This window comes from Panthera tigris, chromosome B4 (assembly GCF_018350195.1).
Source record: "Panthera tigris isolate Pti1 chromosome B4, P.tigris_Pti1_mat1.1, whole genome shotgun sequence".
NCBI lineage: Eukaryota > Metazoa > Chordata > Mammalia > Carnivora > Felidae > Panthera > Panthera tigris.
In genome coordinates this window covers 26655237-26727325 of record NC_056666.1, presented here as the reverse complement: position 1 = coordinate 26727325, position 72089 = coordinate 26655237, and the positions used below count along the sequence as shown (strand labels likewise).

Below are 72089 nucleotides of genomic sequence, written 5' to 3'. Positions count from 1 at the left end.
CTTTTGAGTTGGCATCTAAACTATTTCATCAAAAAATGTAAGTACTTATAAGAGATGTAAATCCCTAGCCTATTATAAACATGGGCATTGAAAAATAAGCCCATGATAGTTCTCTTAAAAATAAATCTAGTAGAATCTGAATATACAGCTGTTTGATATTTAATAGCATTCATTAAAAAAAAAGTGATTAAGTTCTTTAGGAGTTGGAAATTTTATTATTAAAATTATTTTTAATAAATAAAAAATTATTATTTAAATTATTATTTTAAAAATATTTCATATTTTATCTCATTGTCTTCCCCAAATATTACCCTAGTGTATTTTTTGCTGGGAATTTTCTAACTGATAACTCTCTCATATATGACAGATATATATGAAATATATATATCATATAAATATATGAACATAAAATGAAAGTCTAAAAATACTTTTCTTCCTTTCTTCAATTTATACAATTTCCTTTCTTCATTAGCTATCAAATAGCTATTATTCGTTAGCAGTTTATGAAAGCAATGTATATTTTATAATTATTAAGCTAATTACAAATGATTATATAATTATAATAATATATTATACATACATTATGATTATAAATGAACATTTAAAAACTTGGAAGGTAAACATACATTGGAGCCACATCTCCTTTTTTTTAATTTTTGGAAAGATAAAGAGAGAGCACAAGCAAGGGAGAGGGGCAGAGGGAGAGAGAGAGAGAGAATCTCAGGCAGACTGTATGCTCAGCTTGGAGCCCGATGCGGGGTTTGATCCCAAGACCCTGGGATCATGACCTGAGCCAAAGTCAAGAATTGGATGCTCAACCGACTGAGCCACCCAGGTGCCCCGGAACCACACCTCTTAATGAGATAGGTGGGAAGGGAATGGGTTTGCTCCCGGGCTGCACAGATCCAGTTCTGAGATTCTTGCCCTGAAGAACTGTCATCCCACAGCCAGTAGGTAGCGTCTCTTTTGCCATTATTCTTCCAGGAAAAGCTCTCTTGAAGGCATAGTTTCAAACAGTTTGGGATGTGCGGAACATTCAGGTTTGGTGAACCTGGGAAGCTCTTTCCTAAAAAAGAATTTACAAAGGCATTTTCTATTGAACGATCATATGTACACAGTGACTCTCTGTGATTATTTGTTGAATGGATACCTATTTTGCATCAGTTACCCCAACAGAGCCCTGGATTCAGCACTGGGCAGGGGCAGGGGCAGGGATGAAGATGGGTCCCGAGGATTCTAGCCTCACTCTGGTCTCAGTGCAACAAAGGTATTTGCTGGATGAGCTGACCAGGGAAATTATACCAGTTTAACCTGGCATATTCTAAATTGTGTTAGTTTATGCCAATCTGCTACCATTTCATTTCAAAAGAAAAGACAGGCAAAATAATAAATGTGAAATTATTATTGTTTTTCATTTCTTTTTTTAATTGACATAATTAACATGCAGTGTTCTATTAGTTTTAGGTGTACAATACAGTGATCCAACATTTCTATACATTATTCATTGCTCATCAAGATAAGTGTATCCTTAATCCTCTTTATCTATTTCGCCTATTCCCCCCCCCCCACCCCTTCCTTCTGGCAACCACGAGTTTATTCTCTGTATTCAAGAGTGTGGCTTTTGTTTATCTCTTTCTTTCTGTTTGCTCGTTTGGTTTCTTAAATTGCACATGAGTGAAATCATATGGTATTTGTCTTTCTCTGACTGACTTACTTCATTTAGCATAATACCCTCTAATTCCATCCATGTTGTTGTAAATGGTAGGATCTCCTTCTTTTTTATGGCTTAGTAATATTCCTGTGTGTGTGTGTGTGTGTGTGTGTGTGTGTGTGTATGCCACGTCTTCTTTATACATTCATCTTTCAATGGACATTTGGGTTCCTTCCATACCTTGGCTATTGTGAATAATACCACAATAATCACAGGGGTGCATGTATCTTTTTGAATTAGTGTTTTGGTTTTCTTTGGGTAAATACCCAGTAGTGGAATTAGTGGGTCACATGGTAATTCTATTTTTCATTTTTTGAGGAACCTCCATGCTATTTTACAGAGGGGCTGCACCAGCTTGCATTCCCACCAATAGTGCATGAGGGTTCCTTTTTCTCCACATGTTCACCAACACTTGTTATTTCTTGTGTTTTTTATCTTAGCCCTTCTGACAGAGGTAACGCAGTATCTCATTGTGCCTTTGATTTTCCAAATGTGAAATTATTAACATATTATTTACTTAGGCTATTATCTAAGGCCACTGGCTCATAGTCAAATAAAGAATCATTTTGGGGGCGCCTGGGAGGCTCGGTCGTTTAAGCGTCCGACTTTGGCTCAGGTCATGATCTCATGGTTTGTGGGTTCGAGCCCCGTGTTGGGCTCTGCGCTGGCAGCTCAGAGCCTGGAGCCTGCTTCGGATTCTGTGTCTCCCTCTCTCTCTGTCCTTCCGCTGCTCACTCTATGTCTCTCTTTCAAAATAAATAAACATTTAAAAAATTTAAAAAAAGAATCATTTCAGATATAATTATTACAAATCATAAAAAAGATTATGTATACACTGTATAGACTGGATATGTTAATAGCTTTTAAAAGCTACCCTGTCAGTTCTTTTTCAGTCTCTTATGTTAAAAGAAAAAAACAAAAAAAATCCTGCCTTTCTCTCCCTTTGTAATTAGGACGGTTTTTGTTTTTTATCCTGAGAATCTCATTGGCCTTGAGAGGGTTAACATTAACTACATGCCTGCCAAATATGAACCATTTGCATTTGCTGTGGGAGCACTAAAAAGTTGGGATGTATTAGCCAAGTTGCAATTTTCTAGTCAAAACAAGGTTGTAAGGTCTGAAAGGCGAACCTTGCTATCACTGTTGCCTTTCTACCCTTCAGAGTGAAAAAGCATTTTTCCAGCAGCTCTCTCTCTATTACTCAAGTTCGCTCACCATAATCATGAATTAACAGAACGTGGTTTCAAGGTCAATTGATCCATCATCTAGGTTTTGGCATGAAAGCCTCTTTTCTTTCATTTCCTGGCAGAATCAAAGAGCTGGAAAGGATTCAGAGAGAGTGGAGGAGGGTGAGAGAGCAAGAGAGAGATTGCAAGAGAGAGAGAGAAAGACAGCGAGAGACAGAGAGAGAGATGGCGGTGGCGTAAGACCTAAGTTGGGAATGTCAGTGTTTTCAACTAATGTACACATTTGGCTGCTGCTGTATTATATTTTCTCCCACTGGGAAAAATTATCTTGAGGTAGAATTGTGTGGTTTGGCACATCTGATTTGTTACAAGTCTGAAATTAAATGTACCCAATGTGTTCAGTTCCAAACTGGAATCCCCCAAAACGTTGAAGTATAGGAATGCCAAGTAGCTTGTAGGATTAAGCAAAGATTCAGAGGCATAATTAGATTTTGGCCTCTTCTATTCTTCTTTGGACTATGCTGGACTGGGAATATGAAAGTATTTTGCTACTTTTGTTTTTTAGTCTTGACAGCGTTGAGTAATGGTTTCTCCAGGTCTTGGTGGGATTCCTGCCACTTTGCTCAGAGCCACAACCCAAAGGAAGAATACATTTTCTCTTGTCTGTCCGTGTGAGCTTTTCACAGGCCAGAGTGCAGTGTAGGGGAAAAAATCTCTAACTTGGGAGTTGGAAGCCAGGATTCTCAGTTCTGTCTCCAACAAGCTAGCTTACCTTGGACGAGTCACTTCATACCTCTGGGCCTCAACATCTTCATCTTTAAAATGAAGGGTTTGGATCTCACAGGATCACTGAGGTCCCGTTAACTCTGGAGACTCTTTGGGGAAGAAGCTAGCAAAGTATTTGGTTTGTTTTCAAAGGTGAAATAACTCTCTCTGAAATTTCAATATAGATACTCATGGCCTTGATGTCATTATAAATGCTGTCAGCACACTCTTGTGCACCATTGGAGGAAGAGAAAGTCCGTGACTTGGTATAGACAATTGAGACCTCAACGTCTGGGTATTAGTTTGCTGGGGCTGCTATAACCAAGTGCCACCAACTGGGTGACTTAAACAACAGAAATTAATTCCTTCACAGTTCTAGAATTTAGAAGTCTGAGAGCAAGGTCTCAGTAGGATTATTTCCTTCTCAGTAGGATTGTGAGAGAGACTCTGCTCCATGGCTCTCTCCTAGCTTCCAGTAGTTTGCTGGCAACCTTTAGTGTTCATTGGCTTGTAGAAGCATCACCCCCAATGGTGTTCTCTCTCTCTCTCTCACTCTGTGTGTGTATGTGTGTTCAATCTTTCTCTTTTTATAAAGACACCAGTCATATTGGATCGGGGCCCATTCTACTCAGGTACAATAAAATCTTCTTAACTAATACATCTGCAATAACCCTACTTTCAAATAAAGCCACATTCAGAAGTATTGGAAGCTAGGACTTTAACATATGAATTTGGTGGTGGTGGTGGGGGGCACAACTTAACTCATAATAATTGAAAACCTGAGGTCCCAGATATGACAAAAGGTTTGAGTCACTGGGACCACACTTTGTGAGCACTTTTGCAATGGGCTTCCAAGGTTGGCTCAGGAGTGTTCTTTTGATCCCTCAATCCCCCTTTGATTCCTACCGGAAATACAAGTCAGAGTCTGGGGTCTCCCCTGCCCCCTCTCCAACCAGCCATCCTGCCAAAAAGGACAAGAAGTTCAAGGAATCAACTTATTAGCTTGGCCACCTTCATGCCATCCAACCCACTATCTCTGCCACCAGCAACCTCCACCTCAGCCTGAAATGCAGGATCTCCAACTTCAGAATTGAAGACGCCTCTCTGAACATGTTTCACTATCAAAAAATAAAAATGACACCTGTGGGCCTAGAATTTGAGAAGGACACAGAACGCGCCCCTGTTCTTAACGCTAAGCTCACAGTCTAGTTGGGGAGACCCTTGGGGCTACCTGTTCGAGCAAAGTAACAATGCAATGCAGTGTATGGACTCTTAACTAAAAACCTTGGCATTTTCCCCAACTCAAGAATAAAATCATAGCAGGTGCTTTCTGCTGTGAGATTTCCAGGCAACACTTCTGGGCTTTTTTTCTCGGTTGCAGTGCGGTTCCATAGTAAAGAGGCAGTGACTTCCTTTTGGGCATTGCGTTTTTCCTATTATGTGTATTTAGTGCATGACTCATACAAACCTCACGCCCTTCTCCTACGCATGCACACATAACCAAAGTCTCCAGACCTGATAGGTGGCATAGTCCTTCAATTCCTACATTGCTGTAGAAAATGTGTTCAAGGCAGACTTTAAGCACACTTTACGTCTTGACTTGGATGTCGTGACTCTGCAGAGTTGATATACATGATTTTACTGTGGGAATATCAACACGAACTGCTGTTGACCTACACCTTTGTATTGAAGGCCTAATATGCATACAGAAAAGCGCACGTTTCATACACTTAATGAATAGTCACAAACCGAACACATTCATGAAAGTGGAACCCAGAATAAGAAGAGAATTTGCCTTTGGGTCTTCTTCAGCCACTGTTCCCAAAAGAGTCACCATTATCCTACCTGTCTGTACATGTTCTATCAGTGGAATCATGATGCATACATTCTCTTTTATGTCTGCCTTCATTTGTTCAGTAGCGTGGCTGTGAACTTCACCCACATTGTTGTGAATAGTTGTACACGATTCTTTCTCATGGGTGTACAGGGTTCCATTGCGTGCATATAAAACAAACGTTCACCCATTCTGCAGCTGTTGGGCACTTAGACGGATTCCAGTGTTTAGTTCCAACGAACAATGCTGCTCTAAAAGTCTTTGGGTGTTCACGTCACACATTCCTGGTGCCCATCCAAAGGTATATGTGCGCTAGCTTTACGAGATGGTGCGGAATGGTTTTCCCGAATGGCTGTACCAATTCACGCTGTCAACAGCAGTGGGAGGGTGTTCCATTTGCTCCACGTTCTGGCCAATATTTAGCAATGTTTACCGAGCTTTTAGATGTCTTGGTGGTGCATAGTAGAATCTAAATTGTGGTTTGGATTTGAATTTCCTTGAAGACCAATAAAGTGGAGCATATGTTTTTATATGTCCACTAGCCGTTTGGATATTCTCGTTTAGGAAGTGTCTTTTCAAGTTTTTGTCCATTTTTCTCCTGGGCTAACTTTTAAAAAAATTGATTTGTAGGAGAGCTTCATATGTTTTTGATATGAGCCCTTTGTCAGGTATATATATATATATATATATATATATATATATATATATATATAGTTAGTATCTTCTCTGATCTGTGGGTTGCCCTTTTCAGTCTCTTGATGGCGTCCTTTGAAAAACAGAAGTTCTTAGTTTTAATAGAATCTAATTTACCACATTCTTCTTTTATGAATGGTATCTCTTACATCTTATTTAAGAGGTCTCTGTCAATCCCAAATTCATAAAGATGTTTTCTCCTGTTTTTCTCTTTTATTGTTTTACCTTTCACCTTTAACTCTATCACCCATCTGGGATTCATTTTTGTGTGTGTCTGATGTATTGTCAGGGTACGTTCTTTCCCCAAAGAATATCCAACTGATCCAGCATCATTTGCTTGTTTATTATCGGGTCTTTTTAAATGAAACAGCAGCTTCACCTCTGTCAGAATCAGGTAATCATATTAGGACATGGTGCGTCTCTGAACTCCAACTTGTCAGTTGGTCCGTGCCTTTAGCCTTGTGCTAAAACCTCACTGTTGTCATTACTATTGCTTTAAAAACAGTGTTTAACACTTAACAAACTTTTTAAACAAAGAAGCAATATTTGGACTTCATGGACTTCATGGGGCCTACTAAGTACATAGTGTTACTGTGTGACAGTTAAAATGATGAAGTCGGATTGAACGTGGACCCTGGGTGGACAGCTAGGTTCATACTGGGGGTGAACTAATGCTTTCCCTCGTGGAGCTCTTACATTATGGTCGCTGGATTGATGCTTCATCAGGATCATCCAGCACGGGAGCCATAGCCCTTAGGGGTTGCTTGCGAAGAGTGCCCGTACGCATTAAAGCTGTAGGTGCTGAGATTTGTACATGTCAGAGAATCAGACGAGTGGAATCACCACCAGCAGGCTCTACCATGGTGTAGACCACTTCTTTTTTTTTTTTTTTTTTTTAACATTTATTTATTTTTGAGACAGAGAGAGCCAGAGCATGAACGGGGGAGGGCTAGAGAGAGAGAGAGGGAGATACAGAATCGGAAGCCGGCTCCAGGCTCTGAGTCATCAGCCCAGAGCCCGACGCGGGGCTTGAACTCACGGACCGCGAGATCGTGACCTGAGCTGAAGTCAGACGCTTAACCGGCTGAGCCACCCAGGCGCCCCTAGACCACTTCTTAAAGGGCACCACCATAGGTCAAACCCTGATTCCAAGTGCACTCCTATCCTCTCCTGATTGCCTGCGGGTAGAACTTGTAAACACCTTGAAAAGGAAAAAAAAAATTGCCACTTCTGCCTGAGGCCTTGTCAAACAAAGAGCGGTGCCCAGGTCTGAGAGGACCTGTGAGGGCTGCTGGTAAAGATGTCCGGGCACAGGTGGATCAGGCCTGGGAGCACACGCCGCTCTCCTCTGGCCGGGTTTCCTTCTGGAAACATCCTGTGGGGAGTTTCCCAGCTATCATTTCGTTTAAGTAGATTTCCTCAAACATAAAGAACTCTTTGGCTGGAAAGAAGTCCCTTAGAGGGGCCTGTGAGCAGAGCACTGGCAGGTGCATCAGCACGGAGCTGCTCCCAAGCGCCGGCAAGGTCCTACTGATGGGAATGTGGAATCAAGGCTGCCCTTGGACTTCTTGGTCGGAGCAAGGCCCTCCTTTTGCCCTACACCTTGTACGTTGAAGTGGCATGTTTTGTTTTTTTGTTTGTTTTTGTTTTTGTTTTTTTTTTCTGGGATCAATTAAATAATTAAATTACTTTCTCTTCATCCCTGCAGGAAACCCCCAGAAACTTCACTGTAATTAATTCTTGGCTCGTGGCCTGATTGCCGGCCTCCACTGGGAATGCAAGTTACATGAACACAGGGACCTTGTGTCACTCAGTTCCTACTATGAAAGGAAGGAAGGAAGGAAGGAAGGAAGGGAAGAAAGCCGCTCTAATGAGTAGATAAGGAAGAGTATTAAAGGATGATATTGAAGCCATTACAGACATTTTCTGTAACTAGTGGACCCAAGGGAGCTCGTCTCAGCTGAGAATACAACTGTAAGCCAAAGTTTTGTGGAAATGGGAACTGGATGGTTTACCTCTTTATACGGTTATAATAACTTCATAGCCCAGGGGGTGCGGGCATGGTGGGGGAGTGGGGCTATTTGGAGAAGTTGGGTAGAGAATCTTTTTTCTTTGTTTTAGCCCCTCTGTAGTACCTATCTTGAGAGTTCTCTTTCAAATCCCCCCAGATTCTTCTACACCATAGCATTTCTGGCCAAAAATAGAAAGATCCTTTTGTCAGACTGAGAAGCAGAGTGGTAAATTAGCAACCAAACTTGATATGGAGTAAGATTGCTGGAGTGTAGGAAGAACTCAGATTTTGAGCTATGCTCCCAAAAATAAATTTAAAAATTCCCCTCTGTATTTGAGTTACTAGAACAAAACTTATGATTAAAAAGCGTATCTTTTGTCCTATGGTTCCACTTCCCATTTAGAAATGAAATATCTAGGAATTTAAATTGTGGGTGGAAACTTTTTTTTGGTTTTAAATTTTTTTTAATGTTTATTTATTTTTGAGAGAGAGAGAGAGAGAGAGAGAGAGAGACAGAGAGTGAGTGGGGGAGGAGCAGAGAGAGAGGGAGGCACAGAATTGGAAGCAGGCTCCAGGCTCGGAGCTGTCAGCACAGAGTCCGACGCGGGGCTCGAACTCACAAACCGCGAAATCATGACCTGAGCTGAAGTTAGACGCTTAACCAACTGAACCACCCAGGAGCCCTGAAAATTCTTTTTTTAAAAAAAGAAAAGCAAAGTGGCTTTTCACGGGCCGTGTCTAAAAGTTCAATACATATATGTTTGTGTGGGAGAAATCGCCTGGCCAAAATTCTTGTCCCAGCAAGAGAGACTGCAGGAGGGTCCTTAGCACAGTAGCCTCAACTACCCTGTTGAATTCCCTTTTACCTGGATGAATGAGGTTGCCCCCTCCTCCCATCCCTGAGAAAGTGGATCTTTGCTCATCCACAGCTATGATGGTGCCTGGTATTTGCAAAGATTGTTCAAGACTCTGCAGGAACAATCTGGACTCCTGCCTCCTGTGTCTGCCAGGACGTTTCTTCGGAAATTCTGCCTTCACATTCGTCTTAATTTGAATCATTCTCCACGACATACTGGGAGAGGTGGGAAAGATGCCTTTCTTTTAACCATCTTCTAAGTTGAATCTACTCCAACTTATTTCCTTTAATACCTGCTGTGAACAATGGACAGGACTGGCGCCGTTGTAAAATAAAGCTGGTGAGGCCACAGCAGAGAAACTGCCTTACCCGTCTTTGAACGGGGCCAGAATCTTCGGATTGGGCAAAACAGCAACCGTTTTAAGCAACTGCCTGAGAAGTCTGTGGGAAAATGGACATCCTGATCACAGCACGGGAAGTTGTGGGCTTATAAAGACAGAATCACTATTAATTAATCAGTATATAACCAAAAATGGTTTAGCTCTTTTTTTCTCTTCTTTTTTTTTTAAAAAAAAACTTTTTTAAAATCTTTATTTATTTTTGAGAGAGAGAGAGACAGAGTGCAAGCAGGGGAGGAACAGAGAGAGAGGGAGACACAGATTCTGAAACAGGGTCCAGGCTCTGAGCTGTTGAAAGGAACAGCTTTGAATTCAAATGACAGCCCTGCCTTAGTTTAAAGCTAGGTTCTCTTTTCTGCTTATTATGGATCTTTGATAAGAAATACAATTGCTGAGAAGTCTGTTTTACAAGCATTGTGAGACCTTTCCTGATTGTAACCCGCTGTGTAGTAGAATGGGCTGTAAAACTTCCTAAATGTAGTCTGATATGTAATGAAATAAGTGATTGTATACAAACTAACCGGCATTTCTCGCTTCTGTAAACCTGCTTGCTTAGCACATTCCTCACCTACCCCCTTCCCCCTTTCTTCCTCCCCCCACAAGTAAAAACCTCCCCTGTGCTATTTGTCTCTGTCTATAAAAACGCCATACCAACCCTAATCGTGGCCTCTTGCGTCACCGGCGACGAGTGCGCAGAGGACCAGGTTCGAACCTGCAATAAACGACCCTTGCCGCTTGGCTTTGACTTACGACTCTGGTGGTCTTTTGTGGGAGGTTTTAGAACTTTGGGCATTACACTGTCAGCACAGAGTCCAACGCGGGGCTCGAACTCACAAACCTACTGAGCCACCCAGGCACCTTTTTTTTTTTTTCTCTTCTTAACTCAGGTAGTTGCGCTTCTCTCCCTTCCTTTTTCTTATAAAAACCCCTGCTTTCGGGGCACCTGGGTGTCTCAGTCAGTGAAGCGTCAGACTCTCAATTTCAGCTCACGTCATGATCTCGATATTGTGAGATCAAGTCCCATGCTGGGCTCTGCATTGGGTGTGGACCCCGCTTGGGATTCTCTCTCCCTCTCTGTTCCTCCACATGCCCTCTTTCATAATAAATAAATGAACTTAAAAAAAAAAGCCACAACAACCTTGGGGTGCCTGGGTGGCTCTGTTGGTTAAGCGTCCAACTTCAGCTCAGGTCATGATCTCATGGCTTGTGGGTTGGAGCCCCGCATCAGGCTCTGTGCTGGGAGCTCGGAGCCTGGAGCCTGTTTCGGATTCTGTGTCTCCCCCTCTCTCGCTGCCCCTCCCCCACTCACCCTCTGTCTCTCTCCCTCAAGAATAAATAAACATTAAAATAAAATTTAAAAAAAAAACACCGCCCCCCCCAAAAAAAACAACCTTGCTTTAACCTTACAAGTGGGGCACTATTTCAATTTCCGCCTGATCTGTGCTCCCTGCCTTGAAATTCTTTGATCCCAAATAAAGACTCATTTGCCTCTCATCGTAGCCCTTTACTTTCAGGTCAGCGCTCCTAGTGAGGGCACCCTTACCAAGTTCCCATTGTGTCCCAGGCACTGGGAACCCATAAGGCACTGCCGATGTGGCCTTTGATGTGTTAACATCCACGTGGTAGGGACCGGACGGAGGCCAGGACAGGCTGATCTCCAGGAGGCATCCTCCCCCTGGTCTTCTTCATACTTTGCATACGAAGTTGGTTTTCCTTTGCACCACTCCTGGCCTTCCCACATCCCTTGGTTACATCTTGCTTGCTTTATTTCACCCTTAGGAAGGGCGGGGATGCAATTTATCAACAGGCCGCAATGATCTGATCACTTCCTTCTGTAATAAAGAAAACCGGCTCCAGAGCATCCCTACCTCACGGGTCCCTCTGAGGAGCAAATGAGATAGTTTGTGGGAAGGCACTTTGCGAAGCATGTAAGGACCCATTGTGTTCGAAATCTATCCCAGGTTTCCACTGCGAAACACCATGTAGGCAAGTTCATTACCTCCTGGCAGGAGCCTCTGGGAAAACGCATCAAGGAGGTGGGCATTTACCTTCTGGAAATGTGGGCGTGTAGGCTGGGAGAAGCCAAGGGCCTTGGGGAGCTGTCTTCCCAGATTCATTTCCTTTGGAGTCTTAATTTGCTTTGGAAATAAGTTCTTTCTAAGTGTAAGGGACTCTCCACAGGGGCCCGGGGAGGAAGACGGCATCCTTGTGCGCGGCTACTTCCTGTCTCATCACACTTGAACCGCTCTCTCTCAGTTCCGTGACCCACCCTGCACTTCTGGCCACCACATTCCTGATTTGTGACCCTCTGCTCTCACACTGAGGGTTGCCCCTGAGGCATGAGCGAGCACCATTGTGACACCAGGGAGTAACAAGGCCCTTGGAGATGGCCCACCCAGGCCAGATGGAGGTCCTCAGTGCTGACCTGGTGACTGATTCTGTTCATTAAAATATTCACCCCCGTTGAATTTTGCATATATCTGTCTTCTCCAAAACTGATTAGGAAGCGTAATGGCTATTCTACCACCTGATCGGGCTAATCTTGTTGAGTCTGTTTTTGATCAGATGCTAGGCATGTAAACTATTCATATTGTTTTTAGGTAAGCTTGTCTCAGTGTTGTTAAACTTTCTGGGCATTTCATTTTTCTCAAAGTAGGATCTGCCCCTACTGGGACTGGTCGCCATGCAGCAGGGCTAATAAGATGCCTCACACAGTGAAAGTGCAGGCTTTAGCATTTATTTTTCTCAGAAGGTGTTTGAACCCTGACTCCCAGATACCAGGATCCTCTGAAAACTGAAGTTAAGCCACAGCCTGACCCAATAGGAGGTAACTTAACTCTTTTATAGCCGCACTCAGAAAACACTGTGCTCTTTGCATTATTAATTTACAGGAACACTTTTACCTGGCAGATTAAAGTTTATTTTCCATTATGGAAATCCGATCTCATCCCCAAATTATTCATAACCTCTGCTTGGTGGGCATCTAAGTCTCTTTATAATCAAATTAAGCTTCTCTTAACATTCCTTAGGTGGAAAGTAATGTGGAATAAATCAATTGCACTCAGAGCTTGAGGTCTGTGTTTCTGGAAACTGAAAGTAAAGTGTCTTCTTGCCTGGTGATTTCTTTCTTTCTTTCTTTCTTTCTTTCTTTCTTTCTTTCTTTTTAACAAATTAGGCAATATATTTCTACTTGGGCATAGGTCTTGGGCACCTTAGACTTGGTAGGGTAGTTAACACACTGGTACAGTTTTGCCACGAAAGTTGCTCTGGGAAGAATGGGCTTCCATTTTCTCTTGGTGGCTTTTGACAGAGGTGGCCAATTTTCTGAGCATATGGATCCCTTTTAAAAGGATAAATAGAAATTCGCATACATCTCGGGGCACCTGGGTGGCTCAGTCGGTTAAGCATCGGACTCTTGTTCTCAGCTCAGGTCTTGAGCTCAGGGTCTCAAGTTCAAGCCCCTCATTAGGCTCCATGCAGGGTGTGGGGCCTACTTTAAAATTTTTTGCAGGCATTTCATGTTATAACGTTGTACTGTTTTTTTTTTTTTTTTTTTTTTTGTATTCTTAAATAGCTTTTGATAGGGACATGCATGTGTAAACTTGGATTCTAAGACCCCCGGTCACAACTGTCTCGCTGTCTGGGGTCCTCTGTCTTTGGTTAGGAAATCCAGGGTGGGAGATAAGGAAACCAGGTGCCTACTCGTTTTACAAACTGTGTAGGTCTCCAGGAAGGATTTCAAAGCAGGCCTGCTCTGACTCCTTCATGGCCTGAAGGATACACACCCTCCAGTGGTTGGTAAATCCTGGCCTAAAAAGGGCCTCTCTCCCGGCCTGAAATTTCCCTTTGAAAGCCCCCTGGGTCCCTGCAGCCCGTGGGTGGCATTCCTGGGGGCTGGGACAGATATGCCGTACAAATGAGTCACATCCGGAGTGGGTGGCCCCTGAAGGTCTTTTGCAGAAGACTCGCGATTGTTTTAAAGCTTCCTAAATGAGCCTCACAGGGCTCTCAGGAGGCCTGTCAGGAGTTTACTCTTTCAGACCTCCGCAAGCCCCGGCCACAGTACCCAAGGTGAAACCGAGGTTAGGTTGCTCCGGCGCGCTTCTCGGCAGCAGGGGAAGCGATCGGATTTTCAAACGTAGACCTCCCCGTGGCCTTTTGGAAGGCTCTTTGTAGTCGCCGGAGCCAAAGTCTCAAAGGGACGTTACCAGCCGCATCCAGCGAGGGTGACCGCGGAGGCGAAGAGAAAATGGCAAGCGCCATTCTCCTTGTCCTCGGGTTACTCACATCTGGACACGCTCTCTTCTTCCTTTGGTGGGAGCCACAGAAGGTCACTGAGCTTTCCCCCCGCTGTGGTCTGGCCCACCTACGTGGGGCCCGGAGGCAAACGCACCCTGGAGACACATCGGAGACGGGATAAGCGGGGCGTGTGTTTGGAACCTTCTCCAAGGCTAGGTCTGTTCTCAGAGCGCAGGAAGAGGGCAGTTCAGCCTGTGCCAGATGTGGGGGCGCGGGGCGTTTCTCCTGGGAAAGGAGCCTGGCCTTCCAGGTCTGGGGGTGTGGCTGTCCACACTGAACAAAGGCTTCAGGGGGAGCAGGAGCCTACCGCACAGGATGGGCCGTGCCCGTGATGCCCAGGGCAGTGTCTGTGGCCCCAGGCACCCCTCATTATGTAAAACCAGCCATTGCCATCACTAACCTTCCCTTCCTGTTTGGAAGCGGCAACATAATGGGACCTCTGTAGTTCGTTTGTTTGACTAAGAAACAGAATTCTGCTGTGTGGCTCCCAGAGTGGAAAGATAAAATTCAACGGGTCAGAAATTGTCAGTTTTTTTTTTTTCAGGCCGCAGGGAAGTTGGATGGAAAAAAAAAAAAAAACCCACACCTCTTTCAAGTTTGGTTTAAGCCTCACCGTAAGCAAATGATCAGAAAGAGGTGACAATCGATTGTGGGCTGTGGTCAGGGAGGTGGGAGCCTCCCCTGCTCCGCGAGTTAAGGGAGGGACCTCCCAGGAGCGGTACCTTGGCTAATTCTGAACTGAAGTGAGAATTTCTCAGAAGCACCAACTTTTTTGCAAGCCAACTTTTGCGGAGTGGGAAATTGAGCATTTCGGGAGAAGAAATAAATTGGCCTTGGCACCACACCTTGACTCTCTTCTACCCAGGCTGTAGAAAAAACTCCCAGGATATGGGGCCAAAGATTACAGAGTAGAATGGAATTGAGGAAAATAAATGCCTTGGAAGTGCAAAGGCTGACAGTCTGGCCCAAGACGGTGGATAACCTCCTTGTCACAACATACCTACTGATACAGTAACAAAGTCGTTCCGATTCCTTTTATTTGCAGGCTTGCCCTTAATCTTCTTCGGGGTGCGAATTGGCTTAGGAGGAGACTTGGGTATCGACAGGGACATCTGCAATTGGTATTAGATGTTGACATGCTTTAATAACTACAGAGCCGCTCACATCTGAAGACAGAAGGAGGAGACAGACTACCGTTCTGAATCTTTATCAAGCTAGGCTCCTTGCATATGCAGAAACACGGAGCATTCAGAGTAGGCATCGTAAGAGATGCCAAGAATCTTTACAAGTGTGGATCTTGGGGAAGCAGGGCTAGGTGGGCCAAGAGGCATTAGCCTCCACCTACGAGTTCGCATGCAAGCCCTTGTTTTGCCAATATCATCATCCAAGGAGCCTCTCCCTCCTCAGTTCTGCATCATTTAGTTAATATTACAACAAGGAGAAATTTGATCACCTTAGAATGAATAGTATCCACACGGGCCCCTCCTCGATTGGAAGCTGCTGAGGGTGAAGGGCCCAGACCCTCTAAGTGGCAAGCCTAGCAGGTGAATTCCGCTGAAGTCTGTGCACTAAAGAAGCATACACACTCCCCAGGGGACCATAAAAAGATAAATAACAAGATAACATGGAAAAGCTCCACTGGCCTCTGAAATGCGTGCCGTTCTGCCTGGACGTTGGTACAAAAGCAGGGCTACGTAGGCACGTGTGTAAAAGACTCTGTTGTGCATCTGTGTGGCTTCTTTATCCTGTAAGGACAGCCCCTGGAAGACAGCATCATGCGCCACTAGTTCCTGAAACTTGGTTGAGTGTCTCCTACACGCAAGGCACCTTGTGAGGCTCTGGGGAGTCAAACAAAACTGGTCCTTACCCTCAAGGAGCTTCCGGTCTATTGAGGTCCCAGTGATGGGACATGGGATTACATTAACCAGATAATCTTGCAAATAGATATATAATTAAGACCCATGAATAGCGCCTTGAAGAAAAGTACAGGCCATTGAGAGTATAGCGGGGACACTCTGAGGGAGGAGGAGGAAGCTGGAGGTATGCACACAGGGGAAGGAGGACACTATTTTCAAGGGCAGATATAGGCACTATTTAGGAAGAAGAAGAAAAACCCAATCTTAACAATTGTACTTGGCTGGCTACTGAAGCCCTTGTCACCAAAGTAATCCGTGAATTAGGTTTGGCTTGTTTACAACAGAAGCCTTTGGAACACAGTGATCCTATAGACGCACAGGATGATGTGTAGATTTTCATGAGCATATATCTTGGGTGGCAATGTTTATAATGAATCCCGTTGTCCAATAGTAACCGATATTTTTTTTTTTTAAGTTTACTTATTTATTTTGAGAGAGAGAGAGCAAGCACGTAAGTGGGGGAGGGACACACAGAGAGAGAATCCCCAGCGGGCTCTGCACTGACAGTGAGGAGCCTGATGTGGGGCTCGAACTCCCGAACCTTGAGATCATGACCTGAGCTGAGATCCAAGAATAGGACGCTTAACTGGCTGAGCCACGCAGGAGCCCCAATAATGGATATTTTTAAATGAAATGTGCTGTGTTCATAATCTCCCTCCAACCCCCAACACATAACAGAACTGGCAAACCCAAGGGAATAATCTTATACAATAACATGAAGTGTTTTCCCCAGCATTTCGTACAGACAGATCACTTTTGAATGAAAAGTTCTTCCCTCTTTTTTCTACTCTTGAACATAACTCTATGCCCACAAGCCATGTCTTTCTCCTCCTTCTCCTCAACACTTACCAAATACAAAAGACTAACTCTAAAGCCAGAAATTGTTCATTTTCATTGCTCGGGTTGTATATACGTCATTACTTCCCATACGCTTGTTTGGAAGTGAAAATGTTGCTGTTAGTCTTAAAGTTTAATTAGCTCAGAACCTGAACCAAAACAACTTCTGGCCCATGAAATCAGAACATGATATCATGGCTTGAACAATTCCAACAAACTTTAAATGACCATACTTGTGCTGTTTTTGTCCTGTTTATTCTATTTTTATGTTATTATTATAGTCATTCACTGTGGTAAGTAAGGGTGCAAAGTTTGACCAAATATTGTTGAACACGGATTGGTTTTTTTCCTCCACAGGTGAAGGTATGGAAGTATTAAAGGAGTTTAATTTGGTTTATATTTTTTCTGGGAAGGCGTTTCCCTAAATCTAACCTCTCCTAATCTCATCTCATCTCATTTCATCTAATTTGTTTTTTTTTTCAACTTTGGCACAGCTGTTTGTTTTTAATATACAAAGCAGGGATCTAGTTTCCTAATTGGAAATTCGACAAATTGATGAGAAAAATCCCAGAAGACAAAGAGAAAGAAAAAAACATTTTTCCCCAAGCAGAGAGCTGGTTTTGTTCTTTGGTATTCTCGTAAGGACCTAAGGGATACAGTACAAGTGAAATATTTTCAAAACTTACAACACTGTAATGCCATAGAGATGAGTTAGTCGAATTCTCTGATTTTATAGAAATTTGGGTCCTGAGAGATGTCACCTCTAGTCAGCAGCAATTAGGGTTTCCCAATTTTTAGTCCAGTGACTGTACCTCTTCTTGGAAGACTGGATTATTTGGTAATTTTTACCTTGCAATATAAATAAGGAAAATACTCTGATAACAATAAAACTTTAATTTCAGTCTTAGGGGTCCATTTATTATTGGGCTCTTGGTGTCCAAACTCCATTATTGTAACTCCTCCTTTCATAACCTGCTTTGTCTCCTTACAGCTCTGTGTGAGTGTGTGTGTGTGTGTGTGTGTGTGTGTGTGTGTGTTCCTTCTTTAAAAAGCATTCTAGGAGGACAAGAGCCACCCTGAATGTTTTCCTTCAGCACCTGCAATCTTCAACTATTAATCTACACGCGGTTCTAAATTTTTTATTTTATTTTTTATTTAAAAAAAATTTTTTTTAACATTTGTTTATTTTTTAGAGACAGAGCATGAGCAGGGGAGGGGCAGAGAGAGAGGGAGACACAGAATCTGAAGCAGGCTCCAGGCTCCGAGGCATCAGCACAGAGCCTGACGCCGGGCTCGGACTCACCAACTGTGAGATCATGACCTGAGCCGAAGTCGGACACCTAACCAACTGAGCCACCCAGGCGCCCCTAAAATTTTTAAAGAAATGCTTCTAAAAGCCTTCTCTGCAGGGCCCTGCGCTGAGCGTTACAGGAGCTGCAGTGACAAGTGTGATGCTGCTTTCAAGGCATTTGCGACTTTGTTGGGAATTTGACTCTTCTGAAAATACCTTCTTCGGAGCAGATCTGCTGAGTGTCATTGTAGACCCAGAAACTAAATGCTATGAGAGGTTCAAGGAGAGGAAAGATCACATTTGTGAAGACGTGGCTGGGGATGGATGGACTCAAAAGGAGTTCACAATAAAGGCCGCCTTTGACATGACCTTGAAGAGTCGGTAGGATTCCAATAGTTGGAGATGAAGAGAGGTGTTTGTGACATGGCAGGGAGCAGGGGCCAGATGACATCACCTGTCATTACAGACCTCCAAAGCCTTGGTCTCAAACTCTTCTCATGCAGTGACAGTGAATAAATGTGCGTTGCCTGATTGATACTTTGTACCAGGATCCCTGTCATTCATGTCTGTCTTTGGCATGGAAGGCCCACAAGTGCTGTCAGGCTCCATACGACGAGGCCACGGGGCACAAAGGTTATGTTCATGAAGATCCTCCCTGTCACGCTTTGCCTCTGTGATGTACTTGAACGTCTGATCCAAAGATATCTGTCCTTGTTCCCTCTTTCAAAGCAACTTAACTTCAGGCCCATATCGGTTGTCCGTTTAGAATGATGGTCGTGTCCCATTTGCACAAAAGCTAAACCCAGGTCCTAAAGACTTGAGCACAATTCTCTCAAAGGCTGGAGCTTCCTCCTGCCGGGTCCCATACATGGCTCCAGACCACTCCGGTTTAATCAAAGCGTTCATGGAAGCAGGCCAAGTCTCTGCCCAGCTCCTTTATAGTGGAACAGCCAGCTTGCTTTTCCTAATCAGGATGGCAGCTGTGTCTCCTGGCCTTTCCCCAGGAATCTGCCCCAGGACCCCATCAGGCCAGAGTCTCTACTCTTCCTAGAGCAGAATTGGTGGCTGATGTTCTTTCCCTGAAATGGCCAGGCGCCCAGATTTCAGAGATGGAGGGCACAATCACCGTCTAGACCAGAGGTTTCCACCCACAGTATGGAAATTTGCTGGTGAGTCCTGGGGCGCCTGGGTGACTCAGTTGATTGAGCGTCCAACTTTGACTCAAGTCATGATCTTGCCGTCCTTGAGTTCAAGCCCTGCATCGGGCTCTGGGCTGACAGCTCAGAGCCTGAAGCCTGCTTCGGATTCTGCGTCCCTCCCTCTCTCTGCCCCTCCCCCATTCACTCTCTGTCTCTCTGTCTCTCAAAAATAAACAAACGTTAAAAAAAAAATTGCGCATGAGTCCTGTCAGTTGGGATCATGTTGCCAGAAACGAGCTGCAAGCAAAAGAGCACGTAAGCTTACAATCACGCAGCTAAACCGCTAGAAAGGATGCAGTGTTTTTCATGCAGCACTGTGGTTCTGGCCTAGGGTAGAACAGAGTGGACTTACAGCTTAGCAGGCTGGGATTACCATGCCACATCCACCTTCCTGGCATACGTGGGCCCAGAAGGGTGAGGCAGCTTATGAGTTCATCAGCCAGGCATTTCCTCATGGAATGGAGCCTGAGAAATGCTGGTTTGGTGCATACCCAAACTGAGGGGGTCCTGAGGGATTGAGCACAAGTTGGGGAGCAATCTGTGTGCATTTGCAACGACTGTGCGGGTGACTTTTCATTGAACACCTTCCAAATGAGGTGAGCCATACCCTGTTGAGCTAGGGTTAGGCAGGGTGGCCTCATGCATTTACCCATTGTTCTTTAAACCCTGGGCTAGGTGCCAACGAGACAGCAGGGAAAGAGACACAGCTCTTGCCTTGGGGAGTTCAAGGTCCAATAACATTCCACGTGCTATCATCGGTGGCCAGGGGAGGACATGGGAATACAGGATGTGGGAGACAGCATTTCAGTTTAGAGATGACTGAATCAAAACCTGTTCAGAGACAACACAAGTAGATCCTTGAAGCCTTTGCTTGCTGGAACTTTTTTTTTTTAATTTTTTTTTTAACATTTATTCATTTTTGAGAGTGAGAGAGACAGAGCATGAGCAGGGGAGGGGCAGAGAGAGAGGGAGACACAGAATCCGAAACAGGCTACAGGCTCTGAGCTGTCCGCACAGAGCCCGACGTGGGGCTTGAACTCATGGACTGTGAGATCATGACCTGAGCTGAAGTCAGACACTTAACCGACTGAGCCACCCAGGCGCCCCACTTGCTGGAACTTTTGTAGCTGATTGTGTCTGTACCAAAGTAACAATGGGGCCGTAAATGTTTTTGGGTGCTACCTTCTCCATTTAGGATGGGGTCAGTCTTCTGTGAAGACCCCTGGGTTGGGCATCAGGAAACCTGCACTGGTCACTGACTTTTCAACCAGGCAGAAGTTCTATCTATTTGGGTCTCAGTTTCTTCATCAGTAAGAGCAGACAATAACATCGTGTCCCTTTCCTCTTCACTGAGGCTCTGTGTTAAGTGAGTCAATATATGGTTTCCTGTGAAGGCAACTGTATTAGTTTCCTGGAGCTTCTATAACAAATTACTACAGTGTTGACATCTTAGAACAACAGAAATTCATCTGCTCACAGTTCTAGAAGGCAAAAGTCTGACACCAAGGTGTTGGCAGAGTTGGTTTTCCTTGGGGGGTGTGAGGGAGAATCCATCCCAGGCCTCCCTTTAGTTTCTGGTGGCCCTTGACGTAAAGCTGCATAAGCTTCTACAGAGTCTCTGCCTGTCCTCTGCCCTGTGCTCTCAGGCTCTCTATGCCTGCTCCTTGTCTCTCTCTTAGAATGACAGTCGTCATTTGATTTGGAACTTACCCTAATCCAGCATGATCTCATCTCCAGATCCTTACATGTCCATATTCACAAAGACCCTTATCCTAAATAAGGTCACATCCTGAGGTTCTGGTTGGACATATCTTTTGGGGGCTGCATTTCTACTCCCTGCAGTAACTTACAGTTCTTGGGGGATCTTCAAGAGTTTCCATGGCAGTGGTCCCATCTGGAGCACTAGTAGTCGGTGAGTAATTTGAAAATGCAACAATAGTTGCTATAATTCTGAGTTCAGATCTTAGATTTAAAGGAGTTCAATTAATAGATGAGCCTCCCCACACCCCCGCCCCCCACATTTGGTTCACACCTTGAGGAGTTGGCTAAAGGAAGCACTTTTTCTCCCTTCCCTCCCTCTTTCTGTCTCTTGCCAAGTGACGTAAAAAGAGGAATGACCTTGGTCAGATCCATCTTGGCTCTAGATCTCTCTCCCTGCAGAACTGACTGGTAGTTCTTAGCCAGTAACCTTAGATTTCTTGTGGCTAAATCGGACATGGCCGTGAAGATTTGACATGGTCGTTAAAAAGCTACACTTTTTTCTTACTGATTTGAAAGATTATAGGTTAATAAAGAGGTTTAAAGATGTAAATAATGAAAGAGCAGAAAATGACAACACACTTGTGAATCTATGAACTTGACTTGGGAGATTCCCAAGTGTTGATTATCACAGGGAAGAGTTTCACTTCAGAAATACACAGATGTTTCCCAAACCTCTCTTGGCACACACAGATAACGGTAACACTTCTAGGGCACACCAGGGGAATGGGAGGAAGCCACTGAGGGTCTGCTTGTGATGGCCCCTGATGGGTGCCCAGTCACAGAGAGCCATTCAGGACAGACCTGAATGGGATCATGGATTTGCCATCGGTGTAGGCGACCCAGATTTTCAGTGTCTTGCCTAATGGTATGACTTCAAGAAATGGAAACTGTCCTACTGTTTACCAATGAAACTGCATCCCCAGTATGTTGGTCCTTCCAAGGTTTTTCTAGTTCTTAAATATTCTTATGAAATAGGCCAGAAGTCAGTCAAGCAGATTGGACTAGTTCAGAGGAGCACAAATCATTCACCTGGTAGGGATTAATAACAGAACTGACTAGTTGAGGGGTAGGAAAAGGAAGGATTTTGGTTCAGGTCAACTGAGAACTTTGTTCAAATAACTTATGCTTTTCAAGATTCAGTTTCTTTGTTGGTTAAACCTTAACATCTGCCCTGACTCTCCAATGGTTTCTTTCCTAAGACTTAGAGGAAGAAAACGAATGTGGAAGTTATTGCATAATAGAATTATTAGTCGTGCACAAAGTTTGAGGAGATACTTTGAGGGTCATGCAGACTGAGCCCCCAGGGCCTCTCTTCCTTCACCCTAGTTATTAGCAATTATTTTGTGCAATATATTATTAACAACATGACAAGTTCTTGAAGTTCCACCAGTTTTCTGGGCATTAAGGGGAGCCAGTGATTTGGGCAGAGACAGGGTCAAACACGTGATTCTAGAACTGTAAAGTCTTTTCCTTTTATGATAGCGCTTGGCTTAGTACCTTGTCAGCACTCAATATTTAGGATTCTAGAGTTGAAGGAATGTAAAGGATGACCTGATTCTGTGATCAGCAAACTCCCGGATGGTGAAGGGGGAGGTATAATAGGCAGTTGCTGTCCTTCTGTCTTGGTACGACTCTGCTCCTGTTTGTTTTGACCAGAATGTTTCAATGACAACAACAAAGGAGAAGGTGGAATTCTTTCCAATGTCTATGCATCTTTCATCCCTGACCTTCCTCCCAAAGGTGAACTTCAGCTACTTTTGTTCACATCCTGGACCCGTCACTGACCACTGTGGAGTCTCAGATGGGTCACTGATCACCCTCTGAAGCTGTTTGCCAGGTTCATCTGGGAGATTACAGAAGAGAAACCTCTTATTCTCATTTTCATCTTCAAAAGTGTTGTTTTTGTTACAAGGGCAGGAAGGGTATCATTAGGAGCCAAAGGGACAGCTCTATGTGGTTGGAACAAAAATAGAGTGGGGGTGGGGTGCCTGGGTGGCTCAGTCAGTTGAGCATCTGACTTTTGATTTCAGTTCAGGTCATGATCCCAGGGTCATGGGGTTGAGCTCCACATCAGGCTCTGTGCTGAGTGTGGGGCCTGCTTGGGATTCTCCCTCTCTGACCCTCTGACCCTCTCTCCTGCTTGTATGTGCTTTTTCTCTATAAAATAGAAAAATTAAAAAAAAGAGTAGGGGGATGAATTGCTCTGCAGCCCATAGTGCAAGAGATGCACATTTCTTTTTGTCTTCAATTAAATCATTCTTCTCTCTTTCCAACCACTGGACTGGCAAGCCTTCCAATCTCAGTAGGTTTTGTGAGTCTTCTTCCATCATTTGGAAGCAGATGAGAACTCCCAATCTTACATGCTCTATGAAAATCAGGTAAGATCATCTAGCTTTCTGACTAACAGTTGTACCTGAGATCCTTAGCTCTCTTTCCAAGCTGGAAGCTCTGATGGAGGCATCCACTTTCACCACACCGAGCCGGACCCTGTTTGGTCTCCTTCCCCTATCGGAGTAATACTGTGTCTCTGCCATGTGTTAAAACCAACTTCTTTGGCTCTCTCTCAGTCTGGCCCTAGAGTGGGCCATACCTCTCTTCCTCTGGGATGATCTAGCTTGTCCACCTCAAGGTGACATCTCAAGAGGCTGAGGTGGGGAAATTGAGCCCAGAACTCCAAACCCAAAGGCTTAGCCACGCTAGATGGGAGAGGGAAGGGAAAGTTCCCTTTTCCTGTTCTTTACTGATAAATCCTCAGTAGCAAGAAGGATCGAACACCAAAGAAAATCTCCATAACTCATCAATGAATGGCAATATTCACTGCTATTTAAAAAAATTTTAAAACAAGAACAAATAATACAGGTGGATGATATGTTGCCAATGTTTATCGAGAGATCAGCCTTCGATGCCCTGGGAATGTCCTCTTCTTTCAAAAAAATCTTAATTCTCCATAAAATTAGGATCACCCATTTGGATAATATAGCTGGGAAATACGATAACTGAAAGAAAAATTGGATTGGATCCAGCATTGTATACAAGCCTTGTACTTTCTCCTTATCTGGATTCTAGGCTTTACTAAAAGGGCAGGCTGAGGTTTTGGTATGTTATCTTTTCTGCCAAAGAGAACATCAGAAGAGAACACAATATATAATGAGTATTTGTTGCATGTCAGGTGTTATGTGTCAGATAGTCTACCTATATTTGCTTCATTGACTCTTAAGAATAACACTGTGAGGCAGGTATTATCATCTTACTTTACACATAAGTCACCTGTAGAGGCGAAATACATTTCCGTCACTTAACTAGTAAGTGAATGAATCCAGGACTGGAATCTAAAGTCTACGGTTTTAAAGTTCAGTGTTCATTCTGATAGCCCATGTTGTTAACAAGGAAGAAGATGGAGGCCTTTCTTTCTGTCCAGGTGGATTATTTCATACGAACTTATGGGTACATGACATTTTAGCACCTGCTAACTGACAACCCCTGGATGGTATAATAATGGGTACGAAAGGAAGAGGGAGAAAGAGGAATGAGATGGCAAAATACAGGGAGACATGGATCCACATGTACACTCCGTGTTTCCTTGACTCCAACCAGCCAGTGAAAGGACTGAATAGAAGTGGATCTTTTGAAAGACATTGACTTTAGAAAAGTTGTCAACAAAGTCTTTGAACAGCTGTTTGCTGATAATTGCATCTGAAGGCAAAAATGTAAGTGTGTCTAAACGTTATATTGGGAAAGAAAGAAAGAAGGAAAGAAAGAAAGAAAGAAAGAGGAAGGAAGGAGAGAGGTAAGGAAGGAAGGAAGGAAGGAAGGAAGGAAGGAAAGAAGGAAGGAAGGAAAGAAGGAAGGAAGGAAGGGAAAAATCTAAGATACATAGTATTATTCTCCCCTATAATCACAAAGCATTCTCTATTGTAACTGTGTTTCCCCTTGGTAATAAACGGTAAGCAACATTGATTATAGAAATGATCTAATTTTTTACCTGCTATCTAATTGCCTGATATCACTTCTGAACTCCTTTTTCGCACATGAGTGCACACACACACTCACACACACACCTCCAATTCATGATCACCAAACCATATTAAGTACTTATTCCATACCAGGTACTGTGAGAAGCACAGCATTAGAGACGTAATCCATATTACTGAGGACCAAATATGTGCTCCTTGACTCTTGACCCAAGAGGAGACCCAACGTCTTTTGGGTAGGAATTGTGTAAATGCTCTATTCTCAGGGGCCTCTTAGAGTAATCTTTTAGACTTGGGGAGAATTTATAAAGCAGAGTGCCCTTACCATCTATTTCAAAGAGATGTGAATGCATAGAGTATAACATTAAATTTCTTTCAAGTGGTGATTACAGAGTTAGGCAGGGTTGCTTCAGAAGAACCAAGAGCCAAGAGCCAAGAGCCAAGGGGCTTTCCAAATGTTAGAGGTGGGGAGATGAAAATGTGAGTCGTGTTTGCTGTGTTTGCTGTTGCAGGTAGAAGGTGGTGATGAGCTCCTGCAGAGCCTAGCCCCGGGGTAAGCAACAGATCACCAGCAAGGCAGCTAACTCAGGAATGTTGGAAGCCATTCCCAGCCATTTCCTCTGCTCCTGGCATCAATCTTCGCATTTGGAAAGGATACCAGTGGAATGGTGCTTCCCAAAGTTTTAGGTACTGCTTCCTTGAGAAATATTATGATAACCCATGTTCCAAACTGTCGTTCCATACTGGTGTTAAAAATCAAACAAACAAGCCACCTCGCCTAGGTTGACTTACACGGGTTCCACATCCACTAAGCAACTTTAAAAAAAAATATTCAGGAGGCTCCCTCTTGACATCACATCAGATGTCTTGGAGAAAAGGAAGACTGTGGGAGGGCCCAGGGCTGAGAAGAGAAGTGGGCACCTTGTCCCATCCCTGCGGCCCAAGTGTGGGACAGCCTCGTCTGAAGAGGCAGCCGAGCGCACAGGGATGGGCATAGTTTCGGAGTCAAGTGGGTACACGCGTTCAAGTTCTGGTTCTGCCCCTTACAGTCTGTGAGACCTTCCCAGCCCCCTAGGGTCTACAGTCTTGGCTTTCCTTATGTGTAGGGTGAGGTGTCTGAGAATTAGAGAGAGCATATGAAAAATGCCTGACATTGGAAGTTCTTGATAAAGATAGCTGTTATTATTTTACAAATCCGCCCAACAGTGATTTAGTGGTTGGCTCAGGAGGCTCTCATTGTCTTTGGAGTCTCAGACGCTTATGTAGCTTAAACCTTCAGAACTCCAACTACAGAAATGCTGATGGGGAACATGCCAGTGGGTGAATACCTCCCTCCCCCGGGTGCCTTTCTGTAAGGACAGGCCCGAGTATATTCGTGCCCAGTAACCTACAGAATCTATTACTAACCTGAAGAAGAACAACTTACGTGACGGTATTGGGACTGAAGGTATAAAAGCGAAGCCCGAGAAAGTGCAGGACATTTCCTGTCCCCCCAGACTGAGCATGGAGTGACTTGGCGCAGCTATGCCCATGGAGGGCTGACCCCATGGCAGAGACGAAAGGAAGAGCCCTTTGTCTGCCAGGTGCTACCAGGGATGACTGCCTTAAACCAACAGCTAGAGAAATATTGATGTGTAAATCAGAGGAACCATTAGCTGTGAGGCTCCTGCTTGGTTTAGGATGCTTTTGACTTTGAAATGAGAAAGCTGACACCTTGTGGGGCTCTCTCTGTAAGTGTGGGAAACCACAGGCTTCGGAGAGCCCTGCACCTGCAAATACTTGAATTTATTTTTTCCCCACACTGATAAGTTCTAGCTTTAATTCTTTCCCATACTTCCTCTGCTACATTTTTATTACTGCCTCTGCTCTGGGTGCCCATTAAACCTAATGTACACACACACACACACACACACACACACACACACGACATCAACAATAACAACCCAAACCATTGCTTGTACAGTTAATAGAAACCAAATGTCCCAGTAGCTTGCAACATTGCATATCATATGTTTTGCTTTTTCCCACTGATTTAAGAATCTCTCTCCCTGAGCTAATTTTCTTCCCTGTTCACTCCACCCCAGGCCCCCAATGTCTACAGTCTAAAGGTCTTTTGTCAAACACACTTAAAGACTTCCATCTCCTCCAGGGTGAACTTGCCCGCCTTGTTTCATTACTCACATGGCTTTCTTCACAGATGGGGACTTTGACCTTCTGAAATTCCTGCTGGAAATTAAATACTGAACCCAGCAGTCCATAGGAGAGTTAACAGACAGTTTCAGTACACAGAGCAAGACCCCTCAGCGGGGTCAAGTTATTAACTCACGAGAAAATGTGGATTGGATGGTCAAATGCAGGATGTAACTCACGTTCGAATCGGCTTTTGGCACTAGGGGTCACTGAGTCCTGGGTAGGGAATAGCTCTGTTCTCAGGAAGCAGGAGATCCCAAGTTCCGGCTTTTTCTGCAAAACGCACAAATGCTATTGATGCCTTCTTTGCGGAACTTTTAGAAGCTTCTGTCTCACTTTAGGCAGGTTTGCTCCTGACCCTCCTTCATATCTTTTTTTTTTTTTTTTTCGTGTTCTGATACAATGGCTGAGTCAGAACTCTCTCTTCCCTCTTCCTCCTCTCTTTCGCCTTTTCACATCCCAGTTTTAGGTTTTTCCAGTGGTTTAAAAGACAGCATGGCTGCTCAGCAAGACAGAAGTTAACAAGAAGCCCACTGGGTACCTGAAGTATATTATTCCATGGCTATGCAGGGTTGAATTCCCAGGTCATAAGGTGGGGAAGTCAGGAATATGGTTGAGAAAATCATGCCCTCCATTCAGAGGGAGAATCTGCTAACACATTTATTGTTTTGTTCTTGCACAGAGATTTTAAGATTCTAAACTTTCTGAAAAGTTTGTGAATTTGAAGGTGTTTTGTACAACTTGTCTCTTGATCGATTCAGATTTTTCAATTGGTCCCTTCTTCCTGTGGCCTGCCCTTTGGTTATCTCAGTTATTTACTTTCTGAATCAGGAAGGTGGAGGTCTCAGAGAAAAATTGGACTCTGTCTTCTTCCTCTTACAGAATTTGTTAACTTTTTCTCGGGAACTGGAAACTATCATTCTGGGTGACGTGTTTCGGGGTGTGAATTCAGGTAGTATCGTGCAGTGGTGAAGAGCAGAGGTTTAGTATCAGAAAGACCTTCGACTGGAATTACTTGAATTGATTAACTAACCTTGTCTGACCTTGGGCAACTTGATTAGACTCTCTCAGCTTTAATTTGCTTCCTTGTAAAATGAAAATAATATTGGTTTCATGGGATTATTAAGGGGACTCAGTTAGCCAAGACGTATGAAAAGTCCTTAGCTATGTTCCCAACATATAGGAACATGTACTGATTATTCTTCTTAATCATGATCTGATCATTATCAACACTCTGCGGTGCCCCATGAGTCTGCTGCGTAAGGAACCCTGATGGCTCAGCGGGCAAACCATCGTCCCCTGCTCCACTTTATGTTCAGTGTGGCTGGATGTTTTTGAGAATGTGTTTCTCTTTTCCTCTTTCATTTTCTTCATACTACTTGGATGGTTGAGTTTGTGGGGCCAATTCATACTGCTATGCCATGAAAGCAACAGCAAGACCTCCTTAAGTGGAGGAGAGCAATTTCAGACCTAATCGATGGATTCATTTACAACTCATCAGAGACCTACATGCCCCGAGCTTCCTATTCACCAGTGTCTGGGAAGTCAGGGAGCTGAGTAGCTTTTTCAGGGTGCATTTGGCAAAACTTCAAGACAGGAAGTTTTGAAAACTGTGCGTTCTGAGCTACGCCTTCTAACCGTTTCTGAATGTTCCAAGCTCTTCCAGAAACTGCTGTGGGAGTATTTAAAATATCCAGAAGGCATCTGACTCTTGATTTCAGCTCAGGGCTTGATCCCAGGATCATGGGATCCTGTTGATCGTGAAGCCTGCTTGGGATTCTCTCTCTCTCTCTCTCTCTCTCTCTCTCTCTCTCAAAAAGAAATTAAAAAAAAAAAAATCCAGAAGGAGGTAGTGTTCACCTGTTGTTGTTGTTTTTTTTTATTTCTTCCTAATTTGACAAATTCAATTCAATCACTGTTGTTACTCTGGGATTCGGGGGGGCCCCCGGCCTAAGAACCTGGTTTTCATTTGGCCTCACGGGAGAAAGTACCTATGAACCATTGCAGGACTGCTTGGCCAACCTGACTGTGGCCCCCCCATCTAAGATGGGGCTTCCAGTGCTCGCTCACATTTTGGTCTCAAAGACCCTGCAAAGTATGGAAGGGTGGGGTTCCCGTCCTGTCCCCAGGAGCTGTGGAATTGGCCCACCTCGTGTCCAGGCTTCAGCCTAATGAAAACCGGGAAGTTAGTGACAGTCACCCCAGCTTATAATGCTTTATGGTTCCCTGAAGGCTACCTTTGCATTTCTGCCTCTGTCTTCACCAATGGCTCTGGGGGTTTTGCTGGGCTGAATTGTAATAATAACAGCAAAGCTCATTGAGCACTTGCCACGTGCCAGAATTTTCCCTAGGTACTTCAGTGCTCATCACACCCTATGAAGTAACAACACTGTGACGCTGGCTGGAGGGCAAACAGAGGTGAGGAGGGGCTAGGTTCCTTGCCCCCCTGCAGAGCCGGGTGTGAACCGAGGGCTGCCCAGCCTGCTACCCTGTGCTTTTTGTGCTACTCTGTGCACGGGAGCCTCTGCACAACCAGGATCAAACCCCAGATTTCTCATTCCATGACTGGCCCTCTTCCTGTTATATGACGCTAAAGGCACTCTATATTTTGGATTATTAAATTTAAGCAGCTTATAAAAAGCACTCAATTTCACTTACACTGCAGCTGGGAGCGATTAGCTCAGTAGGTGCCCTCGGGTCAGCATGCCTAGAACACAGGGGCCCGCTGCCCCCCGCAGTGGCTGTGTCTCCTCTGGCAGCGTCCCCACCCTGGCCACCCAGCAAGGGACGGGGTGGCTTTGCCACATGCCGATCCCCGCTGCAGATGAGGTAACTGAGGGTCTCTGGGGGATGGGGCCCCGACATGAGCATGTCTACAAGCTGTCAGGCGAGTCACATGGCAATCAGGGCTGGACAGCTGACCTAAGGCATCGAGGCGTGAGTTCTGAAGGCTGCTGGATGGAAAGGCGAGGGAGTGAGAATGTCACGTCATCTTGGTCAGGCCCATATCTTAGCCAGCCTTCCAAAAAGAGAAATGGGCCCATGTAAACCGCTTATGGGCCCTTAGCTCAGGGCCACATACAATCTCCATATTTTTCACTACGCTACTCACAGTACTACATACGATAGATTGGGGGCAGTCGGTAGCTTCTCAAGGGTAGGAGAAGGGTTTGGGGGACTGCATGACTTATCTGCCAAATGAGCATTTTTCCATGGAGGGTTTTCTTTGTTTTCTTCCCGTTCTCAAAAGTTTCTATAACCCAAAGAAGGTTAAGGACTTTACAAAAGTCACCGTATTAATGATCCCACGAGCAGCAGCAGAACCAAGAAAGCCCAAGATGTCAGAGCTGGAAGAAGCCAAGTATTCCCAGCCTTGGGAGCATGGCAATGACCTTGGGGGCTTTGGCAATGCCCATTCCAGGGCCACAAGCTCAGAGCCAAGACTTTCTAGTCTGTGGGCGGAACCCGGGAATCAGTATTTTCAAAAAGCTCCACAGAGAACTCTTGTGAGCCATCAGGAGTGAGAACCATGGGTCTGATGAGCCAAACTTGGCTTCTAAATGAGGAGCCTGGGGTCTGACAATGTGCCTCTCTCAGCTCGTTCTGCTCTTGAACAGTGATCGCCACGGATGGGTTGTTCCCTGGCTAACGTGATGATGGGTTTTCATTCCAAGTCCCAACTGCCCCCCTGCATTTCTCTGTATTTCTCACAGCTTTTTCTCTCTCTCTTATTTCTCAGAAAGATCTTCACCTAGTTCTCTTATGTGCCTTGATTAGAATACTCCCAGAGCCAGGACAAAGGAGAGGCCTTAGCACAAAAAATTAAATCGGGGTGTAAACACTCAGTAATTGAAATAAATAACACCCAAAAGGCTATTTTTTTAAAATATCAAAGTCAATTTAAAAAAATCCATAATGAAGAAAACACCAAAATTTTCAAGTAAAAATCATTCCCAGTGCTGTATTAAAACCTGAGGCAAAAGAAAAAAATGGTGACATGGGTCGCGTGTTTATTTACAAATCCAACGTTTTGTTCATCATGGAATTTTTGTGTGTGTGCGCTTTAGTTTATCGAAAGGAAATATTGCAAAAAAATAGGGCTTTAAAATATTGTTGATCTTGGCAACTGAGTGTCCCGGTGGCCCTTGCATTTTGTGACTGAGGAGAGTGCCCCACTGGCCCTGTCCCGGCCTGGGTGCTTCGTCTGCTCTGTGGGGGCCTGGCCGGGAAAGAGCAAGAAACTGATGGCCAGGATGGGAATAGGTTAAGTTATGGTGGGTGGGAGCCGGCACCCAAGGAACAGCACTGTGGGTGGGAAGAGGGGATTTTATCATATATATAAATTACAGTCGAGCCTTGGAAACTAAGGGTTTGAACTGCGTGGCTCCACTTACACACAGAACTTTTTTCAATAAATACAGTAGAGTACTGTAAATGTATTTTCTCTTCCTTGTGATTTTCTTAATAACATTTTCTCTCCTTTAGTTCACTGTTTTGGAAGAATACAGTATAGCATACATATGACATACAAAATATGTGTGGATCAGCTGCTTATATTATTTGCAAGGCTTACACTCAACAGTAGGCTCTTCGTAGTTAGGTTTGGGGGGGAAGTCAAAAGTTATATGCAGGGGCGCCTGGGTGGCTCAGTCGGTTAAGTGTCTGACTCTGTTTCAGCTCAGGTCTTGAACTCAGGGTGGTGAATTTGAGCCCCACATTGGGCTCCGTGCCAGATATGGAGCCTAATTAAAAAAAAAAAAAGTTATATGCAGATTTTTGACTGCATGGGGGTCACCACCCCTAATCCCTGAATTTTTCGAGGGTCACCTTAAATATATATATATTTACATATATACATTAAATGTTTATATACATTACATATACATACATTTATATGTTTATATACACATATACGTGAAACATTTAATATATATAATGTATTATATATAATATATATAATTATATATAATATATTATATAATATAATAATATATTATATATAATATAATATAAACAATTAAATGTTTAATGTATATATGTAAATATATATTAAATTATATATATGTAAATATATATAAATTACATATTACATATATAAATATAAATTACATATATATTAAATATATATATACACACATATATGTTTATGTATTATATAAAAGTGTTTGGAAATATGTATGTTTTTATACACATATACATTAAATGTTTAATGTATATATATAAATATATATTAAATTATATATATTTACATATATAAATTACGTATTACATATATAAATATAAATTACATATGTATTAAATATATATATATATACACATATATGTATATGTATTATATAAAAGTGTATGGAAATACAACCTTCTTATCAGCCAGCACCAAAATTTTTCTTAGAGGAGAGATCAGACTTCATTTAAAACTGGTATTTAATCAACAACTTAAAGAGGAGAGAAGACTCTGAGTATCTGCGTTATTAGGCAGCCAAGATGATTTAAAAAACGAAGGCCAACAGGGGCCTCAGCTGGAGTTTCTGGCAGAAACATGAGCATATCATAATGTGAATAAGAATGATTTTAGTGCCCTTGTAAAGCACGTCGGATACTTTCTATTAAAAAGTTGATTACAGTTTTTTCAAGGTAAAAAAAAAAAGTTCTTTAGTCATAAAAGAGAATATAGAGAAGGAAGGACCAGAGAAAGGAAGCAGGAGAGGAAGCATCTTTTGGGGAACAGGAACTGCTGGCCTCTGAGTTCACTGCTTTTGTGATCCAAATCTTTCCATCCGGAAGGACTAAACCTTCTAGTAAAGCCCATATCAGTGTCGTATACGATTGGGTTTTATTTTATTCGTGTTGTGCAAATTAAAGAAAGGGACACATCTTCTCTGAGAAACGGAAGGATCCCTACAGGAACCAGCCGGTGGGAGCAGAGCCCCGTGCGAGATTTGCGTAGACTTTGCAGGAATTCCCAGGAATCTCCTGAAAGCTTTAGGCTCTCCGAGACTGTAGAAGGTTGACTCCATCTTCCTGGAAGTTGAAGGGGCCAGTGTGTGGGCGACGCCCAGCATGGTGCTGGGCAGACAGAAGAGCTGGCCTCTGCATGGTCTTGGGCTTGCCCTTGGTTTGCCACGATGTAGACGCTGGGCTCTCTCAGGTGTGCCTATGAAGCTACTACCTCGGTCTTTCTTCTCCAGACCTGTAGTCTCACCACCTTCCTCTGGCTTCCAAGAAAAATGATCAGACACTTGGAAATGAGGCTGATAGGTGGGCAGCATGGGCTTTCAATGTCCTGTGGGGCGAAAGCCCCCCTAAGGATTATCTGGGGTACTTCACTTCTTCCAGCTTGCTGTTTCCTGCCGTTTAAAATTCCTAGACTTGGTGAAATTACATATTAAGCTATAGATTTTTCTTTGGGAGAAGTGCAACTAATTTGTCGGGCAGGAAAAAAAAACCCTCAAAGGATATAGTGTATTTCCTTTAAGATATTAATTTTGGATCGAACCCAGCAATCTGACCATAATATTCCTTTTGGAAATAGCCTGGAAATACCTAGCTCTTCAAATCTCTTTCAACCAGTCGTAGCGTCTTACTGGTTTTCTCATTAATTAATGAGTTGAATAAAATCTTGGGCACCTGTTTATTTTATATTTGTATATATATATATGTATGTATGTGTACATTTACGTATTTTATTTTATTTTATTTTATTTTTTGAAAATTGTACCTTAACCTTCTCTGCGTTGGTAGACTGCAGGTTGTGGATGGTTCTGCAACCCTTTCCCTGCCCGGAACACTCAAAGCATCGGACTCTCCCGCCATTGTGTCTCTGCACCATGATCAGCACGGGGTCTGGCACAGGGTGTTGGCGCTTGTATGATTTCTATCTCTTGTATTTCCCCCTCTCTGCTTGGGTTCAACGCCTCAGATATTGAGATCAGCTCTAAACCATCCAGGGGGAGTGACTTCTTGAGGACCCGGGATGTAGCTGGAGGATGTGGGGAAGGGGGTGTGGGTACTTGATATTCTCCCAGTGGGGAGGCTGAGTACAACAGCTCAAGGAAAGCCTGCCAGCAGGGCCCCTTTAAGTCTTTTGCTTAGGGTTCACGGCCCTGGCCGCACATTCGGATTAATTGGGAAGTTAAAAAAAAAAAAAATACCCTCTTCAGGGCTCCACTTTCAGGAAGCCCAATTTAACATAAGTGAGCCAGACCTGGGTACTGGCATTTTTCAAAAAGCTTCCAGATGCTTCAGCCAGGGTTGAGAAGCACTGTGCTAGCACGATTGCTAAGCCAGCACATGGGACCACAGGCGATGATTCTCATGGGCTCTCCTCCTGCTTGGCCGTGGGTCACTCGAGCTATGTTCAAAGCGCTCCGTTTTTTCCTGGGGAGGGCCCCGTCTTAGTCTTTGTGGTGGGGCCCCGAGGAGCTCCAAAGTCCACGGAAAAATCCCAATTCCTCAAAGATTTTCATCTTATCAGCAATCTCCCTACTGCCTGCACAGAACGTTCTATTGTATGAGGGTTTTTCTTTTTTTTTTTTTTCTTTTTTTAATTTGAAGTTCCTGGCAGCCGCTAAAACGTCTAAGAACCCGAACCCGGGTTTGATCGGTTGTCAGCAGAGTTGAAAACTGCTGTCTTTAAACAATTGTCTAAACTCTGCCTCTTCTGGTCTGTCCTTCGCTCCCCTGGCAGGCCTCTGGACCACCGATTTGCACAGTGCGCTTCACTGGCCGCAGCCCTGGCCACCTCCTCTCCTCCCACCCTCACAAATGAACACGGTGCTGCTCAGACTGTGGGTTTCTCAAGAGCGTGCCTCTTTCTTGCTTCTCTGCCACCACAGCCTGGCAGTCCCAAAACTCTCACCATCCCGTTTCCATCTCCCCCTGAGGCTCTGTGGCCTGATTCCACCGCACGGGTCAAAAGCGCAGCCTTGGGCGCGAGCAGTGACCTGAGAGCTGGCACCCCTCCTCCCTCACCTCCTTTCTGCCCCTCGCCCCTTGCCCAACTCCTCCCAAACCAACCCTTCCTCTGGAAAGATAAGACTCTCTTCTCAGTTCCTGTATCCCCTTCCCCTGAGTTTGCATTTCCTTTTATTCCAGACTAAGGCGGCTCTTTGTGAAGGGGGATGTGGCGTTTTTGCACAAATATTTAATCTTTTCCAATCTGCCCTCTGCACTGCCTGTCAGTTCTCAGGGCTGAAACCACTCTGTTTGCTTTAGCTCGTAACGGGATACTGTTTTGAAAAGTGATGCAGAAGTCCGATTACTTATGAATCTGGGCTTTATTTTGCATGAATGCTTTTCAAGGCTACGATAGATTTATTTTTTCTTCCTCACCAAGAATTATGTTGCCAGTGGGGGGTGTGGTAGCAAGCAGGCAGGGGAATCCAGAGAGCTTTTAACTTTTTACCCTGTAGCTTGAAAACCTCAGCTGCAGGGACCTAGTAAAACAAAGTTAGCCAAGGTTTTATTGGCAGCTTCTTTCAGGAAAGATCTCCCCCTTCCCTTTTTGGAAATGTCATTATTTTCCACAAAATGTAATTCATCCTATTAAAGTGTCTGCAGTACCTGTTAGAAATCACCTGTTAGGGGCTCCGGGGTGGCTCAGTCTGTTAAGCGTCCGACTTCGGCTCAGGTCATGATCTCACGGCCCGTGAGTTCGAGCCCCGCGTCGGGCTCTGTGCTGACAGCTCAGAGCCTGGAGCCTGCTTCGGATACTGTGACTCCCTCTCTCTCTGCCCCTCCCCTGCTTGCACTCTGTCTGTCTCTCTCTCAAAAATAAATGAACGTTAAAAAACTAAAAAAAAAAAAAATCACCTGTTAAATAATAAACACACCGAACAAAGAAAAATGTAGACGTAGAATAATAGTAACCAATTCTTTTTAAAAGCCTGATTGGTGCCATGGGCTTCTGATGCTGTTGCTAATTGCTAATCCTCGCCTCAACTGTGTGTGGCAAATATGTTCCTCCCATTTTATAGGAAGTGAAACAGCATGGTAATCACACGCTTTGGATTTGTCAAGACAGTATGGACTTTCATTTTTTTTTTTTTTTTCTCTCAACGTTGGACCAAGTGGCAGATGATGGGTCCTGATTGGAAAGCGCGGCTCAATCTCCCGTTTCTAGCCTCAAGTGAGGTTCTCCCCAGGCAGCCAAGAAGTCCATGGAGAGATAGGTCCCATAAAAATCGTGTACACGGGGGCTCCTGGATGGCTCAGCTAGCTGAGCGTTTTGACTCCTGATTTCTGCTCGGGTCATGATCCCACGGTTCAAGGGATCGAGCCCCGGGTTGGGCTCTGCATTAGCAGTGAAGAGCCTGCTTGGGATTCTTTCTCTCTCCCTCTGTCTCTCTGCCTCTCCCTCCCTCCCTCCCTCCCTCTCTCAAAATAAATAAATAAATAAACATTAAAAGAAACAAATCACGTACTGAGGGCTTTTGGTGAAGTCCGGAAGGAGCATAAGCGGTGAGAAAAGAAAGAGCCCTTTCCAGAACTTCGGGTCTAGAGTCCAGGCCTGCAAATGTTGCTGGTTAAGCCAACTACACACCAAGAGAGGAAAGAGTACAGATGCAGCAACTGAGTGCTGTTGCTCATAGGCGCTGTATTTTAGAAAACATTAATTGGGGGGAAATCGTGTGGTATGTGGAGTGAAAAGATCGGCTTACAAAATTAAAACTGCTTCCAACTCTGTAAAAAATAGAAAGAAAAAAAAAAAAACGGGGAAGAAAAGCCAAAAGTATTCATAGTGGTTATCGTTGACTGGTGAGGATATTTTGATCGTTTTGAAAAATATTTTCTGTATGTTGCACAATGAGTATGTATTCTTGTTATGAGCGGAGCCCAGCTGATAACGTGACCAACACCAAGGCCAGGGAAACGCCCCTAGCTCCGTTTGCCGGGTGGGGTTTGGCCTGAACACCAGTAAGGAGCCCCCAGTGGCAAATGTTGTTTGAATTGCAGGCTCACGTAAGAAAATATCGTCTTTGTCTTTCTTCTCCCTTCCCCTCTTCTGTGAGACTGTGTATTAGCTTCTGACCTTCTGTTTCCCCACTTTGTGCTGTTCCAGAAGGATCAGATTAAACAGATGTGCTTGCTGTGTCTGTGATGGAGGACGGTTTCTGAGCGTCCCTCTCCCATTCTTCACTGTGAACCAACTGGATAAGAGGGAAGGAAAAGGAGGCAGAGACAGAGTCACCTGTCTGAATCACAGTGCTGTGTAGCTGCCTGAGGTCCCTAAGGGGGCCCTGTGGTGGTCCAGAGGATTCTGCTACAGTCAGGTTTCCTCCTGGATCCCAAGCTCCCCCAGGGAAGAGGCTCCTGTGCAAACCAGCAGAGAGAATTGTCATCCCCTGCCCATTGCGTCTAAGAAACTTCCAGCAGCTTGATGCTCCGTGGAGTGGCTGCCCTGGATGATGGTCATGACCAGAGTGCTTCCTTGGCCATGTTTACTCTTCTGTCTAGTGGCACCGCAGAGAAAATGTAGAGGCTGACTCTGGGGGAGTGGGCTTGGAGTTGGCCATTTAAAAGAAATGGCCACTGGAAGAAATAATTTTCATGTTTTAGATTTCAAATCGTAAATTTTTTGTTGGAAAAAGCAATACATGTTTCTTGTCTCAAGTTTTAGAAGTCTAGACTGCTCGCCATCGATTTTGGGAGGACAGAGGAAATCTTTCTTGGTCTCGTAATGAAGACTTTATTTCTTTAAATTGACTTAGATTAAATTTTGGGTGTGAGCATTTCCTAGTCTTTTCTTCTAGATCTTTCTGGGGCTGGCTAATGTTTGTGCTATATTGGGGTACACAAAGAGGTGGGTGATGAACACAGGTGAGGGGCTCAGGCACTCCCTATCCCTGAAGAAAGTAGGCTACTATTCTTTCACTGGGTTCCTATAGAGCAACAGAGTTGCCCTGGATTTCCCACTGTGGCACTGTGGGTCTCAGGGGGACAGTCACCCTTTCTATATAATTCAGTGTCTTCACTGTAAAGTGAGGATTATGTTACGCTGTGCCCCAAGGTAGTGTGAGGTGCATTTGAAATATTAGCTGTGAACCCGATTTGAAAATAAAAATATTCCAAATAACAAGGTCTTGTTTGTATTCCTTCTATGACCCCACATGTGTTCAGTGGGAAGGACCATAGAGAAAAGACTGTTAAGAGACGGAAGGACTAGAGAGGCTTCCTGTAGGCTGGGTAGGGCTTGAAGAGGCTGTAGGGAAGTGGTACAATCTTCTGGTTTGGGGGAAAACCAAGAGCCAAGACATCCAAGGGGAAATGGTCTATGGGTTCAGGAGTCATCAAGAAAAAAATGGTGAACTGGACAGAAAGTGTTGAGGAATGACAGAGAATGAGGTGAGATACATAGGGACAGATGTTGGGGGAGGAGGGATCCCAAGAATCAGGTAGAGCTGGGTCCCCCACACCAAAAAAAAAGAACATATCTACCTCAGCAGTTGTCCAAACCCCGATATCCAACTGTCCACTCAGTATGTCTGGTAAGCTACTGATAAGCTGGTCGTGAAGAGAAACTGAAAATCTATTTCCAAATATCTTGGAAACTGCACAAGGGAATATAAATTTCTGTTGTTGTTTCAATATACCTTTGTTAAATAACGATAACTCAGGAATGGGAGCAATATTTTCTTTTTGAATTTCTGAGAGTATTAATTATGGGAAATTATCAAGGACAATGCATTTTTTTATCCTAAAATTTTATGAAAATATTGAATAAAGAAAACATTTAGGGAAAGAAATAGTAGGATTACATGCTTATAAATTTTATGAGTTTTGTGACAAGATGGATCAAATTGTAGGGCCAGCCAACCTCTCTCCACTTGGAATTTCAATGCACTCCTTTTTTTCAGTTGAGTGGTTTTTTTTTGTTCGTTTGTGTAATCTTTCCCCTCGTGTTTGCATAGCTAACACCAGTCCCATGCCAGCTTAGGTCATGAACACAGTATTACTGGTGTAATTAAGGTGGTTTGGCTAAGAATTGGGGCAGCAAAGCAAACGGATAACAGGACAATAGTAAAGAACGATGCATATTTATGAACTTCTAGAAGCACAAATTGTTGACTTCATCCAACTAAACGGATTCAACATTTCTTACATTTTCATCAGCCATCTTTCAGAATTCTTTTTCAATTCTTACGCGGGATCCAAAAGCTTTCTCCCCCCTGGTTTGTAATGCCTGTTAAATTGTCACTAAATTATGTTTGTTTAGCACATATGAGACGTTTATATTCTTTTGGCAAGTAGCAGTTTGGATTTTTTAAAGCCTATTCCTGCAAGTGAAGCCAGTGGCCATGAAATGGGCCTATGGTAAAGCCCAGGCAGTTGGCAACTAGAGAGTGTTTATGGGTCAGCTAGGTGCTATCCCAAAACTCATCAGTCTGACCAGTGGGGGCTTTCTTGTAAGTGGGAAACTTATTGACAAAAAACGATAGGCATAACCATTTCTTCAACAAACCTTAACTGAGTGCATTCTTGAGGTCAGATTGCATTCGACTCGAGCTTCCCATGTAAAGTTACGATCACACAGCCCCAACTACCTCTGCCCCGGCAGGACGGAGAACAGACAAGAAAAAACTCGGCAGACCAAAGCTTGCCTGCCAAGCGGGCCATCCTTGCCTGGAGCAGAGGGCTTTCTGGGAATAGCTCTTGAGGGTCTGAGCTCCTCAGCTCTGGGTTACATGTAATGAAGCATCCTTCAGATCATCACCAGTTCCCTGACCAAAGTACTAAAATCTAAAGGTCTAAGGCTGGAAGCAATTTTACCATGAGATGTTAGTATAGTTTTGAATTTGATAGATTTCATTTGAATAGGTGTTGGAACAACATGGGGAACTCTCCTAACGTTGGAGATGAGAGCTGCACTTCACCACTTTATTTCCATTGGAGTGTCCGTCAGGATTGCCTAGAGGGCAGAGAACATTCTCTCTGGCAGTGGTAAGCTGAGGAAGGACTGTGTGTCTGCTGACCAGATGAGTGACCTAGTGCTTCAGGACAGAAGTCAGCAAACTATGGTCATTCATCTAGTGTTCTCCATGACCTGGGAGTATTCTTTGTAAATGAGAAGCTGTCTCAGGGCCACGGGAACCAGTAATCCTTATAATGATGGCAGAATTTCGTTCCTCCTGGAGCCAGAACATTTTGCAGGTGACTTTCCAAATCTTAACCAGGGTGCTTTTATGACATCACTGACATGGAGTCTGGGTGAGGTAAAGATACTTAAGTGGAAATATTTATTTCCTTAAAATGATAACTTAGTTTTCCCTCTCCAACTTTGAGAAGGAACATCAAGAGGAAGGGGGACAAGGTGATACCAGCATTTTGACATACTACAAATCCTAGGGACTTGTTGCAGAGCGTCCTGGGTCCGGGTCCGGTTCAGGAGACCTCACATCCCTTTTTCCATTCAGACAGGTCCTTGCCCTCGCAGTGTTTCTTCCAGCCTTGCCTGAGGAGGACAGGGAAGCAGGAAGAACAGAAAGAAGCATGACAGTCCAAATATTCTTAGGTCCAAAACCATAGGTAATTAACCAAAACAACCAGCAGCACCCAGGACTTAGTTTTATTCATTTCTGAGATCCAAGGACACTGTCCCTGTGCCTTGTTAAGACTTCTCCCTTCTTGATTTTCTCCTAGTCCTTATTAGCCTCAGCAACAGGTAAACAACTTGCATAAGGATGGGTCATTTAGTTAAACACCTCCGCTTCTGAAAATTCAGGTTCCCCAGGTGGGTGACCTGGTTAGCAATGTTCACAAGACACCCAGCCTCAGAAATTGACAGTGAGCACCAGAAACCATGTCTCTGCACAATCCTAGGGCTGTTTCCAGCTAATCTAGGGTATGGCTGATGTGGTTATTCTTCTCTCGCTGCTTCCTGTTCTCTCTCCCCACAAAATGTTGCTCTAGCTCTCCAAAACTATATCCAAAAGTTGAACAGGCTCAAGCTTTTTCCCTCTGGTGTATTGCCTTCACCAGCAATTCACATTCGAAAATATCTGTTGTTCCACTGTTTGGACCATCTTAATGTGAAAGACAATCACACATCGCCATGACTCATAACATCTCTCCTCCCCGTAGAAACCCCTTTCACGGTGTTCACGGTACACCCACACACTCATGGGGGAGGGTATAGACAAGGTCACATTAAAATCATTGGACCATTCTGCAAAGGGGAGTTTGTCAGTGCCCGCTGCAGCCGTGATGAATGGACACACGGTCGTTTTTTTGCCCTGGTCGGTCCAAGTCTTCCAAGGAGACTCTTACCAATAGTTCATCCCTTCTGTCTCTTTAGCAATTTTCTTGGCACAGATAATCGCATCTGTGAGGTCGTCAGTGAGCAAGGCTGTGAAAGAGAGGAGTACAGTATTAGCTGAGACTGTTATTTGAGGGGAGCCCCCAGTCACTATTTTTTGGAACGGGAGGGTAGGAAGAACTCTGAGATGCATTCTTATTTTTGTTGAGCTTCTTCACAAATCAAAGAATTTTTTTTTTTTTAAATTTCTAGAGTAGAATATCTTGACTTTTTGAAGTTTTAGTCCTGAAGGGTTTTTGGAAATGTTTAGAAAAGACACGGTAGGTGGCGCCTGGGACCTTGAGCATCTGACTCTTGATTTCAGCTCAGGTCACCATCCCAGGGTCATGGGAATGAACCCCACATCGGGCATCGAGCTCCACGCTCAGATGCTTAAGACTCTCTCTCTCTCTTTCTCTGTCCCTCCCTTTCCCTCATGCACATGCTCTCTCTCTAAAATAATTTTTTTTAATTTTTTTTAACGTTTATTTATTTTTGAGACAGAGAGAGACACAGCGTGACTGGGGGAGGGTCAGAGAGAGGGAGACACAGAATCTGAAACAGGCTCCAGGCTCTGAGCTGTCAGCACAGAGCCCGACGTGGGGCTCCAACTCACGGACCGCGAGATCATGACCTGAGCCAAAGTTGGCCGCCTAACCGACTGAGCCACCCAGGCGCCCCTAAAATAATTTTTTTTTTAAAAAAGACACAGTAGGAGAATGTTTTCTGTGTCCTGAAGAAACACACAAGTAAGAGGCACAGTGAGTACAAGGTTTTCTCTACTTGGGTTACTTTGACACATGCAATCTCCTTATAGGTAAATATGAACCTTGTCCATTTAACTTTGCAGTTTGTGCATTAAAAGCAAGTTCTACCCAAGGTGTTTATCATAGGCAAGTTTTTTATGTCAAATACATTGGTCTTTATTATTTTTTCTATGGCTTTCAGACATAAGGAATCTTTTGATTGCAAATGAAATCATTGGTATCTGCATTCTCTCCTGCTTGTCCAGAAGTGGGCTCAAAATCCTCAATGCAAACATGACAGAAAAAGGCAAAAAGTATAAAGTCTAGCATCACTTCTGTTGCATGGCGGGTTCTTCAGAAGCAAATGCAGAGACGGGTTTGGGATGCCAACACGTATCCACATCTGTGGAAAGAAGAGGGCAGAAGCCGGACTGGGTCGATGGAGATATTCAGTTGTGATGCAGGCTCACCGAAGTTGGCCAAGTTGTGCCCAAATAGCTAAGTCTTTTTTTTTTTTAAACGTTTATTTACTTATTTTGAGAGACAACGAGTGTACATGTGCATGCATGCACAGGGAAGGGCAGAGAGAGGAGAGAGAGGATCCCAAGAGCGCTCCTCGCTCTTGGCGTTCCTTACTGAACACAGGGGTCTATCCCGTGAACCATGAGATCACGACCTGAGCCAATGAGCCACCCAGGTTTCCCCAAATGGCTACGTCCTTAGGCCTCTGCATCACTCAGTCCCTGGGTGTGGACTGCTGCAGAGGGGCACAGTGTGAGATTAGTCCTCTGCGGTTAAGACAGACCCTAAAGGAGGTACCAGGTAGACGTCTGCAAATGCGCAGATGTCGCAGAAGCCAGACATCGTCCCTTCAAGGGGAATCTGGGCCGTCCATCTCCCTGCCCATCACAACCACTGATCCAAGACATAAAAGCCAGAGCCATTAGATGGCGTTTTTATTTATCAATTAAGCAAAGATCTTGAAAGAATGGGGTAATACTGCGTGTTGACGAGGGTGCGATGAAATAGGCACTCTTCCGTACTTCCTGGTGAGAATATAACGGGTTCAGCTTTTCAGGAAAGCAATTGAACAGCATGTGTCAAGAGCCTTAAAGTGGTCTTATCCTTTCAGCTAGCAATTTCTCTTTCTGGGCCTATCTTAAGGAATTCATTACGACCCGAGACAAAGATTTATTTACAGAGTAGTTTATTGCAGCTTAGTGTGTAAGAGGAAATTGATTTTCAAGCGTAAGAGATCTAATTGCCTCATAATTAGGGATGTTCACATTAATAATAATACCTCCACAGAATGGAATAAGGTGCCATTTAAAATCACGGGTTGACGTGGTTTCATAACAGTGGGAAATGCTCCCAATATGAAGTTCTCAGGATTGTAAAAAGATCCACCTAGAGCTACACCATTCAATTTGGTAGACATTAGCTATATGGGGCTATTTAAATCTAAATGAATTTATACAATCAGAACTTCAGTTCGTCAGGTGCTCTCACTACATTTCAGATGCTTTATAACGTCTTTGTTGTGGCTAGTCGTTCTCATATTGGATAGCCCAGAAAACATTTCCGTCGTCACAGAAAGTACGATTGGACAGCACCGGTTTAGAGAGAAAATAAAAAGATAGTCATAGCCACCGGTATTTGAAGGTTTAGCTCTAAATTCTGGCATCACCAATGCTTTAAATCTTCCCTGCATGTTTCTAATTTTTTTACAGTAGAAATGCATTATTTTTATTTTCAGAAAACTATAACAAAAAAGAATCATATTGTGATCAAATGGATCGCTAAAACACAAAATTATTTTGTAAACTCAGTTGAAAATGGTGTTTTTCTTGAGTATGCCAACTTAGTTGCTAATTAAGTTGCTTTCTCAGATAAGCTAAACCAGAAGACACAGGTAGTGATAGATTGCTTTTAAGCAAATTCATCCAAATGTGGTGGTTTTTAAATTTAAAACAAAATTCTGCTAAACAAGAGAAAACGAATGAAAAATATGAGCTATAAGCGATGACAAATTGGGACAATATATTCAAATTCATCATTTGATACACAGTGAAAATTAAAGCTTTGTTAGCTTATATGCACTTTGTTTCTAGAGAGATGAATAGTTAGAATATCAATTACTGTTACTAACACCTGCCTTTATAGAAAAAATACTCTGGTCAGGCTCATGTTAAGTCCCTTCATGTATTATCTCTGTTAGGACTTGGAACAACCATGTGGGTGAGTACCATTATTAGCCCATTAAACTGAGGTCTACACCCAGTAAATGAGTCTGCATTCAAACCTAGGGCTTAAATTCTGTTGTCTCCCCTGCTTCCTTCCAACATGGCCACTTAAGCAAAGATTTCTGCTTATAAGACTATATGCTAATGAAGTTGATAATAAAAATATAAATACTCTATTAATTTTTCAAGTAATTATTTGTTAGGAGATTATCCAAACTTAAATTCTTGGTATCTGATGCACATTCCAATTACATAGAAACACTTTATTTTGTGTGCATAATTATTTTTTTAATGTTTATTTATTGAAAGAGAGAGAAAGAGAGCACGTGTGTATGTGTGTATGCATGCATGAGTTGGGGAAGAGCAGAGAGAGAGAGAGAGAGAGAGAGAGAGAGAGAGAGAGAATCCCAGGCAGGGTCCATGTTATCAGCACAGAGACCAACTCAGAACTCTATCCCATGAACCTAGAGATCAGGATCTGAGCTGAAATCAAGAGTCGGATGCTTAAATGACTGAGCCACCCAGGTGCCCCTGTGTGTATAAATTCTTGATAAGTGCTGAGATATTATGGGGTTTGTATTAGGAAGTGGTTGGAGACTGTTTCCTAAGAGAAGTGGGTTCGGTGGGGCCTCGAGGGGTGGGAAGGACATAAATTATACATAGTGGGCAAGAAGTAGAGAGTATTCTATTATGCCAGGACCGGAACACGCTGGAAGACAGGACTGGAACACAAAGTGGAAGGCTTGTGTTTGGGGTAAGGCAGTTTGCTTGGCTGGAGATGCTGTGTAGCCATTGGCAGCCATTGGTAGCTCCAGTCACTGGCTGGAGATTAGCTGCTACAGAACCATGTGGTGGAGACCTTGTAAAGTTTGTCAGTCTCCCATTTTGCGATAGCTTTATGTTGCCTAAATGAGATGTTTTCAAAGTGCTAGTTGGACGTGACTTTGAATTTGCTCAGGAAAATTTGTTGAGGAAGATGGGGGCTGGGAAACACGAACTGGATGGGCTGAGATGCGAAGACACAAGGAAACCACCACAGAGGGGCAGCAGAGGGGCAGAAACGAGTCAAGAAAGCAAGTGTTTACAAGGATCCATGCCAAGAATTGCTTCTGCTCAATTTACTTTAAATAGACAAGTCTGTCCAGTCAAAGGGTTCTGTTGAACAGCAAAGCATTATTCAGCTGAATAGTTTATTCTCCCACATCCAACAACAGAAAATGGCAACAATCTACAAAAAAGAATAACTTATTTTCAGGTAAGCTGGTTCTGCTATAAAGTCTGTCTGTCTCTCCCCAGCATCCTTCTGCCTTCCAACTAAAATATCACTACCACGCCTACAATTTAAATCTCCTTCCCCTCTCTGAAGTGACAAAGGCCAACTCAGATACCAGGCTGATGAGAAATAGAGATTAATATAGGTAGACGAGACTAGATACGAGAGACAAAATCACCCTTTTTTTCCCCCCTTAAACATCTCTCATTTTAAAGAGGTCTGTGCTATTAGAGGAAAATAAAGATTGATATTTTATTATCATGTGTGTGCATACACATATATATGTTTATATTTATACATACGTATATATACAAATATTCTGTCTAAATGGTTTGGGGAAGGTAGGCAGGAATTCTGGAAACACAATTTGGTATGGGTGTGAGGAGACAGTATAGCTTTGGAAGATGGGCAGGAGGTACATATGAACCGTACATTTATGAAATGTAATGTTTCTTGTAAAGATACCCCAATGCTAACTTGTTTCCCAGTTCCCATGACAAATGTCCCTACTTCTGTAATACGTGGGACAGAATAACATCGTCCATAATTAAAGCTTCTCTGGCCTGAGGCTGAGGGAAGCCAGTTACTAAGGGGTGATTAGGATATAAAACCAACATCCTGTTTTCTATTTTAAAGCTGTCTCTGAAAATCCCATGCTCTTTATGATGAGAAAGCAGATAGGAGAGTTCCTTCACCTCTCACCATGAACAGTCCGACATTTTCATTTCCTAGCATTCAAGATTGCCTTGCAGATATACGTTTGCCCCAGACTTCCTTATTTCAAACTAAATTGAACAATATTAAATTAGTCAACTGAAAGTAAAGTCAAGCATGGTCGTGATGGAGTCACAGATTTTCTCTCCCACTGTAAACAGCTAGAAAACTACACAAATACATGAAAACATTATTTTCAGACATTAGACAGCAAGCAATGCAGGATCGTGACCCTTGAAAGATAGAAACCAAATGAGGAGAGTCTTATGATTGCCATGAGTTTCTGCCCAGAGGCACTGTTCAAGCAAGAAAGGTAAAACCCAGGCAGGAGATGGCAGTTTAAGTGGAGGAGACAGAGATAAGAGGCCAAGGCAAGTGGAATTTGTGGAGAAGAGAATCTGAGAGGAAGGGGCCACCCAGAAGGAGAACACCAGAGATCTGCATAGATATTCCACTGAGTTTTTGACCGAAAGCTTAACTGGGTTCGCAAGGGGTAAAACTCCACGAAGCTAGTTAGAAAACGATTACCAGGGACCTGTACAATTACAGAGCTCACCCAGGGCTGGGAGACATTTGTTTTCTGAGTAGTCAGAGGGAAGAGATCTTGGTGAACCCCTGGACATTCAAAAGACACTAGAAAAGCTATGCCTTCGTAGTTGGGTTAAATTAGCCCTACCTTAAATACTACTAGCGAACTTCCCTACCACAATTTAAAAGCAAGTATTAACAGGGTCAAGCCGATCAGAATTAAGGACTTGCCAAGGTGAAATCCAATAGTCCTTAAAGGACCTTGACAACATAATTGGGACACTTAAAAATGTAATACATACTATGTTTAGTATCCAACAAAATGTTATTATATGTGCAAAGAGGTATAAGAATGTGACCCACAACCAGGGGAAAGAGCAGTCAATGTTAAGACCCAGAAATGGCACAGCTTATTGAATTACCAGGCAAGGAATGTAAAATAATGTATAAATATGCTTATTGATATCAAGGACTTAAACAAAAACATGAATAAAATGAGGGAAATGAAATACATAAGCTGATCACCCAGCACTGAAAATATACAATATCGGAAATGAAAAATTCAATTAATGAATTTAATAGATTAGGCACTTCAGAAAAAAGAACAGAGAATGTGAAGATATAGCAATGGAAACTATTGAAAATAAAACACAGGAAGGGGAAAAGACAGAAAAAAAGGAAGAGCGTCAGTGACCTATGGGACAATATCGAGTGATCTAACGCATGTGTCATTAGAATTTTCAAAGGAGAAAAGATGAAAATTATAAACCCAGGGATCCAAAATGTTAATGAATATCAAGTAAGATAAACATAAGAAAACAGACTTCGTGATCACGTTGCTGAAAATTGGGCATTATAAAGAAACCTTAAATGCAGGTAGAGAATAAAAAGAGACATTACACCCTGGGGATGCAAATCAGAAGATCACCAGTTTCTCAAAAAAAGAAAATGAGCCAGAAGACGAAAGGATATCTTTAACACATTTAGAGAAAAACAGCCTCCAGCTTAGAATTTTATATAGAGAGCAAATAGCCCTCAAAAAAAAAAAAATGAAATATAGACATTTTCAGGCAGATAAAAGCTGAGAAAATGCTTTTTAGTAGACCTCCACTCTAAAAAAAAATACTGAAGGATATTCTTTAGGCTGGAGGAAAATGATATCGCTTAACTGCCTACCCAAATGAATTCCACGAAAGGAGTGAGGAGAGTTGGAGATGGTAAATGTGTGGCAAATATAAAGAGACCCTTTTCCTCAGTTAAACAATTTACTTAAAAGATAATTGCTACAGGCAAAAATGCATGAGGCAAAAATGCAATGACTTATAACACGTTGAAGTAAGGTGCAGGGCAACATAGCATAAAGGATGGGATGGGGAAATACGTATATAGTTATAAGACTATTATATTGTATATATTGTGTATTATACATGAGTATAATGTTATTTGAAGGTAGAATGTGAGATGATGCATGTTGTAAACCCTAGAGTAACCGCTGTAAATAAAACAGAAGTGCAGCTAACAAGCCAAGGGAGGAAAGAGAGTACTGAAAAATATCCAATAATCCAAAAGAAGGCAGAAAAAAACGAACCCGGACTAGATGGCACTAAGAGAAAACAAACAAAAAAACCCAAGACAGTGGATTTTAAAGTAACCGTGTAAGTGATCACATTGGCTATAAATGTTCTAACGTCCAGCAAACTGGCCCACAGGCCTGTGCTCTGTTTTTGTAAATAAAGTTTTATGGGAACCCAGCCACGCTTACTCATTCGCATCTTCTCTATGACTGCTTTTGCGTTACACGGAGAGTCGAAAGTTCCAACTGAGACTGTACACAACGCTAAAAAATTTACTATCTGGCCCTTTAAAAAAACAATTTGCTGGCACTGTCGACAATAGCCCAAGTATGGAAAGAGCCCAGATGTCCATCGACTGACGAATGGATAAAGAAGATGTGGAAAAGAAGGGAATATTACTCGGTGATCAAAAAGAATGAAATCCTGCCATTTGCGATAGTGTGGATGGTACTAGGGTGTGTTATGCCAAGCGAAATAAGTCAGTCAGAGAAAGACAAATATCATATGATTTCACTCACGGGTGGAATTCAAGAAACAAAACAGATGAACGTAGGGGAAAGGAAGTAAAAATAAGATATAAACAAAGAGGAAGACAAACCATAAGAGACTCTTAAATACAGAGAACAAACTGAGGGTTGCTGGTGGGGTGTTGGGTGAGGGGATGGGCTAAATGGGCAATGGGCATTAAGGAGGGCACTTGTTGGGGTGAGCACTGGGTGTTATATATAAATGATGAATCACTAAATTCTATTCCTGAAATCATTATTATACTACATGTTAACTTGGATTTAAATTTTTAAAAATGTTAAAAAAATAAACCACACTGAGATAAAGAAAGAAAGAAAGAAAGAAAGAAAGAAAGAAAGAAAGAAAGAAAGAAAGAAAGAAAAAGAAAATAGAGTTTGCTGACCTCTGGTCTAAAAATTCTTTTTTTTTTGTTAAAAAAATTTTTTTAATGTTTTATTCATTTTTCACAGAGAGAGAGAAGGTGGGGGAAGGGCAGAGAGAGAGGGAGACACAGAATCCGAAGCAGGCTCCAGGCTCTGAGCTGACAGCCCAGAACCCGATGTGGGGCTTGAACTCACAAACTGTGAGATCATGACCTGAGCCGAAGTCGGACACTTAACCGAATGAAACACCCAGGCGCCCCCCTGGTCTAAAAATTCTTAACAAAAAGCAGAAACTGTTGGACTGGATATAAAATCAACACCTAACTATGTGCGGTCTGTAAGAAATTCACAGTAAATATAAAGATGTAGATAAGTGAAAAGTAAAAAAATGGTGGGGAGCCTCGGTGGCTCAGTTGGTTGAATGTCTGACTTTCAGCTCAGGTCATGATCTCTCTGTTTGTGAGTTTGAGCCCCACATCGGGCTCTGTGCTGATAGCTCGGAGCCTGGAGCCTGCTTCAGATTCTGTGTCTTCCTCTCTCTCTGCCCTCTCCTGCTTGTGCTCTCTCTCTCTCTCTTTCTCAAAATTAAATAAACATTAAAAAAATTTTTTAAGTAACAGAATGGAAAGAAATATATTGTGCAAAGAAAACTGAATCACTATAGTACTATCAGGTAAAGTAGATTTGGGGATAAGAAATATTATCAGAGTTAAGGAGGGGCATTGGCACTAATGATAAAAGGGTCAACTAATTAGGAAGATTTAACAGTCCTCAATATGTATGTATCTAATAACAGAGCTTCAAAAATGGACAAATCTGAAAGAAGAACTATGTAAATTGTAATTTTATAGTTGGAGATTTCAATACATCTTTCTCATTACTTGATAGAATAAGTAAGAAAATAAGTATATAATATACTTATAGATAATTATAAAATATACATATAGTATAGATGCTTATTTTATATATATATATATATACATATATATATATATATATATATATATATATATAGTGTAGAATATCTACCTAGCAACTGAGGAATACACATAATTTTTTCAAATGCACATTTGCCCTAATTATATGCTGTATGGTGACCATAGATCTATGTCACAAATAAGGTTCAAATCATTTTAAAGGTTTGAAACCATATAGACTACTGCAATAGTCTATTTTAGAAATCAAGTGTAAAAATTCATCCTGGGGTCATCCCTTATAGTCATCTTGGGCCTTCCCTTTGGCTCTCTCCTTTATTGAAATGTCTTGTTTTGTGGATCTGTGTCTTCCTATTTCTTGGTTTACCTTGTCCGTTTGGTGGAACACCTTTTCTGTGCACTAAGAGACTGATCTACATGGATGACATCAGTAGACACCCCCCCTCCGCCCGCCCCCTCCTCTGACTTCAGAGTTGAACGGTGAACACCAGCAGGAGATTGCAAGGGAAAAGGACAGTGAAGTTGGGATATATACGTTTCCTCAGGGTTTTTTTTCTGTCCAGTCACCAAGAACAAACTGTGTCCATTGATGGAAGGTCACAGCTCCTACAAGGTAGCCTTCGCCATATGGACCCTGTACCTGGGTGTGGGTCACAGCTCTCTCTCCATTTCCCCTTGGGCCAGGAGTTAGTAATGGTTTGCTGTTTCGAATCCCTTGCTTCAATACTTGGAAATAGCTTTTCTTGAAGATTTTAAAGACAGGACTCTATTTTCGTCTAGCTTCCCAGCGTTGATATTGAGAAGTCGGATGCCACTCTGATGCTTGATCTTCTGTAGGGAACATGTTTCTCTCTCTCTTTGAAGACGATAGTGTATTCTAATACTCTCCGGTTTTCTGAAATTTCATGAGGCTGTGCCTTAATGTGAATCTATGTTAATTGACTGTACTCCTTCCGTGATGAACCTTATAAATTGGAGATGCGTGCCTTTCTGTCCTGGAAATATTTTTGAAAGATGTCACTCTATCTACTGTTCCCCTTCTTATCCTGCTGAAACTTGTATTACTCAGACCCATTTATTTTTCTTATCCTTACTTCCCCTATTTTCCATATGTCTCTTTCTTCTTCATTCTGCTTTAGAGAGAGTTCCTTAATCTTATCTTCCAACTTATCTATGGAGGTTTTCATGTCTGCGATCATATTTTAAATTTCCAGGGGCTCTTGTTCTCTAAATGTTTCTTTTGTTTTTATAAAAGAAAGCATCCTTTTCTTGTTTCATTGATATGACTGACATGTTTATCTATATGAAGATATTAATGATAGTTTCCTTTTTCATTTGAAATTTTCACGTCTCTGTATCATCTCTGCTTTCAACAAGTTACTTTTATCTGATTTTGTTTTTTTCCATTTTGTTTTTGTTTTGTTTTACTTTGTCTCATTCTTTCACGTCAATGACGCTTCAATGATGTCTGGTGATCTTCGGTTATCTGCACTTATTTAAGAAAGAGAGACTAAAAAGCTGATTGGGAATTCTGTACACAGACACGGAGATTTTCAACTATGTATCTCACTATAGGGAATTCTGGCTAGTTTTGTTCATGGAGAGATCCCACTCAGAATCTTCAGTTATTTCCTTTTCATCTGTCTGAATCCCCCAGAACAGAAACTTCTCTTCTGGCTTCCATCATTCTGAGATCTAACTGGAGGAAAGGGACTGGGACTATGGAAACTTCAATTCAATTTCCCATGTCTTCAGTATGGAGCTCTCCCATTCACAGGGTGTTGAGCTCCCTCAGTTGACGGGACTTTTTACTTGCTGTCTCCAGAAGGGAAAGCTCCAGTATTCTGCCAGGATTGGGGAGAAGCAGTCAGTAGCTAAATAGAGTCAGGAAGGGAATCTGATGGTCTAGCTGCTCCTTAATTGGACTTCCAATCGATCCTCCTATTTTCTACCTACCTTCGCTCGAGTTTCCGGAATTAGCTGATCCTGCTGATTTCTGAGCCCTTTTAGGATTCTGTGGTTGCTTCTTGGCTTTTCCCACTGTCAGTTTAGGACTCAAATTTCTCTAATTACTAAATTAGTCCTCCTGCTTTTCAACTTCTAAAAATGTGCATGTCCGTGGTTTCTACTCCTGAAACCAATACTGCATGGTATGCTAACGAACTTGAATTTAAAGAAATAAATTTTTAAAAACGTACATGTCTAGTTGCTGGGTTTAACTGGAAGACTCCATTGGCAAGCTCTTGGGGATGCTAATGAAATTGACTGTGGGTGGGGAGAGGTTTAAAATTCACACCCGTAGGAAGGTGAAGATACTGAATGTTTTAGTCCAGAAGGTAAGGAATTAAAGACAAGAAATATCGACTAGTCATTTCAAGCATTTAAATCAGTTTCTACGTATAAGGCTGAACAAATTCATTTTGAATAAATCCAGAAGAAAAACTAGAATTAATGGAAGAAAGCTTTAAGGAGGTAGATTTTGGCTCATCAAAAGAATGTTCTAAGTTAAGAGTTGATCGACAATTGTGTGCTCTGCCTCAGGAGTTAGTGAGCATTCTGTTTTAATGTAGGTGTAGGGACAATTTACTAGAAAATTAACACATTGTTCAATCTTTCATACATTCAGACATATGTACTGATTACATAGTAGAGTCAAAAGGAAATTAAAAGTTTATTTTTTGCTTCTAAGGAGTTCGCCACAGAATATCTTATAACTCCGTGTCTTCACCCTTGCTTTTCATTCCTTCCATTCATTTATTTAACGAATATCTATTGAACCCCGAAACTATGGCCAGGTACCACTCTGGGCAATGAGGATACCTCAGTGAACAAAACAAATGAACCCCTGCCCTTGTGTTGTAGAGTGGAGATGATTGGTTGAGTATCTCTTGCATGTTATTCTCCATGACTCCCAGCCATGACCATCATTCAGATCTTTCCCCTCCACACTTGCAGTGACACTTAAACGGTCTCTTCTTCAACCTATCTCATTCCCTGTTTGCAGATTAATCCTTCTGGAGCAGTGCTCAGACAACTGACCTCTGTTGATGTCCAATTGCAGGCAGAGATCAGTACACATGTCTCAGCCTCGCCTCCAAGGCCCTTCACAGCCAGGTGGTAATCAACCTTTCCAACCCCATGTTCTGTTATTTGTCTTTATGTTCCCTTTGTTCTAGATAATACAAAGGTCTCACTGCTCTCTGTGCGTGCACCGAACCTCCCCACATGCACCTTTTAGCTTTCATGGTTCCCTTAACCTGAAATGACTCATCTCTGAATGTCCAAATCTTACTTATCTTCCAAGTCTTAGATCAAATATCCTTGTGTCTACAAAACTTTCCATGACTTTATCCATAACGTCTTTGTCCTCTGCAGTCCACCATACTCAGCCAACACCTGGTTACAGTCATTTAACTTCATAAAGTGTATGACTTGTCCTAATACCAGATTTCATGTCTGATGCTTTCTGCCAGCCTCAACTCGGTGCACATGCATATTTTTTAAACAATTGAAGTAGCACCCTCGGAGTGAATTCTAGCTTAATTTCCACTGTTTAAGAAATTTAAAGTGTATTTAGTGGTCTCATTCTGTACAAATAAGCATAGATGCATACTTCGAGCAAATTGCTTATGGAAAGCAGTTGGCAAACAACTCTCTCCTTCCTGTTGAAGATATTTCATGTCCATATGCGTGAAAGGATAGTAAGGTCATCTGTCCACCCCTCTGTTGTTATGAAACAACATAACTTCATGAAACAACTTCATGACTTCATAACTTCATAACTTCATGAAACAACATGGCTTCATGAAAACCATCCTAGAAGGAATAAGTCCTCGTTGGGCAAGCAGGCCACAGAACTCTGAGTGTCACCCGGGGGGGGGGGGGGCGTTCCATAATTTGTTGGCATGGTGTAGACCTACTTGCACATCTGAACTCGAAACCTCCGCTAAAACAGAAAATGGGTGGATGTTCCATGATCAGCTTTCCTGCCTCTATCCCCCAGGACGTTATTTTTGGAAAAGCAAAACCGTACCCGAGCAGGCGACGTGACAGTGGTTCTTCTCCTGTAGCTTCGCATGTCTGCACCACGTGAAGCTGTTTATCTGGAAAATGCCGTAGTCAGTGCTTCCATCCTCCAGCTGGGTCTGTGCCGTCGTGTTGTAGTGGCTCTCATAGTATGCCATGCAGATCCCTAGAGGAGGAAAAAGCCAGGAACGCCAGTAAATGTATGTTTTCCCCTCCAACCCTGCTCTTAGAGGAGAGTTCTTTATACATGTTATAATAATGCTGTGGTCCCAACCTAGCTTGGGGAAGGACAGGGCAGGTAGTATACCCACGGAGCACACCCTAAGCCACATACCTTGTCAGTGGCTACACCTGGACTAGATGGGAACTCAGGTCCTCCCCCTACTGCGCCAGCAAAGGTGGCGTTGTTTTCTCCTTCCCTGACTGATGGACTCCAAGGGTGAGGACAGGATGGGCAGGGAGGAGGACAGGAGCCCCAGAGAGCAGCGGTTGAGAAGAACATGTGGACAGCCAGCAGGTGTCCCTGGTGGGGCAGACCGTGGAAGAGCTGGGGACAAGCCAGAGCTGGAGGTGTGGGGAGACTTTGATATCTCGGGCAGTGGCGGGGGGGGGGAGATCAAAAGTAGAAAAAGAACAGGAAGGAAGAAATCTCACAGTTTCCAAGGCTAAAGCCCTGGTAATTGTCCAGGCCAGCCCTTGAAAATATTTTTGCCAGTTTACAGCGAGTGTAGACTTTGGACTCAGTGACGGTGACCAGGCAGCCAATCAGGGCCAAGATGCTGGCAGCCTTCATCCCCAGGTCTGTTGTAGGCAGAACCTGTCAAAGACAGGAGACCACGTCAAAAAATCTTGCTCTGTCCTGAGTCCTGAGATAAGTCTGTTGCCATTGAGATCTTCAAATCTGCCACAGTTGTGGATGGTTCTGCCTAGAATTTTCCTGGTACTTTTATTTTTATTTTACTTTATTTTATTTTAATTATTAAATTGAAAAAAATTTTGAGTATAATTGACATACAGTGTTACGTTAGTTTCGGCTGTACAACATGGTAATTTGACAAGTTTATACATTACATTATGCTCATTGCAAGTGTCACCATACAATGCTCTTGCAATATCATTGACTATATTCCCTATGCTGTGTCTTTTATTCCTGTGGCTTATTCATCCCATAAATGGAAGCCTGTGTCTCCCATCCCCTTCACCCATTTTGCCCAGCACCCCCCCACACCCCCCAATTTCTGTTTCTTTTGATCTTTCAGAGCAGCATGGGGAAAAAACAAAGTACAGGAGTAAACAGTACAAGGAAGGAATGAGTACAGGCTCTTTCCTTAATACTTTTCTTCATGGTCACTTTCAAGTAAATGCTATGTTTCTGAGATCAGACCAGCAAAGAACTAAGCCCTTCTTTGTTGAGGCTCAGTTAGAAACCACAGAGGGCATTCCATTTCCAGGAGTCCCATTTTAACTCTATCAATAGACCAAAATAGAATACAAAGAATTAAGCATTCCTTATATATGTGGAAACATACACCCCAGTTTCAACCAGAGGTGGCAGATACATGGGTCTGCAAGGACAACTTTTAAGATTTATTAATCGGGGCTTTATTGAAATAAGACTTATGGGTGCTTGGGTGGGTCGATTAGTTAAGCACCCAACTCTTGATTTCAACTCAGGTCATGATCTCATAGTCACGAGAGTGAGCCCTACATTGGGGGGAGCCTGCTTGAGATTCTCAACATGAAGCCTGTTTGAGATTCTCCCCTCCTCTCCCTCTACCTCTCCCCCACTTGCATGCATGCTCTCTCTCTCTCGCTCTCTCTCTCTCAAAAAATAAAAATAAAATAAAATAAATGAAATAAGAAGATTTAGCATCTTATCTTTCTTCCATTCTCTTAATACATTTCCAAATGTGGGAGCCTTGTTTCAAAAATATCAGTGTTATATTGCAAATCCAATGTTTTTCTGAGCCCCTCCATCACTGCTGCATAGGTTCCCTTAAAAGTCTTGGTATTGACTGTTGAGCAAGAGGGGACAGCTGACCATGGATCACAAGAGGAGGGAAGTGTTGGTGGTGGGAGTAGAGAAGCCATAAAGAGACCCCCACTGAATTATTTAAAGTGGGAGTAGGATCAAGAGTTCCATGCCTTGTTGTCTACTGGTTTTCTAGAAGTGCTTCCTCTCTCAAAGCAATGTCTTCCCCAAATACAGTAGTCTTGCTGGGATGGGGGTGGAGTGAAATTTATGACACTGAACTTGATATTCATACATATTTTTATCCAGCATAATTTCTGCCATTGCCTAGAGATTTCTAAAGCTATTAGTTTCCTCTCCTAGAGTTACATTCTCCAATTGAAAGGTGATGCTAAAAACAGGGCTGAGTATTCAGAAAGACCAGAGAAAGAGTCACCATGGGGGCTTTAAAGTAATAAGCAATAAGGTCATCTGGTGTATACAGAATACATACTGGTGAATAGCAAGGCTCAGCAACCCAGGCCTGCTTTTGTAAATAAAGTTTTATCGGAACATAGCTATGCCCATCCGGTAATAGAATGTGTATGGCTGCTTTTCGCAGGGTTGAGTGGTTGTGTTAGAGACCGTATAGGTCACAAAGTCTAAGATACTCATCTGATCCCTTCCAGAAATGGTCCCTTATGTACAACAGTGAGCTCTGTGCTAGGCGCTGAGAGGGAGATACCTGAGGTTTATGATGCAGAGCTTACATATTAAGTTGGTTTCTATCGCCTGCGTGAAAGGGTCCCCTTAGAATCTTACTGGTCACCAACAAAACAAAATGAAACAAGACCTCACAGAAGTGGTAGCCCCAAGCACACTGTTCTCTGCCCTTCAAGCCAGAGGTGGCTTTTACTGGTTCTTTGGGACAGGGGGTTTCACTGGAATAATTTAGGTCTCATCAAAAAGGCAGATTCCTGGTGCCCACCGCAGCGATCGTGCTTAGGTGATTCTGTGAAAGGAACATTATTCTACTTACTCAGTCGGTGACTGGCAGCTTACACGAGCTTCCTGCACCCTGTGAAACCATTTCTGATTCTTACAAGGCAAAAGTGATCTGTCTTCAACCAAGAATCTTTCTTTAGAGCCTTAGCAAGAGAAGAGTTCCTAACTCTTGTTCCCAACTGCCTAGAGATTCTAGAATCCTACTTCTTGGGACTTGGGTGATCACTGCGTTCCGGGCCTTCCTTACTCTTCTTTTCTCTTCTTCCTCCACAGCAGCCCTCCTCACTGCTCAACTCAGCCAGGGCTTCCCTTTCAAGCGCAAGCTCCTCTCTCAGGCAACAGTCTCCAAACGTTATCACAAATCCCATCAATAAAGAAACTTGAGCCCATCCCCCCAGTAGGTATATATCAAATTGTAACCCACACTCATGTTCTTCTGTACTAATGTTCCATAAATTAGAAACATAGACAGAACTAAAATTTGAAAAAGGATGAGATAGAGGTGAAATTAGCCCTTAAAAGTTGTATTAAAAGCCCAAAATGTCTTGCTATAACTTGTTATCGTTAATAAAATATTTTTAGCGAGATCAGCAACACCCGACTGAAAAATGCGCAAGTGATCTGAACAGACATTTCATCAGAGAAAACATGAAGATGGCCAATAAGCATGTAAAAGATGGTTAACATCTTTTGCCATTAGGGAAATGGAAACTAAAACCAAAATGAAATACCGCTTCACGTCTCTTAGAATAACTAAAATCAATCAAACAGACAATCCGCAAAGACAATGAGGCTGTGGGTCAGTGAGAAGTCTCATTCTTCACTGGTGGAATGCAAAATTGTATAGTCGTCTTGGAGAACAGTTAGGCAGTTCTGACAAAGTTGAACATAGACTTTCCAATTACATCAACAATCACACTTCTGGTATTTATCCGCGTGAACTGAAAACTTCTGTTTGCGTGAAAAGAAGTTAGCCTATGTTTCTAGCAACTATTCATAATCATTGCAAATGGAGGCAACCAGATGTCCTTCAACCGAAGAACGTATGCAAAACTCGGCATATCCATTCAGTGGAATACTACCCGACAATAAAGGCAACGAGCTACGGGTCCCACAACACGGATGAATCTCAAGTGCATTTTGCTAAGTAAAAGAAAAAAAAACCCAAAAGACTATATGTTACAGGATTTCACTTATGTGACATTATGAAAAAGAAAAACTATGGGATTGAAAATAGGTCAGTGGTTGCCAGGGGTTAAGGGTGGGGTTGACTACAAAGGGAGAGCACAAGGGAGATCTGAGGTCAGTGAAACCATTCTTTGTGGTACTGGGGGAGTGAATACATGATTCTGCATATTTTTCAAAACCCACTGAACTGGGCACCACAAAGAATGAGTTTTGCTGTAGGCAAATTAAAAAAAAAAAATCAGTCCAGATGTTGGGGGGATTCCCAAGGTGGAATGCAGACTGTGACAAACCTGTGTTCCAGATGTTTGACATAACCTCACTGAAGGGGGTGGGAAAAGAGTTATTGATCTAGATAATTTTGGAAAACAGTGTTTTCACTGGCTGCTTAAGTCTAAGGCCAAAAAGATCTGTGTGTCAACACTGTACTGTAGTTAGTAAATTAGTTTCTCATAGGGGTAAGATTTAGCAATTCTAAAACTATTTTACATGGTTACTAGGATTAAATAAATGAGTAAGTAAACTATGAGTAATGGGAGCCAGGTTTCACACTCTCAGAAGAAGTTACAAATACGTAAAAGAGGAAGTCTAGAATGAACCCCGTGGTGCTGGATTAGAGTCAGAGATTATCTATCATATCTATTTATCTTTCTATCATCTATTACCTATCATCTATGTATCTCATCTATGTATCTATCATCTATATCTATCTATCTATCTATCTATCTATCATCTTCAGATAGATATACACATATGTATACACACATACTTATATTTTCCCCTATCTTTGATATCTTTTAGCTTTGATAGAGAAATAAATGTAGGTATGTGGGTGTACATGGCTTAGTATGTATACATTTATTTCTTAACTTTGGCTTCTGAGAGGACCTAGAGGATGTGACCCTCAGTAACAATGAGCACACTCAGGACCCAGATCTTGCTTCTAGCACCATTCTCCAAGGAAGGAAACCTGGACTTCTTGGAAAATTGGCTGACTCCAGGACTGGGGCATGGAGGACGAGCCTGCCTGGAGCATCTTATTAGTATTATATTAAGGAAGTGCTTGGGGTTCCCCGGGTGGCTCAGTTGGGTAAGCGTCCGAATTCAGCTCAGGTCATGATCCCGTGGTTTGTGAGTTCGAGCCCCGCATCGGGCTTTGTGCTGACAGCTCAGAGCCTGGAGCCTGCTTCGGATTCTGTGTCTCCCTCTCTCTCTGCCTCTCCTCTGCTCATGCTCTGTCTCTCTTTGTCTCAAAAATAAATAAAAACATTAAAAGAAATTATATTAAGGAAGTGCTGAAAAAGAGAGAGATGAAGAGGGATGGGATATTATATCCAAGGAAAAGAGGAGTCAAACTGAAAGGACATTAGTGGCCAAAGCTGGAACAATTTGAACCACCAAATAAATAGTATAGTATTGGATTATAACTCGGAAAATAAAATAAATATCTATGAGTGCATACTGATATAAATAAATGATTGGATAAATAAATATATGGGGAGAAGGGACAAATCTTACTTACAGAAGAATTTAAAATAATCTATGTGGGTAATCTCCCTCCAGGAAATGGAGCTTAATTCTCCTCCCTTTGAGTAGGGGTTGGATTTAGTGACTTGCTTCCAACAGGCAGAGTGTGGGAAGGGGGAAAACAGAAACTTTATAATGGAGAAACCTGGTGGACCTCACCTTAGCCAGTGTAGAAGGTTAACCTCATCAGGGAGGAGTCATGTTATAGGATGTAATGAGAGGGACATTTGACCTCTGTGGTTTTCTTCCCCAACATCTACAAGCATCATCTAATCATGACAAAATAAGTCAAACCCCAAATGAAGGACATTCTACAAAATACCTCATTGGTACTCTTCAAATGTGTCAAAGTGAAGAAAAACAAGACTGGGAAAATGTTACAGACTAAAAGACAGTAAGAAGATGTGATGATTAAATACAATGTAGTATCCTGGATTGGACCCTGGAATCAAAAAAAAAAAAAAAAAAAGGCAATATTGGAAAATCCAGTGAAATCTGAATAAAGCCTGGATTTGACGCACTGTGCCAATGTTAATTTCTTAGTTTTGACAAATATGCTGTGGATATGACAGATGTTAATGTTAAAGAAGCTGAGTAGAGGGTATATGGAGACTCTATGCTATCTGGGAAACTTTTCTCTAAATCTAAAATTGTTCGAAAATAAGTTTAAAAATCTGCTAGTTCACACACTGCTGATAGCCACTTAGAAGAGAAAAGTTGAGGAAACCTGAAACATTTGTGTGATGTTGTGATTTATAATAAGAAATATATATTTGGTCTTCATTCTGCTTCTGGCACAAAGCTACAACCCTTGGAATTTCCTAAGTGATAAGAGTGATAAAGGCGTCTTGATATTTATAACAAATCCCTTTCATGTTAATGTTTATGTTTATGAGTTTATGTTAATGAGGTGACTTTTGGAGAGCACCAAAGGATAGGGCTGGTTGCCAGCAGCCCCAACCATGCGATTAGGAGACTGGAACTTTCGGTACGCCCCCTCCCCGCCACCCCCACCCCCCCAACCTGCCGACCTCCCAGAGCGGAGGGAGTCTGGAAGTGGAGTCCGATCCCCAATGGCCAATGATTTCATTCATTGTGCCTGCGTAATGAAGGCTTCATAAAGACCCAAAAAGGATGGGGTTTAAAGAGCTTCAGGGTTGGTGAACTGCAGGAGGTGGCATGTCTAAGAAAGAACATGAGGGCTCTGTACCCCTTCCCACACGCCTTCCCCTATGTATCTCTTCCATCTGTCTCTTCTTGAGTTTTATTCTTTTATAATAAACTGGTAAACATAAATGTTTCTCTGAGTTCACTGAGCTGCTCCAGGATATTTATTGAACCCAAGGAGGGGGTCTCTGGAGCCTCCAATTTACAGCCAGTTGGTCAGAAGTGCAGATGACAGTCCGGGTTGTGACTGGCATCTGAAGTGGAGGGCCTGTTGTGGGACTGAGCCCGTGACCTGTGGGACCTACCTGGAGGCAGATAGTGTCAGAAGTGAGTTAAAGTGTGTGACACCCAGACAGGGCCTGCTGAGCATTGGAGAACTGCTAGGTGGTGCTGGAAAAACACACACAAACACATATATTGGACTTACTATTGTAAACTAAAATTGATTACTTTCTAAATTCGACAACCCTTTTATTACTTCACCAGCGAAAAACCCAACAAACACGTGGCATACAAGATTTTCAAAACCACTCTTCTCATTACAAATTATTGCGAAGATCCTACTATTTAACAGCCTCATTTCAATAAAATTAACCATATTGACTACTAATTCTATTACCCTTACTAATAAGTCTGATCTTACTTAAGTTTTTATAAAATGGGACCACATGGGTGATATCCTATGCCATCTAAGCTGCCATAGATTGCAATAAGCTGACAGGAAGGAATGGATACATGATTTTCAACCCACTTATCTGTGGCCATGTAAAGTAAGAGGAAGGACACAGGGCCATATGGCTTAGCGATGTGATGGGTGGCCACTGACCACTGGAATTGGAGAGTAACCCATCCTTACGAGGGAGGGGATGGATCCTTTGATTAAAATTCTAAGACTTAGGGTGCCTAGTTGGCTCAGTCAGTTAAGTGTCCAACTCTTGGTTTCGGCTCAGGTCATGATCTCACAGTTCATGAGTTCGAGACCTGTGTTGGGCTCTGTGCTGACAGCACGGAGCCCGCTTGGGATTCTCTCTCCCCCTCTCTCTCTGCCCCTCCTGTGTGCTCTCTGCCTCTTTCTCAAGATAAATAAACTTTTAAAAATATTCTAAGACTTTCTCTGAATTTTTTTCTCTATTATTTCTCTGAAGTAATAAGGAAACAGGATAAAACCATTTCCTTTACATTTTTTTTTTGGTTCCTTGTGTTTATATTGTGTGTGGTTATTTTTAATTTCCACTTCCATGTATAGGAGAGAAACATTTTTATGGGTAGAAGAAACTGGTAAGGGTAAGAATGCAAGGTCTGAAATCACACTTCAGAGTCTGAACCTGCCAACTGCTACTTGTTACTTTAAATTCTCTGTGCCCCAGTTGTGTCGTCTGTCAAATGGGACGATAGCAGCATTTTCTTCAAGAGGGTCGCTACGAAGATCAAGTAAGATAATACATATAAGCTGTCAGAATACTGCCTCACATATAAGAGCTCACTGTATGCTCCTTATCATCATCATTTTTAGGGATTACAATGTTGATGACTTTTTATTACCACGGTGAAGAAAATGAAGTCTTAGGTAAATGCAACAAGGTGGGTTTGGTAGTTATTTCGGTGAAGAAATATGAGAACTTTCAGCATACAGCTTCATCCATTGGAAAGGTGCAGAGGTATCTTTGAGTTAGAGTTCATAGCCCAGAGCTGGAGATCTGAAAATCTCCAGCGATTGTACGCAAAATGGGAGTATTTGTGTGCATTTTCAGGTATAGACTCCAAATTTGACCAGATTCTCAAAGGAATCTGGGGCTTCCAAAATATTAGGAACTGCTACTTTTGAGCCAGCACAGTCAAGGTTAAACAGCTCTGCCCCTGAAACACTTTCCCTCTCCTGGAGACCTGGGCAGGGATAGGATACAAATCCTTTGTCTTTCACGCCACACTCATCGCGCACTGGCTCTTTTATTGTTTCTATTCTTTGACCTTTTTGACATTTGCTGAATGCATAATGAAAGCTCTCTAATGTTCCAAACACTCTAAAATTTGGGGGTCATGGTTTGGGACATTAGAATAGCATCGGTTCCTGTATGAAACACACATTCACTAAACTTTGTGGCACCCCAAGAATTTCTTCATTCATTCATGCTGTAACTTTGGGAGAATCTGTGTGTGTGTGTGTATGTGTGTGTGTACGTGCCCGTGCACATTAACATTCAGTCCTTCCCACCCCACTGTTGACACTTTCCCCCCACAAATGCCCACCTATTGGTCGACCTCTTTCTTGCCATCATCTTTGCAAACCTTCTGCATTTGTACTCATATGTCAACATGTCGTGTCAGAGCCATTTCCAATTTTTTTTAAGTCCAAGATAAATGCAGAAAGAACTTGCACTGTGGCTGAACTCTCCCTAAGTTCTTGAAAGGAAAATGTCTGTGTGGCATGACTTTTTCCATCACTTAATCCAACTGTGCACTCCCACAATAAGAAAAATCCGAAACCTAGCAGGCTTACGACGCCTGGCTCCGGTCAGTGGCAAGTGGCTGTTCAGGGCCACACAAGTGAGGTCCGAGGGCCCAGCCAGACTACCTCTAGCCTTCGGTGTGTCCACCAAAGCGAGGGCTCCACCTTTCGCTGGAATCCTGCTTTTGTTGCCACTATTATGTGAGAAAGTAGTCTTATGGGAATGATTCTATGGGTCTTGGTTCCCTTGCTGTCATTTATTTATTGTATCCGAGGTTTGCAGAAATTTGTAAGCATGTGTTTAAAATTCCGGTTGACTTTCATCTCCCTTCTCAGTGCTGGCAGGCTCCAACGGTAACAACTGAATCTTTGGGTGACCTTTCCAGTGTATAATTTAGATCTAGGAAGCATCACAGTAATGAATCTGGATTCTCGAAGTTTATAAATGAAAGACAAACTATTTATAAACAAATAATAAAACCAATCAAAATGAGGTTTTGTTTTGTTTTCTTTTTAACAGGAAGAAACTCCAGAAATGTCATATAGTGCTTCATTTTACAGATTAAAAAGCTGAGGATGATGGGGCACCTGGGTGGCTCAGTCGGTTAAACATCTGACTCGTGCCCTGTCTGTCTCTCTCTCTGTTTCTCCCTCGAGAATAAATAATAATCACTAACAAAATAGTTTTTTTAAACCGAGGATGCCATCTACAAAATGAAAAGGCAGCCTACTGAATGGAAGAAAATATTTGCAAATCGTATATCTGCTAAAGGGTTAATATACAAAATGTATTTAAAAAAAAAAAAAAACACCTCACACAGGAGCACCTGGGTGGCTCACTCGGTTAAGCCTCAGATTTTGGCTCAGGTCATGATCTCGTGGTTCGTGAGTTTGAGCCCCGCATCGGGCTCGGTGCTCGCAACTCAGAGCCTGGAGCCTGCTTGGGATTCTGTGTCTCACTCTCTCTCTGCCCCTCCCGCCCTCCGACTCTCAAAAATGAACATTAAAAAATTTAAAAAATACTCCTACAACTCAATCGCAAAACACTAGCAATTCAATTTAAACAATGGGCAGAGGATCTGAATAGACATTTTCCCAAAGAAGACGTACAGATGGACAAGAGGTACCTGAAAAGATGCTCGATATCACTCATCATCAGGGAAATGCAAATCAAAGCTACAATGAGATATTACCTCACACCTGTTAGAGTGGTTCTTGTCAAAAAGACAAGAAATAACAGGTGTTGGTAGGGCTACAGAGAAGAGGAAACCCTCGTGCACTGTTGGTGGGAATGCAAACTGCTACAGCCACTATGGAAAATATTATGGAGGTTCCTCAAAAAAGTAAAACAGAAATTCCATATGAGCCAGCAATTCCACTTGAGTATTTATCTAACAAAAATTAAAATACTACCTTGAGAAGATACGTGCACCTCCCTGTCATTGCGGCATTATTTTCGATGGCTAAGACATGGAAAGACCTGAGCGTCCATTGATGGATGAATGATAAAGAAAACGCTGTGTATATACCGTGAAATACTATTCAGCCATAACGAAGAATGAAATCTTGCCATTTGCAGCAACATGGATGGAATTTGAGGGCAATAAACGAGGCTAAGTGAAATGGGTCAGACAGAGAAAAAAAATGCTGTATAATCTTACTTATATGTGGAATCTTAAAAAAACAGAACAACCCGGTTCACAGATACAGAGAACAGATTGGGTGTAGGGGAGGGGCCAAACGGTGAAGGAGATCAAAAGGCAAAAGCTTCCAGGTATAAAATAAGTCACTGGGATGTAACAGACAGCGTGGTGACTATAGTCAATAGTGTATTGCCTATTTTAAAGTTCCTAAGAGAATTGATCTGAAAAGTTCTCATCACAAGAAAAAAATTCTGTAACAAGGTTATGATGACAGATATTAACGAGACTTCTTGTGGTGATCATTTTACCGTCTGTACAAATATGAAATCATAGGTTTGTACCCCTGAAACTAATATAATGTTGGATGTCAATTGCACTTCGGTTTTGTTTTGTTTTTGTTTTTTTTTTTTTAAAGAAGAAGAAAAAAGGCTGAGTCCCGAAGTTACCCTGTGGCATTTTAACATGCAACACAAAAGCTGGGCTCCAAGTAAGCGGGCACTAAGTGCTTGTTGAATGAATATTTGTGATGAAGTGACTTGGCATAAGAAAGAGTCTCCAAGTGCCTGGCACTTAGAGCTTAATAATAAGACCTATCAATGGAAACTCAGCGGAGTACCATTGAGCCCAGGGACCCAACTCTCCACAAACCAACCCATCTCACTGTGAAATATGACTGCAGTGTTCACTTTCCTCTTTCTTAAAATGTTTATTTATTTATGTTTGAGAGAGAGAGAGAGAGAGCACACCCAGGGGAGGGGTGGGGGAGGGGGTGAGGGACACAGAATCCCAAGCAGGCTCCGTGCCATCCAGGCAGAGTCCCAAGTGGGGCTCCAACTCACTAACCCTGAGATCGCTAACCCTGAGAGCATGACCTGGGTAGAAATCAAGAGTCGGAGGCTTAACCGACTGAGCCACCCAGGCGGCCCTCGCTTTCCTTTCTGGACACAGCAGTGGTGCAGCAGAATGCCAAACAAGACCAGCCCCTCGCTGCTGTGCCTGCTACCCTTTCCACGAGCTAATTGACAAGTGTACTTCTGCTCACAGTGGCTGACCTTGACTGGGGCATTCTGACCCTCTTCGAAGTAGTCATTTCCTTCTCCCGATTGTCATCAGAGCTCCGGTGCCCCACCCAAACCCCTGAGTGCTCAAAAGGTGGGCTTTTGAGGCCCCAGTCTGTTCTGGGAGTGGTGGGGAATCAGTCTGATCCCAAGCCACTGCCGCCTGGCCAGGTCCCCATTTTACAGCTACTCCCCATACTCACCGGGCCCCAGGATTTTGCCCTTGGCCTTACGTGTCTCACCGTTTTGACAAGAAGATGATGCTGGTCGTAAATCTGGATACGTTTTCGTGGCCGGGTTTATGTCCCTAATGAGGTTGCAAAAGAAAAGTCGGGGATCCAAGATTGCGTTGGAAATCCCACTTGCTAACCCAGATGTGGTAATAATATTTGATATTAAGTCAACCAAGCCTTCCACGGTTGTTAAAAATCATGGGCACGTCCAGGGGGTTATTATTTCTCATTTCATCTGGGGATTTGGGGAAACTTTTTTTTTTTTTTTTTTTTTAATATTTTCCCTTTGACTGGTAACCTGGTTTGTGGAGTATTCGAACTTCCCATTTCTGGTTTTTGCACAATCCATGCATTTCCCCAATCGTTAGCATCTCCAATAAACAGTGGGAGAAGATAGGCCAAAGAGAAGCTCACATCAGCCCACTTTGTCTTTAAGGCAGCTCTTAGAAAAGATTTCAAGGGAGAAAATGCTAAAATGATTGGCAAAAATGAGGTTTGGGGTTTCTGCGGATTTAAATTGGTATGCCTTTCCTGCGTCCTACTAGAAAGGATAATAAGATTTAATTTGGATTTTGGCGTCAAGAGACCAGCAACTAGCTTTGGGATTATTACAGGCTCTTTTAGGAGATTAATTGAAGATACTTACTTGGGCCAAGGGAGAATCTGGTCCTTATGTTTTAAAGACACTCTCCTTTGTAACTAATTGCACATAAAAGATGAAAATGTGCTTTCATCTATTAATAAATTAGTACAACTTCATTTTTTTCCCCATTAAAAAATCCTGCGACATTTTTGCAAAACAACGCTTTTCACTTTTGATAGGCTTTGAGGGCTCAGGTTTGTTTCAGTCCCCCTTTGTTTGTTTGGAGATAGACCATGTCTTTGACGTCGCAAGTGCATGTTCAACGTGAAGCAAAGGCTGGAGCTATTTGGAAGTCCAGAATTTTGCAGTATTTGGAAAGCCTGAGTTTTTTAAAATGTAAGAGTGTTTTGAAACGCTGAATTTACTTGGCTTAGAAAATCCAAGGACTAAATTTGTGTTTAGGCATCACTGGCTCCACCTTCGGCAGCCCTGGGTCCTGGACAGAAACCAGGGGAACCATGTGACTCTGGGAGAGAGTCGGGCTGGCACCAGGCTCAGTTTCCATAACCTCAGGGCAAGGTGAGGAAGAGCTGAGCGTCTGAATCGGCCACAGAATGTGAAATGGAAAATCTAATGCTGGCTCTGCCCCTGCCCCTGAGGAAAATATGCATAGAGCACAGAGAGTCATTGCCCCGAGGGAATATTCCTTGCCTTGGAGACAAAGTCCAAGAGTCGCTTTATTTTTAAGGGTCTAAAATAAGTTCACAGTCGTGCAAGGGAGATGATCTGAACGCAGATCTTTTGTTCAGCTTCTTTGCATGTATCACAGGCCCGAGCGTGGCACTTCGTAGGTCGTGGGTGTGCAACGAAAGCTCTTTTTGACTTGCGGTATTAAAGATCCAGAACGTTATAAAATGTCTTGTTTTTCAGATCCTATTAAGAATCGCAAGAAGGTATGAATTTGAAGCGATTCTCTAACGGACAAGTTTCTGTTTGGGGGGAGATGAACGTCCGTGCAGTTTGGTTGCTTTTCAGGTCCCACAGCACGTGCAGTATATAATCCATAAAATACACATGTACAACAATATTGGGTTTATTTCTCAATACCCTGCTCGGAAACAAAAGGACAAATGGTCTGGTGTTAGGAACTGTGCCGAGGAACAATGTGGATAATATTTTTACTGTAGTTTATACCAGCCTTTGTCTTCGTGGGGAAAACATTCTATTTGCTTTCTTTTATGACTGCCAGCAGGGTGTCTTGGAGAGAACAATATCTTCAGAGTTTTCAGGGCTGGGGAATCCAAGAGCATAAGTAAGGCCAGGAGCTTTGTCAGAACTAACTGCTCCCTCTGCCTCATAAAACTGCTATCTACATCAATCTATGTTTATTTTTTCCTCCTGCTTTTTAATTTGCTTAATGGACTTCAGCTGAAAACTTTCCTCAATGTCTGAGGAAAGTAAAGTCTAATAAACCCCTAAGGACTTAGCAAGCATAGTTCAGCGCTTTTGGATTATTTTGTCTGACTTTCATCTTTGCTGCTGCAGAAACAATGGCTGTGGAGGACCTTGAACCTCACCCCGAAGATTTGGAGCCTGGGAAGCAATAAACCAGATAAGTCACGCTTCCCTGTTCTCTGTTCTCCTTCTCTGCTGTGCTGTTCTCCTGACTCCCCTGGTCTGTCTCTGCCTCTCTCGGTCCTCCTCCTCCTCCTCTTCTCCCCCTCCTCCTCTTTTTGGTGCAATTTTATCTCCAGTTTCATATCATTTGCTTTTTCTGCACTCTCTTTGACTTAATCATAAGCCAGAAAATGACATAGCCTAACTTTTCAGCTCACTGTACCAAGGGCTATAAGGGTTCAGCACGATGAAGGACATGTTTCTGATGTCTGCAAGAAGCTCATACTCTGGCGGAAATGAGCTCTGGACATGTCGGGGGTGGTGAAAGGAGAAATATCATTTGTTGGGGGATCGGGGAAAGCTAAGCTGAGAGAGGTAGGATTAGCTGATGATGCGATGCGAGGTTTTGATGGCAAGACTGAAGGCTGAAGTAGTTGATGTTCTAGAGTTGGATACTGGATCACCTTCATGAGAAACCATTGGCTAACTGGCTAAACATCCAGACTATTGGGTTTAGCAGTCAGGTGCACTCAATCAACATTTTTGGGTAGGGACGCAAGAATCTGTATATTCAGCAAATGCTTTCATGGTTCATGAGAAGTTTGCAGAATCACTGACTAAAGCAGTAGGGAGCCTTGAAATTCATAAATCAAAAAAAATTCTTTTCTTTTCTTTTTTTTAATTTTATTTTTTAATTTTTAAAAAAATTTACATCCAAATTAGTTAGCATATAGTGCAACAATGATTTCAGGAGTAGATTCCTTAGTAGATTCCTTACCCATTTAGCCCACACCGCCTCCCACAAGCCCTCCGGTAACCCTCAGTTTGTTCTCCATATTTATGAGTCTCTTCTGTTTTGTCCCCCTCCCTGTTGTTATATTATTTTTGTTTCCCTTCCCTTATGTTCCTCTGTTTTGTCTCTTAAAGTCCTCATATGAGGTCTTTAAAAGTCATATGATTTTTCATATCATGAAGTCATATGATTTTTGTCTCTCTCTGACTAATTTCACTTAGCGTAATGCCCTCCAGTTCCATCCACGTAGCTGCAAATGGCAAGATTTCATTCTTTTTGACTGCCGAGTAATACTCCATTGTATATATATACCACTTCTTCTTTATCCATTCATCAATCGAGGGACATTTGGTCTCGTTCCATACATTGGCTATTGTCGATAGTGCTGCTATAAACACGGGGGTACATGTGTCCCTTCGAAACAGCACACTTGTATCCCTTGGATAAATACCTAGTAGTGCAATTGCTGGGTCATAGAGTAGTTCTATTTTTAATTTTTTGAGGAACCTCCATACTGTTTTCCCGAGCGGCTGCACCAGCTTGCATTCCCCAAATTTCTTTTATTTTTAAACTTTCTTCTGATGCTTACTCTTTTACTTTTTAAATTTTTTAATTTTTTTTTTAATGTTTATTTATCTGAGACAGAGAGAGTGCACATGAACAGGGGAGGGGCAGAGAGAGAGGGAGAGAGAACCTCAAGCAGGCTCCATACCCCTACTCTGTCTTTTAAAAGCTGTGTATTTTAGGGGCACCTGGGTGGCTCAGTCAGTTAAGCATCCAACTCTTGGTTTCTGCTCAGGTCGTGATCTCAAGGTTCATGGAATTGAACCCCTCCTTGAGCTCTGATAGTGCAGAGCATGCTTGGGATTTTCTCTCTCCCTCTCACTCTACACCTCCCCCACTTTCTCTCTCTCTCTCTCTCTAAGTAAATCAATAACCTTAAAAAAATAAAAGCAACATAGTTTAATAGGTAAATATGATTATTTTACACTTATTGTATTTATCAACACATTTGGGCTACTTCCTACGACTTTTCTCGTACCATGCTTTGTCTTTTCTTTTCTTTTTTCTCTTTTCTTTCTTTTTTCTTCTAACTTTCCTGACATCGGTTGAATTGTTAAAGGTTTTTTGTTGTTGTTATTGTTGGTGGTGGTGGTTTTGGGTCTACTTTTTTGCCCTCTTCGTTTGCTTAAATATTACAGCTTATAATGTTTCGTTTTTCGGTAAAATTTGGTTAACTTTATTTTACATTTCCCCAGTGATATCTTAAGTTATCCAGTGCCTCTGTCTTCCTCCCAAACAGGACAAGTGCTATTAGTAGGCTGGCATGTTTTGTATACTTTCCATCTTACCCCCTATCTTCCTATCGTTGCCATCTGGAATTTCAGGGCTACCTCTTCAAAAACAAAATACAATAAGGACACCTGGCTGGCTGTCAGTTACGCATCTGACCTCGGCTCAGGTCGTGATTTCGTGCTTCCTGAGTTCGAGCCCACATCGGGCTCTCTGCAGTCGGCACAGATGTCCCCCTCTCTCTACCCCTCCCCCACTTGCGTGTTTTCTGTTTCCCTCAAAATAAATAAACTAAAAAGATTATTAATATTTAATTAACAGTAGTGAGCTCTATCAACTTATTTTACTCGCACTTTTCTTGCTGAAGCCTATATTCCTTAAAACCTCAGGAAGGCTCTGTAGGTAGTCAATTTTCTGAGCGTTTGTGCTTGAAAATGACTTTATTTGGCCCTCATGACTGAATGATCCTTTATCCTGGCGTGACTGACAGTTGCTTTCTCCAGCACTTTGAGGAAATTATGCCACTGTCTTTCGATATCTGTTGTTGGTGAGGTATTTGCTATTACCTATGGCAGGCAAGTGTGAATGTGGTCTCCATGATCTTCCCTACTGGTGTTCATAATCTCTCCTTTTGAGTGTGGCTGCTTGCTTCTAATCAATAGACTACGGCCAGGGAGATGAGATATCACTGCTGGGATTGTGGTATGTTGTGTAAGACTGCCTTGCTAGCAGACTGGCTCCAGAGTCGGGTGCTCCTTGCTGCTTTGAAGAAACAGATAATTGTGAATCTAACAATTGCAGGAAAAAGAATTCTGTGGACAACTTGAGTGGGCTTGGAAGTAAACCCTTCCCCAGTTGAGCCTCCAGATGAGAACCCAGCCCTGGCTGACACCTTGACTGCAGCCTCACCAAGAACCTAGGTAAGCTGTATCCTGACTCCTAACCCATAGTAACTGTGAGATAAAGAAATGCACGCGGCTTTAAGCTGCCAAACGTGTATTAATTTTTTATGTAGCATAGGAAACGACTGTATCACCCACCTGTTACTCATTTGTAGGAAATTCATCATATTTCTCTTAAACCTTCTAAAATTTGTCTCTTTGATAATCTGCAGTTTCACTACAAAGTGTCTAGGTATAGTTTGATTTTATCCTTTCCACACTTGGCATGCACTACATAAATGAGGACTCTTTTTTCCTTCAATTCAGGAAAATCCTCAGCCGTTAGTTCTTCAGAAATTGCCACCCTACCATCCTGTATATTCTCTGCTTCTGGAACTCCTATTATGTCCTTTGGGGAGGGTTACCTGGATTCTCCTTCTATATTTCCCATTTCTTTGCCCGTGATTCACTCTGGAGCGCTGAGAACAATATTACAGTACTATTCCTTCCTGCAGCTGTGACACATCTGATATTTATTATCCCTTCTGTTTAGTTTAAAATTTTGG

The 72089-nt window shown here is 42.7% G+C and overlaps 1 protein-coding gene across 1 annotated transcript; it reads right to left on the bottom strand.

Moving 5' to 3' along the window:
• Window positions 1-40126: 40126 nt before the first annotated feature.
• LYZL1 (lysozyme like 1) lies at window positions 40127-57257 on the bottom strand. Its single transcript, XM_007092744.2, has 5 exons — window positions 57132-57257; window positions 54796-54958; window positions 54149-54307; window positions 41185-41263; window positions 40127-40369 (listed from the first exon to the last, which is right to left on the bottom strand). The coding sequence occupies exons 2-5, from the start codon at window positions 54932-54934 to the stop codon at window positions 40300-40302; spliced, it is 447 nt and encodes a 148-aa protein (XP_007092806.1). The 5' UTR covers window positions 54935-54958; window positions 57132-57257; the 3' UTR covers window positions 40127-40299.
• Window positions 57258-72089: the final 14832 nt, after the last annotated feature.

Coding starts and splice junctions, on each gene's coding strand:
- LYZL1 (XM_007092744.2), bottom strand. CDS start 54,934: ATGAAGGCTGCCAGCATCTTGGCCCTGATTGGCTGCCTGGTCACCGTC. Junction 54,308..54,795: donor GGGCTTTAGCCTTGGAAACT/GTGAGATTTCTT, acceptor TTCCTCCTCTAG/GGATCTGCATGGCATACTAT. Junction 40,370..41,184: donor ACAGAAGGGATGAACTATTG/GTAAGAGTCTCC, acceptor TGTCCTCCTCAG/GCAAGGCTGGAAGAAACACT.